The 72,089-nt window shown below is 38.7% G+C and overlaps 1 protein-coding gene across 1 annotated transcript; it reads left to right on the forward strand.

The window, feature by feature from the left end:
- Positions 1-5,906: 5,906 nt before the first annotated feature.
- LOC149235971 (uncharacterized) lies at positions 5,907-36,876 on the forward strand. Its single transcript, XM_089368732.1, has 4 exons — positions 5,907-6,041; positions 6,123-7,787; positions 35,177-35,294; positions 36,596-36,876. Exons 1-4 carry the CDS (start codon positions 5,907-5,909, stop codon positions 36,874-36,876), a joined length of 2,199 nt encoding a protein of 732 aa, XP_089224858.1.
- The last annotated feature ends 35,213 nt before the right edge of the window (positions 36,877-72,089 follow it).

Genomic DNA, 72,089 nt, shown 5'->3' on the forward strand with positions numbered 1-72,089 from the left:
CAAACACATGTTAGAACTTGTTCCAGAGTATTGAACAGTCTTGCAGTTGAGTTTTCTCCATCTTCTCACCTTGTATCTGACAGGGGGGGAAATGATGGTCATCTACAAGCTTCAAAGTCACATCAAGCGAGCCTGAGCCACAACCTGCCACACCAGTTTCAGAGTTGCAGCCAGAGACAAAGATGCCCGTGAACACAGATTGAGAACACTTCCTCTAGCAGAAGACACCAGCTTCTTGCCAGATTTGGAAGAGTTCCAGGAATTGCATTAAGCATTCCAGCGTTGTTGGTTATCCTTAAACCATCACAGGTTGAGACTTCCCTTTTCAGGTTGAAGTTTTACCTTTTATGCGGGGTGAGACCTCCCTTTTATGGTTGAAGGTTTCCCTCTTTAAAACAATAGGATCACTTCCTCTAGCAGAAAACTTCAGTTTCTTGCCAGTTTTGGAAGAGTTCCTGGAACTGCACTAAGCGTTCCAGTGTTGGTGGTCATCCTTAAACCACTGCCCTTTTATACCAACATTTCATAGAGCACAATCAGCCTAGTGCTGCCATGTATTTTTTGCACATTTTGTATTACAGCTCTTTTCTTGGACTCATACATAACCCTTCGGATTAAGGGGGGGAATGTTGGACACCTAATCCTAAAGGGTTAGCGTGGAAGTTGAATGGACAAAGCAGTCCAAGAGACCTTGGGATCTGAATCCCAAGAGTCACCTATTGTACTATAAATGTGTATCTTATGTTAATAAAAAATATGAACTCACTGTTTTATCTTTCACATTGTTTTCCTATCCATGTGTGTTTAACATATATATATATATATATATATATATATATATAAGATTTAACTTACTTTATTATGGAGTTTTTTAATTTGTAAATGGGTTTTGTTACAACACATGGGCTAATACCATGGATTATCAAATACCATGTGCCAAATTTTTTATTTATTAAAAAGATAGGATAAACATAACTACTTTGGAGATAAATCCCAATCCTTAATTTGTTTATACTACTAAAAATATTATAAAATATTTCGTGAAGATTAAATTCTTGCCATTACCTAATAATTATTAATATTTAAATTAAAATTCTAACCATCATATTCCAAAAAAAACATATTTATAACATAAAAATAAACATTTATTAACATAATTAATATAATAATAATTTTTAAATCTTTAAATGTATAGATGTAAAATCTAATAATTTTAACTTTCACTAACAACATATATAAATTTTATTTATTTTAAAATAACATCGATTCACTTTTAATAACAATAGGCACTTGCAATTGTAATTCAACATCTTGATGGCTTTTTCGAGTGACACTTATGAAAATCCCCTTGGGTAGTCTAATTAGCTGGAGGAATTGCTCGGAAAGTTATGGAAATTTCGGTCATATTTAGAGAAAATCCAGCAAGGATTTTTGTAAATCCAAGTTATAGTTGTTAATGTAATGCCTCCGGGAAATGTAATTATTTTTAATTTTACTGTGGTTAAAAAGAGAAATTGAATATGACATTATTAACTGTTTTGAAATTTAATAATATTTTTATTTCTTTAATAAGATAAGAAATGTTTTTTTTGAAAAAAAGGCTGGCAACTTCTGAGTGGGAAGTTGGGGAAGAACGGTTGCAGTGATTGCAACCCTAACTATCTCTCCTGACTGGAAAGGTTTCCAGGAAAAAAAGGAAAAGAGAGGAGTTAGGTTGTGCTGTAGAGGACAGACAGACAAAAAAAAAGAAAATGGCTAAGTCTGGTGAGGACCAGATAGCCCAGCACTAGGTGCAGATATCTTGCCGAGGACAGTGGTCCTACAAGAGAGCACGAGGGGAGATTATGGTCCCGAAAGACGAATCTCAAGGTTGGGTGGCAAATAGAAGCAGGAGACAGAGGAAAGCTCAGTGTCTGGGAGGCGTTGCGAGTGGCAGAAGCTTCGAAGGAACAAAGGTGAATAGTTCTGTGAAATAAGCACATTGGCATTCAAGTACAGGTACCAAACAAACTCTACTTGTTGCGGATAATTAAGTTCTGTATTATTCGTTCGAAATAAAAGACAGAACTGTAGCAGAAAGGAAATATTAAACCCTGGTACAGAGTTAATTCTGTAATTAAATGTGCTGGGTAATTAAAGAAAACGTTGGTGGTCTTTTTAGAGGATCTAGAAGAGAAAAGAGTACATAAATTGCTTAAAATCTGGAAACAAGTGAATAAGAGTGAACATAGTAAACTGTTGGAGTGGGTAGATTTGAACCATGTTAAACTCTGTTAATGATGAAAGCAACCCTAGGAAGCGGTAGGTGTAGTAGTTAACAAATTGCAACTAAAATCCCTAGTGGGTAGGTGTAATTTTGAGACAACAAATATAAATTTCATACTCCAAAAAAAAAAAAACGAACCAAAGAGACGAGAACCTTCTTGTTAATATTAATCAGAACGAGGAGGGTAGGATCAAGTGGTACTGGTCTATAACATTCGTTGGGTACTATACGGAGGTATGATATGGTAAGCAACACCAATTATTTAAAAGATGCACACATCTCTTACAATAACAAGCTAATACGCAGACAAGTTAAAAACATATACAGTGTATAGAACGTAAGAAAATCCTCTGCCGCGGATTGAAACCAATAGGCCACAGAGAACTATGAAGGGAGGAAACCCCTGTATCATGTAATCTAGCCGTCAAGGGTGATCATGCTCGCAGACCTCCAGGACTTTGCGGGTGGGGTTTCACAATAAATAATTAACTCAAAGCCTTGCATATAAGATTTAATTACTGGATATAGTATGGAGATAGTAAGTACTAGTAAGGAACCAAAGCTGATAAGTACAGAGAAATGAAATAGTTCCAAGACATTTAAACATTCATTTTGAATTCAGTTCAACTATTAGAAGAATAGCAATCTGTATGGGGACTGTTACGTTCCACCAATCTAAACATTTAAATAGAAAACAAAGTGTGAAATCCATATCATTAAAAATATACAACTGCATATAGCTTGAAAACATCATCTAATAGTAGTTGGTGACAACACTGTAAAGACGAGTTACACAAATAGAACATTCAGAGAAGAGAATAAGTTAACCAAGGCACTTCTAGCAGCTACACCCAGGAGTTTCCTGGGAGTGCTTCATGGCACCTTGTAAGCTTACTGAATACAACCCGGTGAGCCCTGGGAAGGCCCATGGCGGATAAAAGAATATACATAATTACATTAGAATAACCCTGTTCAATCGATGCCAAAGAACTAATAACAAAACCCTCTACCCGAGTAAAATGGGTACAGGTTTCAACCCCGACAGCTCGCGGCTGTACAAGAAAATTACTCTGCTAACTCAACAAGCCATCAAACCCTCGGAACTCGGAAGGCTGTGCAACAGAATCAATATAGCCAACCATCTCAGACTCGAACCATCTGAAGAATCAAACTCTTTCAAAATTAACTATATGGGAGTAAACCCTTACCTGGGTTTCTTGGGCAAGGAAAACCAGTAGGATGCCGACCCTGTGGCCACGCCTGAGGTTCTCGAACGTTTGAGGCAAGCTCTACAACCAGAAGCATACCATTACAACTATAGTTAGCAGCTAAAAATGGAAGTGTTCAGTAAAAAAAACTCCAGAGATGAAAATGCCAAATACAGTAAAACAAAAAGAAACGTACCCTGAATTTTCCATGTGATAGGGTCGCCATGTTCCCACATCTGGGGGTCTTCCAGTTTGTTCCAAGGCCTGGCGACAGATAGAGCAGACCTGCAGAAAACCAAGAGGAGAAACAGAGCCAGAGCCAAACGGTGGAGGTGATAATGCAACCGATATTGGGCGTTGAATGAACCAAACCATGAAAGGGTCGAATCGTCGGGTCATGACCCATCCCATCCTCCGTAGATGTGGCGATGGGCTCGAGGTAAGCGACTGCAGATAGAGGAGCCTGCTCGTGCCACGTAGAGGTCCGAGCAAGGAGAATTAACAATGATGACCTGAGTATTAAATTCCAACAGTACAATATAACCAGAGCACATTCAGTAAAACTGCCAAGTGTAACAAATATCCGCTATGATTCTGATTGCGAGGAGGCGGGAGATTTTATAAATACATATGGAGTTATTGAAACCAGATCCTAAAGTACCTAGCCGACAACACCTCCATAAAGTAATAGTCTGGTTGCCAGAAAACTTCACCAATAATCGGAGTGGTAAAAGAGAGCTAACTTAATGAATTCTTTGGTGATATATATTTTTTAAATTTACTGGGGTAGTTTTTGGGAGACATGACAGTTGGTATCAAAGCTCGGTTACAAAACCGAGGCCTCTGGGAATTGAAAGTTGACTATAGAAAACCACACATACAATTTATTTTGACTTTATTTGTGCTGTTCAAGAAACAGTTAATATGTTTTTTTTTTTTCTCGTTAAAGCTATACTATTCTATTATATTATGTACAGGAAAACATTACAATCAGAAAGACAGGTTGCCCAAGGCCGACTGTGGCTCTTTGGGTAGCAGTTCACAATTCATTGTTAGCCCTCGCAGGGGCAGCGTTACCAGACATATCTTCTTCCAACCCATGACAAAACACAAAATTATAATCAGACCCTGCAAAAGCATCCCACGCAGGGGCTTCGGAACAAAAACATAGATTTTCCCTCGCAGGGGCGACAGAGGACCTGTGACAGCATGATTACGTGTCCTGCTAGCAGGACTATGGCATACATAAACATATATAAGAACTAGAGAGACCCAGACAGAGACACTTGGCCTATACTCGACGCAGACGGAGACAGAAGACTTATACCGAACCTGGGCAAAAGAGGGGGATGACGAAGCGTGCGGCTGGATGCTATTCCTCTGGCTCCTCTTCGGGAATGTTATACCACCCGTATCCTTCAGGGCGGCCTTCCCACTCTTCCACTTCGGCCTTTTTGGAGGTCGACGCCTCCTTCTCCTGAGGTTGGATGGGAATCTGCTCAGGTACTCCCTCAGGCTCTGCCTCAACAGTTTCTGGTTGTTCATCTGAGAGCGCCTCTTTGCTGCCCGAACCACCTTCATCTTCCGGAGGGTCCTCAATGAAGAGGACTGAGATGTGCGCATTGATGCGTGCATTGTTCCTCGAGCTGCCGAGAGTGAAAATGGCAGTTCCAAACGCTGGCAGCGGAGGCGGCCCTGCACTGGGACTGCCCGAATCCATAAATTGACTAACCTGTATGGGAGTAGCCCCTGCCCTTCTGTGGCAATAACAACAGCAGCAGTGGTGATGGGAATCCACAGCAGGGTGGCACGAAGAGCCTCCACGAGCGGTGCCTCACTGACTGAGCAACCTTTGCCTTGGTTTGACCATATTTGCTGTGAAGCTGGTGGCATGGAGCAGAGCGTCCGATGAAGAATTACCCTGCTGGAGTCGCCCCCCCACATAATTGAGACCCCTCCCAATAGATCTGGGACTAAACTTAATAGCACATAGACAGCCACCAACAGGGAATTCAAACTCGAGATGGGAAGCCTGAAGAACAAGATTTCCCACCAGACGATTGCCCTCAAGAGCCTGCACTGCGTTAACCTTACATTGCGAATGGGCCTGCAATAATCCTTCGCCCATCTTAATCCTTTCAAAATTCTCTCGATAACTGCCCTCCATAACTGCTCTCTGCGACCACCGCACTTCACCTGATAATGCATTGAATGCATAGAGCTCACGTATATGCTCTTCATTCTTCGACGGCAGGAGGCGATGAATGCCTTAAATGAACACGAGGCGGAACTTGCTTGGCATGTGGCCTCTCCTTGCCAGGCGTGCTAACACCCGCATCCGGGGAGAAACAATTAGTATGTTAACCTTTTCCTTTGTGTCAATTTTTTTTTTGTGTGTAAGTACAAAACAAGAAAACCAAAAGATTGACAGTATGAGAAGAGTGGACATTGCGTCCCGTAGGTATGTGATGGGTCGGGGACCTATACCTAGTCCTGAGAGCAACCCCGAGCTATGGGTACAACTCGGAGAGGAGGCTCGAAATACAAACATGGCCATCTTGGAATCAGTGCAGGAATTGAAGAATGAGATGGCCCGGTTACATGAAGATAATGCACGACTAACTATGGAATAAGAAAGAATTTTAAAGAGCCTATCAGACAAGCAGAATCAGCAACTGCTGAACCCCAGTGCTGAGCAGCAGAGAGTGTCGGAGGAACAGAATCACCACACAGAACCAGAAGGGCCAGAAGGAAGGGATGAAGAGCGGGAGGAACGATTTGATAATGCTTCCGAACAGCAGACATCAAAAAGACAACGGATAGAGTTGCAAGGGGAGTTCTGCAAGATCAAACCGCCACACTTTGACGGAGAACAAGAAGAAGCAGCTGAGGCATGGTTAATTAATATGAACAAATACTTCCAGCTGTACGAATACGATCACAACCTGAAAGCACGATTAGCCATTTTCCAGTTACAAGGGAAAGCCACCCTGTGGTGGGAGGAAGTCAAGATCGTGAAAGGAGTAAGTGAACAGAATATTACCTGGGATAAATTTCAAAGATATTTCAAGGAAAGGTACTTGACAGAACGTTTCTATGACGAGAAGGCAAGGGAATTCCATGACTTGCGTTTGGGACAACAGACCATGGATGAATTTATTACTCGGTTTACATCATTACTTCGTTATGTACCTTATATTAGGGAGGAAAAGGCTAAAGTACAGAGGTTTGTCAGCAGCTTGCCTTCGAGTATGAGGGAAAGGATTGAGTTTGACAATCCAAAAACAATGGACGAAGCAATACGCAAAGCCAGAATTTGTTACCAACAAAGTAAACAGAAGGGAGAAGTTCCAGGTAAAAGATGGACTGATAAGAGGAACAACAGATTGGCTGGAAATAATAAAGGGAATCGCAGTAGCAGTAGTAAGGGTGTCGGCAAGGGAAAAAATAGTAGAGCTGTGCAGAAAAATTCATTCAGGTCCAAGCCAACTAATGAGTCCAGAGTCGGCGAACAACCTGTAAAATTAGACAGTGAAGGGACAGCAAGGCCTCCAGTACAATGCTGGGGTTGCGGAGGGCCTCACTACGTCAAAAACTGCCCTCAACGGAAGGGAACCGAACAGGTATCCCAAATCCATGAAGCATCGACAGTCGGCGATATAGGATGTAGTCTACCAAGAATTAACGCAGCCCTGGACGATCGTCAGGTGGAGTATCAGCCGACCATGGTAGAATTCGAAGGTAAAATCTCAGACCTTACTGTAACTGTTTTAATAGATCCTGGAGCCACATTAAGTTATATTAGTCCTAAGGTTGTAGAACATTGTAAACTGCAACCTGTTAAATTCAAGAACCCGTGGCTGGTACAGCTGGCTACAGGGGCCAAGAGGCGAGTGCTTGCAAAGGTTGATAACTGTCCTTTAAAGATAGCAGGCCAGCCAGTAGTGGCAGATTTAAATGTGCTTCCCCTTGGTTCATATGATGTTCTGATCGGGATGGACTGGCTAGAGAAGCACTGGTCCTTAGTCAATTGTAAAACAAAGACCATTTATTATAGGGATGAGCTGGGAGCAAGGCAAGAGATGCAAGGAATTAAGTGGCCAGTACAGGTTCGGCCAATAACTGCCTCTCAATTAGCAAAATGCATTAAAAAGGGGTGTCAGATTTATGCCATCCAAGTGGGCTATGCTAACTCGAAAGATAAAACAGCCACATTGGACAACATCCCTGTGATACAAGAATTCGTTGATGTATTTCCGGAAGAAATTCTCGGACTGCCACCTAAGAGGGACATAGACTTTACCATCGAATTGGTACCAGGGGTAGCCCCAGTATCTCGAGCACCCTACAGAATGAGTACACCTGAGTTGACAGAATTAAAAATGCAGCTACAAGAATTGTTAGACAAAAACTATATTCGCCCAGTGTGTCTCCTTGGGGAGCTCCAGTATTGTTTGTTAAGAAAAAGGACGAGACTCTTCGCATGTGTATAGATTATCGTCAGTTGAACAAACTGACAATCAAAAATAAGTATCCCCTACCTCGGATTGATGAACTTTTCGACTAGGTGAAAGGTGCAACAATATTCTCCAAGATCGATTTGCGATCAGGGTATCACCAAATCAGGATTAAGGAAGAAGACATAGCTAAAACAACTTTTAGAACAAGGTATGGACATTACGAGTTTGTGGTGCTACCCTTTGGGTTAACTAACGCCCCCGCAACTTTCATGTGCTTGATGAACAACATATTTCATCAATATTTGGATAAGTTTGTGCTCATATTTATTGATGATATATTGATATATTCCCGCACTATGGAAGAACACAAGGAACACCTCAGATTGGTGCTGCAAACCCTCCGAGAACACCAGTTATATGCCAAGTTCAGCAAGTGCGACTTCTTCAAGGAAGAAATACAGTATCTGGGCCACATAATCATGAAGGAAGGAATCGCGGTAGACCCCGAAAAGATAAAGACCATAATGGAATGGCCCGTACCAAAGGATGTAGCAGACATCAGGTCCTTTATGGGGTTAGCTGGTTACTACAGATGATTTGTGGAAGGATTCTCAAGAGTAGCATATCCTATCACTTCCTTATAGAAGAAAGGAAGAGCATTCAGATGGACCCCGGAATGTCAAAGAAGTTTCGAGCAGCTTAAGCACCTGCTCACCACCGCACGCATTTTGAGCATAGATGATCCTAATAAGGACTATGTGGTGTGCATTGACGCAAGCAATGAGGGTGTGGGAGGCGTGCTGATGCAGGAAGGGAAGGTAATTGCTTACGAGTCAAGGAAACTAAAGGAGCATGAGCAAAAATATTCCGCTTATGACTTAGAGTTGGCAGCCGTTATACACGCCTTGAATATGTGGCGACATTATCTTGTGGGAATGAAATTTTTATTACTGACAGACCACCACAGTCTGACCAACTATTTTAGCCAGCCCACTTTAAATGCTAGGCATGCACGGTGGGTGGATTTCCTAAGTAGCTTTGACTTTGAAATCAAACATTTGAAGGGAAAAGAAAACCGGGTGGTGGACGCTTTAAGTCGGAAATCACAATGTTTATATGAAATTTCCTATAGCGAATGGAAAAGCACCTTTGAGGGGATGATACAAAAGGTAGCAGAACAAGATACTATATACCAGCAAATAAAACAACAAGTAGAACAATCTACCAGCGAGGAAAATCAACAAGGCTATGGGGTGGATGATGCTGGAATGCTGTACTACAAGAAGAAGTTATATGTACCCAATCAAAACAGCCTTAAAAATCTGATTTTGGATGAATTTCATATCAGTCACTACGTTGGACACCCGGGATATCAGAAAATGATCACTGCGCTTCGAAAAGAATACTACTGGCTAGGTATGAAGAAGAATGTGGCCGAGTATTTGGTCCGATATTTGGAGTGCCAACAAATTAAAGCGGAGCATCAACACCCAACGGGGCTATTACAACCCTTACCAATTCTAGAATGGAAGTGGGAAACCATTTCTATGGATTTTATAACAGGGCCGCCTAAGTCAAAGAAGAATAACAATTCTATTATGGTGGTGGTAGAAAAATTGAGTAAAGCGGCACATTTTATACTTGTGCAGTCCACCTACAGAGCTGTACAAATTGCCCATATCTTCATGCAAAATGTGTTTAGATTGCATGGACTACCAAAGATGATAATATCAGACCATGACGTGAAATTCACATCGGTCTTTTGGAAGACATTGTTTGCAGAATTGGGGACATAGCTGAACTTCAGTACAACATATCACCCCCAGACCGATGGACAAACAGAACGGGTGAACCAGGTGGTGGAAGATATGTTAAGGGCTTATGTCATGCAACAACCAACTAAGTGGGAGGAGTACTTACACTTGGTGGAGTTTGCATACAATAATGGCTATCATACTTCATTACAAATGAGCCCCTTTGAGGTTTTATACGGGCGGAAATGCCGTACACCCTGAAGCTAGGGTGGACCTGAAGACAAATTAAGGTTAGGGCCGGAAATGCTTAAGGAAATGGAGGAGATGGTCAAAAAGGTACGGTCTAATTTAAAAGCTGCTTAGGATAGGTAGAAGAGCTTTGCTGATCGGAAAAGGAGGTTTAAGGAATACCAAGTTGGTGATCACGTATATGTGAGAATTCAAGAAAAGAGGAGTACACTGCAATGGAGCGGGTGTACCAAGTTGGCACCCCGATATTGCAGACCATTTCATGTCTTGGCAAGAATTGGGCCGGTAGCTTACCAGCTCGCCCTGCCAAGTCACATTCGGGTCCATAATGTCTTCCATGTCTCTGTATTGAAAAAATACGTGTATGATCCTAAACATGATATTATTTCAGTAGACCAGTCTAAAAGTTTTCATTAAAAGAAATTGATTTACAATATTGCATGTTGCAGGTCGAACCGACAGGAGAAGTCTTGGTCGAGCCACTGAGCATTCTCGACCGGAGGGAAGTACCGCTGCGGAAGCGAGCTATTACCCAAGTTAAAGTGCAGTGGCAACACTTTGGGCCTGCTGAGGCCACTTGGGAAGATGAAGAGCTTATGAAAAAAGCTTACCCAGGGTTGTTCACGGTCAATAGACATCGGGACGATGTCCAATTTCAGGAGGGGGAGATGTAATGCCCCCGGGAAATGTAATTATTTTGACTTTACTGTGGTTAAAAAGAGAAACTGAATATGACATTATTAACTGTTTTGAAATTTAATAATATTTTTATTTCTTTAATAAGATAAGAAAGGTTTTTTTTTTTGAAAAAAAGGCTGGCAACTTCTGAGTGGGAAGTTGGGGAAGAACGGCTGCAGTGATTGCAACCCTAACTATCTCTCCTGACTAGAAAGGTTTCCAGGGAAAAAAAGGAAAAGAGAGGAGTTAGGTTGTGCTGCAGAGGACAGACAGAAAAAAAAAAAGAAAATGGCTAAGTCTGGTGAGGACCAGATAGCCCAGCACTAGGTGCAGATATCTTGTCGAGGACAGTGGTCCTGCAAGAGAGCACGGGGGGAGATTCTGGTCCCGAAAGACGAATCTCAAGGTTGGGTGGCAAATAGAAGTAGGTGATAGAGGAAATCTCAGTGTTCGGGAGGCGTTGCGAGTGGAAGAAGCTCCGAAGGAACAGAGGTGAATAGTTCTGTGAAATAAGCACATTGGCATTCAAGTACAGGTACCAAACAAACTCTACTTGCTGCGTATAATTAAGTTCTGTATTATTCGTTCGAAATAAAAGACAAAACTGTAGCAGAAAGGAAATATTAAACCCTGGTACAGAGTTAATTCTGTAATTAAATGTGCTGGGTAATTAAAGAAAACGTTGGTGGTCTTTTTAGAGGATCTAGAAGAGAAAAGAGTACATAAACTGCTTAAAATATGGAAACAAGTGAATAAGAGTGACCACAGTAAACTGTTGGAGTGGGTAGATTTGAACCACGTTAAACTCTGTTAATGATGAAAGCAACCCTAGGAAGTGGTAGGTGTAGTAGTTAACAAATTGCAACTTAAATCCCTGGTGGGTAGGTGTAATTCTGAGACAAAAAATATAAATTTCATACTCAAAAAAAAAACGAACCAAAGAGACGAGAACCTTCCTGTTAATATTAATCAGAACGAGGAGGGTAGGAATCAAGTGGTACCGGTCTATAACATTCGTTGGGTACTATACGGAGGTATGATATGGCGAGTAACACCGATTATTTAAAAGATGCACACATCTCTTACAATAACAAGATGATACGTAGACATGTTAAAAACATATACAGTGTATAGAATGTAAGAAAATCCTCTGCCGTGGATTGAAACCAATAAGCCACAGAGAACCGTGAAGGGAGGAAACCCCCCTATCATGTAATCCAGCCGTTAAGGGTTATCATGCTCGTAGACCTCTAGGACTTTGCGGGTGGGGTTTCACAACAAATAATTAACTCAAAGCCTTGCATATAAGATTTAATTACCGGATACAGTATGGAGATAGTAAGTACCAGTAAGGAACCAAAGGTGATAAGTACAAAGAAATGAAATAGTGCCAAGACATTTAAACATTCATTTCGAATTCAGTTCAACTATTAGAAGAATAGCAATCTGGATGGGGACTGTTACATTCCACCAATCTAAACATTTAAATAGAAAACAAAGTGTGAAATCCATATCATTAAAAATATACAGCTGCATATAGCTTGAAAACATCATCTAATAGTAGTTGGTGACAACACTGTAAAGACGAGTTACACAAATAGAACATTCAGAGAAGAGAATAAGTTAACCAAGGCACTTCTAGCAGCTACACCTAGGAGTTTCTTAGGAAGTGCTTCATGGCACCTTGTAAGCTTACTGAATACAACTCGGTGAGCCTCGGGAAGGCCCATGGCAGATAAAAGAATATACATAATTACATTAGAATAACCCTGTTCAATCGACGCCAAAGAACTAATAACAAAACCCTCTGCCCGAGTAAAAGGGGTACAGGTTTCAACCCCGACAACTCGCGGCTGTACAAGAAAATTACTCTGCTAACTCAAAAAGCCATCAAACCCTCGGAACCCGGAAGGCTGTGCAACAAAATTAGTATAGCCAAGCATCTTAGACTCGAACCATCTGAAGAATCAAACTCTTTCAAAATTAACTATAAGGGAGTAAACCCTTACGTGGGTTTCTTGGGTAAGAAAAACCAGTAGGATGCCGACCCCATGGCCACGCCTGAGGTTCTTGGATGTTTGAGGCAAGCTCTACAACCAGAAGCATACCATTACAACTATAGTTAGCAGCTGAAAATGGAAGTGTTCAGTAAAAAAAATTCCAGAGATGAAAATGCCAAATACAGTAAAACAAAAAGAAACATACCCTGAATTTTCCATGTGATAGGGTCGCCATCTTCCCATGTTTGGGGGTCTTCCAGTTTGTTCCAAGGCCTAGACACAGACGGAGCAGGCCCGTAGAAAACCAAGAGGAGAAACAAAGCCGGAGCCAAACGGTGGAGGTGATAATGCAACCGATACTGAGCGATGAATGAACCAAACCATGAAAGGGTCGAATCGTCGGGTCATGACCCAGCCCATCCTCTGTAGATGTGGCAATGGGCTCAAGGTAAACGACTGCAGATAGAGGAGCCTACTCGTGCCACGTAGAGGGCCGAGTAGGGAGAATTAACAACGATGGCCTGAGTATTAATTCCAACAGTACAATATAACCAGAGCACATTCAATAAAACTGCCAAGTGTAACAAATATCTGCTATGATTCTGATCGCGAGGAGGTGGGAGATTTTCTAAATACATATGGAGTTAATGAAACCGGATCCTAAAGTACCCAGCTGACAACACTGCCATAAAGTAATAGTCTGGTTGCCGGAAAACTTCACCAATAACCGGAGTGGTAAAAGAGAGCTGACTTAATGAATTCTTTGGTGATATATTTTTTTTTAAATTTACTGGGGTAGTTTTTGGGAGACATGACAGTTAAAATTTAAAATTTTAGGTGTCTTAGATGTTTTTGGTGGTGCTGAATCCATTTCCACCATCAAAAACACGATTCAAACACTGTTTCTACAAGATTTTTTGAAATTTTTTGCCCGAATTCTGACCAATTTTGGCCGTTTGGGCAATTCCTCCGCCTCCTTAGACGACTCCAATATATTATGATTTTATTTTTTAAATTTAATTTAGAATTGTAAAAAATTGAAGATTTATCTATTGAGATATAATTTTTTGAGTTGTTTTTAGTCTGATTTTTTGGAAGTTTTTTTTGGTGCGATTTTCTGGTCTTATTTCTCTATAATCTGGCAAAAATTTATTGAAATCACAAGTTTGTTAAGTAATCCTTGCACAATCAAGGTGCCCTAGGGATTTTTCTGAGCGCTGAATCCATATATACAGTCAAAAAAACCAATTTAAATAACACAAAACAAAATTTCACCTCAATTTTTTTTCCAAGTTCCAACACCAGAAAATCCAAAAAATCTTACTAAAAACAACTTCTAATTTTTTTAATATATTAAATTAATTTATATATATTTAAAAATAAAAATTTAATACTAAAAACTGTAATTTAATTAACATTTATATTACAAAATTTCAATTATAATTATCATAATAATTATATAAAATTTTAAATTTTTTAAATAAAATATTTAATTATAATTAAATAATTTAACAACAGATTAAATAAGATATTTAACTGCCGAGAGAACAATGATAATTATGAAAAGATTGTAATAATAGGCCCCAGGGTATAATTGTTTTTCCACATATAAATGGACGTTTATTTATATATTTTTATCACGAGGACGTAAATATTGTTAATAATTTATTTTGAAAATATCATTATCATTTTCAAAATTATAATTATTAATCACTTATTTTCAAAATATCATCATTATTTTCAAATTTATAATTATAGTTAATTATTTATTTTCAAAATTATAAATATGGTTAATTATTTATTTTTTAAATATCATCACTATTTTCAAAATTATAATTATTTTGAAGAAAATTAGGAGTATGATATTTAAAATTATAATTATAAATAATCACTATGATCTAATGAAAATATACTTATAGGGTTTCGATGTGTATATATTTTATGTATACTTATAGGGATTTTTTTATTTAAATTTCTTTTGTAAATAAATTTGTTAATTAATTATAAATGTAAAAAATAAACCTTGAAAATATTGGTATATATAATATTTTTGGATTTATCAATTATTGCAGTAATTTTTGTTTTATTTATTTCTTTTGAGAAATATTTGAATTAAGTTTTATATTTGGACATAAAATTCAAGAAGAGTTTAGTAAATGCATAACTAATATGTAAATATTTAGAAGATAATAAAGTTGTGTAAACAAATTAATCATAGGAAGAAGGAGAGGAAGGGGTTGGTTGTTTTTCTCTGGTTTCCTCTTTCCTCGTGTAAGGGGCAACGATCTCTACAACACATAGAGTATCGTTGGGTATACAACACATAGAGTATTGTTGGGTATACGAGAGTTTTTGAGATGGAGTTAGACTAGTGGAACCACTTACATTACTAATTGGAGGGATGGCCCTGAACTGGACTGATCAGTCTTAAGGTTCAGAGGAGATATCTTAATAGTATAAAGCAAATAACTGTTTGGAGCCAGGATCTCGGGGGAGAGTCTGGACGTTATTGCCTGATTCGTGGTTGAGAGGACAATTTTCTAGATATAACTAAACAGGAAACGAACAGAAAAGCATATAAGTTATCTATATCTTCATTGTTTAATTCTCTTATTTAAAGTTCATTGTTTAATTCTCTTATTTAAAGTCTTACAAGAAATTCTAAGTTATCTACATCTTCATCGTTTAATTCTCTTATTTAAAGTCTTACAAGAAATTCTAAGTATTTAATATAGAAGAATTGGTAAGATAGATAATGATTAATTTAAGTCTTGCTTCATATTTCTCTTTTTGGATGAGAATGTAAAAGTCTTGAGAAAAGTAGTTTGCTGTGCTAAGGATTAGTCACGCAAAATAAGATTAGAATTTCTGAGAAAAAGGGTTGTAATACAAGTATATATAGGATTACATTTATCTTCTAAAGAATACGAAAATTGTGAATGACTTACTGTGATGATTCTTGTAAGAAAAAGGAAAGTTATTTATTGTGGTCAAACTTTTGGTACTAACAATGGGGATGATGATTAGTCTCAAGGCTAGGAGTCTGACTCTACCTGAGACAATCAATCATCCAGGCGGTAGTTTCGCCCTAAAGACCAAAGAACTAGTCCCAGAGGTACCATGACCTGTTCCGGCAGGGTACTGGTATTTATTGAGTAAGGGAATAATTATTTAAAAGAAGGAAAACCATTTAAAATTTAGAATAAGCACATACTTCCAGAGAAGATAGAGAACACCTGTTGCAAGTTATCAAAACAAATTTATATCTAGCAACATAAATTGAAATACAAATAACACAACCAAGTACAGTAGTTTGATCAAGCCGAAGACTTCGACCAACATGTTGCAAGAAAATGATGGTACCCTATTTCTAATTCAATAAGACAAGTCTGCCATGCAAGGCTCGAAACCAAGACCCAATTATCTTAGAAATAACAACAACAAGTGGAATAACATTTGGTGATTTCAATGTTGCTAACATTTACACAGGAATAAAACCTGGAAAAGGCCTAAATGACATATTCGAAATAATTTGTGCTGCAAAGCCATAAATTAACAGAAGTTAACAGTGTCAAGACAAAATTATCGCGTGCCTAGGAGAATTCCAACAATAAAACATTTCTTCTAAATATATAATACATGAACAACGAATTAACAGAACAAGACTGTGGAGCATAATGAAAGGAAAAAACACTATCCATTGATGTGTTCATTGAAAAGCTAGACATTCTGTCTAAAACATGATGGAAATTTAAACTCACCCATGAGTCTTCCCTCCAGTGGCCAGTAGTTCTGGGAAATAAAATTTAATTTGTATAATCATTACATATACCCTGTTAAAATGCGGATAGAGTATTCCTCTTCCCCTTGAAATCCAAAATTTAAGACTACGACTGAGAAAACCCTCAGTAGGCTTTTGAATCGGAGAAAACCCTCACAGGGATTTTGAATCAGAGACTACCCAAGGCTTAAATAAACTATTTCTGAAGAATTCATAGCATTAAACAACTTAAGCAAGCATGGGACAAAAGATGGAGAAGAATTTATATAACAAGAAGCCCATTAGTGGTAATGGAGTAATAGGGCGAAAATGCAAGACAGGGGACATAGTCGTTGAACATGAGAGATTACTTGCAAACACGTTCAAGGAGAGTATCGTGAGAAAAATTCCTTAAAACAACAGCTAGTAATCACAAAATTAAAATTAACCCAGAAATTGGCTAAACAATTAAATTACCTATTGACATTCTGCGTAGAAGCGAGCCTATGCCAAGTTCTCACAAAACGCAAATGGGATAGGGGAATGAGAACTTTACCCTTTGGGGGTTATAAACATAAATTGGAGTTTCACAAGAGAACACGTAATTCTGCCATACCTTAGCCATCAATCGGGAGATCGCAAGGAGACTGTAGATGAAATGCTAGAGAGACTTCATAACTCTGTGGGGATGAGGGTTTTTAAAGAGAAAAACATGAAATAACTCGAGGAGCAGGGAGAAAAATGTTAGGGTAAATGTTATCACCCCAAGAAACTCTCCTAGGTTGTATATCAGAGATGCTCGGGAACATTACAAACTCAACAAAAAATGTTGGATAAATGGTGGATGAATGAAAGAAATGCTGCATATTCAAGCCTGATAACCACTTCTACTGTGCTTGACCCCAGAGATGGGTGAACACCCCCATACTATAAGGCTTTAGACCACCAATTACTCACAATTTTAAAGAAAATGTGATGATGGAGAAGACTGACCACTCCAGCAGATGCACAAGACCCTGTGATGGCCGGCTGCAACTAGCTAAAAGGTCTGTAAATCTATTTCCTAATGCACAGACAAGATGAAAGCTCTCTGGCATTAAGACAATAGAAACCTGCAAACAAATTCAATGATGCATGCTAAATCCTAACATAGAGGTGGGATAACAGCCCCTCTAATGCTAAACATTAACAACACATGAATATATGTAAAACAGGCACAACCTGGAACAAGAAGAAGAAGTGGATAGTGAGCAATTAACAACAAAAGAAGCTTGCATTAGCTGAAAATGAAGACCAGACGCTGCAGGTATCACAACAGTTACAATCTCCAGAAGTTGAACCTTACAGCAAAATAACACTCATCAACCTCTTACATTTTGTCTTCTTGGTATATATTGAGGTTGGTTTACAAAATATCTCTGCTACTAAGCATGGAGGGGTCATAATGGACCACCAACCACATTTACAATATCAAATGGGCCTCTGCTGCAGATTTGACTGCTTTAATGGATGATTTGGACATTCTCTGGCATTTCGTGGTCCTTCTTGGGCAGATGCAGTAACATATGAATGAAACCCATAACCTTTGATTGCTTTTAACTGCTCGAGGTAGTCCTATTTATCTTTGGCCATGTTGCTGATTAATTGCAGTTGTTGAAACTTCATTATGCAGGGTATAGGTAGCTGGTTGTCTTCATTGTTTGGCAGCAGTGAGCAGTTGGGAGTGGAACAAACAGTAAGGCAGAAACAGACTGATCAAAAGAACAAAGCTCAGCCGTTGGATTGGTTAAATCAACGATATAGATGACTTGACGAGGAGTATCGAGAGATAGCGCAGACGGGCGAATGAACATGGGCTGTCGGATGATAAAAATCAATGGTAGAAATCATGCGGGAGGAGCTATCGGAAGGAATACGTGCGGTGATCACACGTGGAAGATACACGACGATTAATGAGCAAGGAATCGACAGTTTCGCGGGCGGGTGGTTTCCCTGCATCGCTTTACGGCGTCGGGCAGTTTTCGTACATGAAGGCGATCCAACAGATTCGTGATGCGTGGCAGCCCAAAACCACCGCTGCGCGGGTTATCGCGTGCGTAGGTCGCGCGATCGGGAGATGCGTCAATCGTCGGATCTACGATGGACAGTGAGATGGCATGGAAAGAGCATGAAGTTTAACAGGTGGGATGGGGCGACGGGGACCGTTGGATCGTGGCGATCAACGATGGAGATTTAGCAAACAGGAAAGGTTAGAATGGCGCGAGTTCATGTTTTAAACACCCGAGCTAAAGAAAAGGATTACAGAGTTTAAACAGGGTTTTATAGGTGGAAAGGAGGTGAAGTAGAGTATTTAAACTGAGAACAGAAAGGCTTCAGGAACAAATAAAAATTGCAGGGCTGGGAGAATATGAGGAGAACGAGGGAGGAGAAGGTAGAAAAGCCTACTACAAGCTTTCATTTTGGCCAAAAACCCACCATTAGACCCGAATTGACCTTTAAACACTAAAAATTGTTAGCGGAGCTAACATTGTCTCCTTCTGGGGATGAGATCCTCCCTATGAGGTCTCAAGAACCTACAGACTAATGCCTTCATGCAAAACCAACTTTAAAAACATTTGCCTAGTATCCATTGGGCATGGAGTCAACTAAGCATACAAAAGAAAACTGTAAAAGAACATGATTGCAATCATAAAACCCTGAAAACTTAAACTTTAAAAACTACCCATCTGCTGAGCCATCAAAATTGCTGCCTGTCATCCGGTTCATCATAGATCAGCAAGACAGGATTAATTTGATCCTCTACCTCAAACAATTTAGGAGGTTTGATCTTGATGGGTAGATAGGGATCAAATTTCATTCTCCTTCTGTGTATTTTCCTCCTTGGATGTTCTTTAGAGGAGCCTTTGCACACCAGCTAAATAGTCATTGTTGCTGTGTACCTACTTTTGTCATCTGTGGCTTGCACAATTAATATGAATGACACACCAATATGTTCATGTGTAGGGGACACAGAAACATTATCTGCTCCTGAATCTTTCTTTGAACAATCCTCATCCAAGGAGGAATTCCAAGACTGCACATCTTCTTCCTCTGTCATCTGAAAAGCTGCCCTTTCAATCTGAGTGGAGGCCACTTGAGCAGGTTTCATAATATCAAGACTGAGATGATTAGCTTCAGCCTTGAGCAGTGAATTTTGTTCTGCCTCAGTGTTTAAGGGGAAACTGTGAGGGAATTTCATTTGAGCAGACAGAGGGACAAAAGATGATGGAGAGCTTTCCTCTCCCTTTTTAATCACTGGACTGGGGACAAAAGCAGGCTGGAAAATTGGCAGATCTGCACAGTCATGTGAAGATGAGATGGCTTCGAGCACAGATTCTTGGAGGAAGGGATTTGCTGCTGGCAGCCCCTGCTGGTCAACTTGTTGTTCTGCAGCTACAATTTTTTTTTGAGCAATACCTTTGGATATTGCTTTCTCATAAGCAACCCTTGTTAGGAAAGGAGCTCCTTCCAAAATATGGACCTCCTCCTCATGCTGCACCTCTTCCATGACTATATTTTGACAAAGGGTCTTCACCCTTTGATCTTCGTTTACATCTTTGTTTCTCTGCAAAATCTGCACTTTCTCATGTGCTCCTATGCATGGATTTGGAGATTGAAAAGAAAAGGAGCAATGAGCTCTTGCTTCCTCAGAATACTACTCAGCCTTTAGTTTGGAAACTTCAGAGGCCAAAAACTCTATCACCCTTGCCAATTCATCTACTTCAAAATCATAGGATGATGAGACTTCACCTTCATGCCTTTTCCTTTCATCATCATCACCTTCGAGTCTTTCTGCAGCAATAATATTTGCTTCTACTTCAAAGGCTGCAGCTTGCATATCAGCTAAAGAAGTGCATCTTCTTTCTCTTAACAACAGGCAGAATTGAGAAATAAAGGCATTGGCATAAGTGAGCATGGCAGAAGCAGGAGTGGGTCTTATTTCAGCTGGCATTCTGCTGTACATATGATTAAATATGTTATTGAAATCAGACAACAACTCACCAAATTCTCTCTACAAGTTCCCAAATTCATCATGATAAAAGAGCAGATCTTTATTATTTTCCCAGTGCTTTAAAAATACATCATCTAGGGCCTCAATATCTGCAATAGACCTAGGGGGTAAATTTCTGAACCAATTTCTAGCTTCCCCATCTAGGCTTTGAACAAAAACCCTCATCCAGACATCCTCTTCATTAATATCTAGATTATCAGCATAAGAATAAAAAGATTCGAGGTGCTCTTCTGCTGATACTCCTTCTGCACCAGTAAACTTAAGCATCAATTCTTGATAATCTCCTGCAGACATGGCATTCAAAGGGGTAGGCAAGACTAAGGGTCCATACCTAGCAGAAACTATTCGTTCTATCTTTGTAAGAGCTTGCTAGCCTACCATGACTGAGGTATATGAAAGGATACTGGTAGACTGAGTGGAATGAATCAATGAAAAGAATGACTGAAACAAAGGAATATGATGGACAACAAGGAATGTTTCTTTCAAATGAGGTCCGAAAGGGAAATGAATGATAAGGAGCTGTATGAATCTCTGAAGGTATTTCTACACTAACAAAGATACATAAAAATTCCAAGGCTTACCTGATTCTGATGCTCCTTACTCCGATATTTTATTCTGCTGAACGATCTTCTCAGGATCAGGCACTGGTTCAGCTGAGGATTTCTGAAAATAACTCTGAACATGCCTCACCAACTGCACCAGAACTTCAATGTGGAGTCGCCAAAAGATGGTCTTCCTCCAGTGGAGTCGCCAGATAGATGATTACAACCAAAATATGTGTCCAAACCTTGTCTATCATCAAAGCTTGAAATTGTGTCATTTTCCCAGGGAAGCTGAGCTTCAATCCTCCTCTCCCCGGCAATGGCGCCAATTAATGTTATCACCCCAAGAAACTCTCCTAGGTTGTATATCAGAGATGCTCAGGAATATTACAAACTCAACAAAAAATGTTGGATAAATGGTGGATGAATGAAAGAAATAATGCATATTCAAGCCAGATAACCACTTCTACTGTGCTTGGCCCCAGACATGGGTGAACACCCCTAGACTACAAGGCTTTAGACCACCAATTACTCATAGTTTTAAAGAAAATGTGATGATGGAGAAGACTGACCACACCAGTAGATGCATAGGACCCTGTGATGGCTGGTTGCAACCAGCTAAAAGGTCTGTAAATCTGTTTCCTAATGCACAGACAGGATGACAGCTCTCTGGCATTAAGACAATAGAAACCTGCAAACAAATTCAATGATGCATGCTAAATCCTAACACAGAGGTGGGATGACAACCCCTCTAATGCTAAACATTAACAACACATGAATATATGTAAAACAGGCACAACCTGGAACAAGAAGAAGAAGTGGACAGTGAGCAATTAACAACAAAAGAAGCTTGCATCAGCTGAAAATGAAGACCAGACGCTGCAGGTATCACAACAGTTACAATCTCCAGAAGTTGAACCTTACAGCAAAATAACACTCATCAACCTCTTACATTTTGTCTTCTTGGTATATATTGAGGTTTGTTTACAAAATATCTCTGCTACTAAGTGTGGAGGGGTCATAATGGACCACCAACCACATTTACAATCTGAAATGGGCCGCTGCAGCAGATTTGACTACTTTAATGGATGATTTGGACATTCTCTGGCATTCTGTGGTCCTTCTTGGGCAGATGCAGTAACATATGAATGAAACCCATAACCTTTGACTACTTTTAACTGCTCGAGGCAGTCCTATTTATCTTTGGCCATGTTGCTGATTAATTGCAGTTGTTGAAACTTCATTATGCAGGGTACAGGTAGCTGGTTGTCTTCATTGTTTGGCAGCAGTGAGCAGTCGGGAGTGGAACAAACAGTAAGGCGGAAACAGACTGATTAGAAGAACGAAGCTCAGCCATTGGATCGGCTAAATCAACGGTGGAGATGACTTGACGAGGAGTATCAGGAGATAGCGTAGACAGGCGAATGAACATGGGCCGTCGGATGATAAAAATCAATGGTAGAAATCATGCGGGAGGAGCTATCGAGAGGCATACGTGCGGGAGCAACAAGGGCCATCGGATTTGGACGCACCAGATCTGACGGTGATCGCACATGGAAGATACACGATGATTAATGAGCAGGGAATCGGAGGTTTCGCAGGCGGGCGGTTTCCCTACACCGCTTTATGGCGTCGGGCGGTTTTCGTACATGAAGGCGTGATCCAACAGATTCATGACGTGTGGCAGCCCAAAACCACTACCCCCGCGGGTTATCGCGTGCGCAGTTCGTGTGATCGGGGGATGCGTCAGCCGTTGAATCTGCGATGGACGGTGAGATGGCATGGACAAAGCGTGAAGTTTAAAGCGCGGGCTGGCGCGACGGGGATCGTTGGATCACGGTGATCAACGGTGGAGATTTAGCAAACGATGAAAGGTTAGAATGGCTCAGGTTCGTGTTTTAAATACCCGAGCTAAAGAAAAGGATTATACAGAGTTTAAACAGGGTTTTATAGGCAGAAAGTAGGTGAAGTAGAGTATTTAAACTGAGAATAAAAAGGCTTCAGGGAACAAATAAAAATGGCGGGGCTGGGAGAATATGAGGAGAACGAGGGAGGAGAAGGTAGAAAAGCCTACTGCAAGCTTTCATTTTGGCCAAAAACCCACCATTAGACCCGAATTGACCTTTAAACGCTGAAAATTGGTAGCTGAGCTAACAGTAAACAACATGCAGAGCAGAATGTCATAGAGGGTGAAGAAACGACTTACAAGCGGGTTGTATGCCAACAAGAAAAGCTTTGTCCAAAGTCGGGAGTAGAGCTCAAGTTGTAGAAGGAGGAAAATGAAGAACAACGCGCCAGAGAAAAGAAGTTCGTTGCTAAACCCATCGAAAAAGAAGCAGAACCGTTTGATCAAACCTTAGGAGATGAAGGGACGAATGGACTCCAATTTTCCACCTTCCAATACAGTTTTGGAGAGTCCGACTAATGAACTAGAACGAATGAAATGTGTCAATAAATTCAAGCCATGACTTTGGGTTATGGTGTTCTGTTTTGAAATTGAAATTTCATATTAATTTCCAAATCGCAAACATTTAATATATATATATATATATGTGTGTGTGTGTGTGTGTGTGTGTGTGTGTGTATATATATATATATATAGATATATACGTTGTGGTATTGAGCCGAGAGTAAAGATCAAGTTGTAGAAGGAGGAAAATGAAGAACAACGGGCTAGAGAAAAGAAGTTAATTTCTAAACCCATTGAAAAAGAAGCAGAACTGTCCGATCAAACCCTAGGAGATGAAGGTATGGATGGAATCCGCTTGTGCACTTTCAAATACAGTTCTGGATAGTCTGACTAATGAACTGGCACACATGAAATGTGTGAATAAATTCAAGCCATGACTTTGGGTTATGGTGCTTTGTTTTGAAATTGAAATTTCATATTAATTTCCAACACGCAAACATTTAACACACACACACACACACACACACATGTTGTGGTATTTTAATAACTTGGTTTTTAATGAGAGCCTCGACAAATTTAATATTCGTCATAATGCTTTTTTTATTTTATTATATATATATATATATATATATATATTTTACATAGTAAATAGGGTGTGGATGTTAATTACAACTGGTATCAAAGCAAAGGTTTCAAGACTATGGCTAATCATGGGTGTCATGCAGAAAGAGTCAATTTTGCGGACAAAACTGACCTCCCTAGAAGCTAAGGCTTTCTAGTGACAAACAAAACAATCAAGCACTATCTTTCCCTAAATATGCATTTAAAATACAAGCAACCAGGTGTTTAAAGCATACCTTTAGTCCAACGCTGTTGGTAGCAGCCAAACCTCTCCGATCCAGATGAGCTCCTCCTTCTCCTTGAAGCCTGCATTCACTAACAAGCAAACGATTACATAGCACCTGAATAACTCATATAATAAAACATATTAATCATAAAGACCAAGGAGTATATGAAACAAATTATATATAACAACTTGTTGAGAAAAATGAACTTAATTGTATTAATTGGAAACAAAAGAAACCATTACAACCAATGCCTTGGTGTTGTGCAGGTCCCTCCCAGGGTCTAGCAAGAGTTCTCCTTTACTTTGATCAGTTCACCCACTTCCAAATGAAGCTAAGAAAGGATGGGAATCTCTCCTCTCAAGCTCTAAAAGGGAGTCCTAATTTCAGCAGCATCTACCCTTAGGAATGTTCAGCTTTCAACCTCCCCTCCCTCTGGCCCAATGCCTGTATTTATAATGCTTTGGAGGAAGTTAATCAGGTCCACCATCAATGGGATAAGCCCCTCTTTCAATGGGATATCTCCCCTCTTGACGGGATAAGTTCCTCTTTCTTTGGGATGCATGAACCATCTGGAGGTGCTCAATCCACGTCAAACCATCTTCTAGAATGCTCTAGATTCGACCACAAGTAACTTTTTTGAAGTAAAAATTGCGCCTTTTGACCTTTACAGGAGTACGCACCCACCCCTTTATAGACAAAGTGTACAAGTACGCAGGTATCATGAACTTGAGGTGCGTACACGCAGGTAAGGGTAAGAGAAACTGCGTAACTAGAGTTATATTGACTTTTAAGGACTTTCTCTCTTTCTTGGAGTTTGACATGAGGAGTAGAGGTATAAGACTTGCCAAGGAGGATAGTATGACAGTTGATGGAGCCATACCGACTGCAAATAGTCATGGTGACAAATTTTAGTGTAACAGATTGCCCCCTAAAGTGCGAAGCCTGTAGTAGATTAGGGTTTCATATCATCTAGGAAGGGTGAAGCACTTTATCATTTCAAGGATTATCTTGTGGAGAGCCCAGTCGGAACCTGCAAATATTCAACAAAAAATAGATATATAAGATCATATCATCGCTAAGGTAGGCATTCCCATACTCAGATTGAAAACTTTAACTAACAAACTAACTACTGCTCTGATATAGGAATGATTTCGCAGTACATCATAATCATAGACTCATGTAGACACAGTATGGACGCAGCCATCTGTTTATGATTAGTCTACTATATAATGAATACAAAACTCCTCGCAGCCTGGATGGTGGAAACTAGATCCAGGGTCTTCATTTCTACTTCCCGAAATAGTACGATTCCATCCATGCGAATAAATGAGTTGATGTCGAACATGGTAGAAACCACTTGATTACCAGTCGATGATGTAAACTGTTAACAAGTGTGAGAGAGACCACCAGTGATGTCAATGGTTCTCAAAGTACCCAGTACAATCCATGAGATGTGAATGAATGTGTTGATGTCGAACATGTCACAGAATCCTTCGATCGAAAGTCAATGATGTAAACTGTCGTCAAAGGTGAGAAATCTGCCATTGGTGCATGCAGATTTCAAGGTACTGACAATTCCTAGATCATCTTTCTAGATAATGTGCTGATGTCGATAGAAAGCGATCCGTTGCAGGCAAGCCCACAACACGAAATCATAGATCTAGCTGTAAGGACTGACTTAGGGATGGTCAAGATGGATGACAGGTATTTTGCAGATGAATGGTTTATTTGCAATGACCTCTTGAACACATAACGACACAACATATGGCTTTGTGACAATTGACCCAAAGTTAATACCCGGAAACCGGCTGAAGATTTTCAATGTGGTTTGATCAACTATTAGGCAAAGGATTTCCCAACCCAGGTGAATGAAAAGTGTCGTGTTCAAGAGTGGTGATAAGGTTTTTTTGAGACAAAGGATAACAAATAGGCTCATTTCTCTCTCTTTTCCCCCACCATTTCTGGCAAGTACCTCTTTATTTTTTACAAGCTTGAGGAGGATAACATATGCTTGATTATAAGCTCATCCTTCAAATGAGTCCAACTTAGTTTAGATTCAAACCCTAAGAAGGAGTGGTTCGTTCTTTTTTGTAATCGAACAGGTCCTTTACTGTGAAATTTTAACGAGTCCAGTATAGGAGAAACTTGGCGTTTTTCAATTTTAGAGAGTCTGAAAAAACTTAAGAAGACTCCAGGGTTGACCTTTTTCGTAAATTTGTGTCTCCCAAGCCCGAAAAAGTATAAAATAATACTTGAGAGAACCGCTTGATCTTTACGACCAAGGAGTACTTTCATGATTAGTGTCTCTGATCTGAAAAGTAAAAAGCGATCAAGGACACGTCGTTTTATTTCCAATATCGAATTTGAAACGACAAAAATCCGGCAATCTTTTCGTGTTTTTACGGTCAGAAAAGGGCTATAAGAGGACCGTCTTTTAATTCCGTTTTAACGAGTGTAAAAGAAACACTCGGCAATCTTTTCATGTTTTAGGAGTCAGAAAAGGGCTTAAAGATGACTCTGATGTTTTTATTTGTAAAAAATGACATTTTTCCTTGAAAATCCTTTATCCTGCACAAAAACCAACACATTACTCATACCTGTTGAAGATAGATAAAAATACTTTGAAAAATACCTTTTCATGGTGAAAAATAAACAAATTTACCATTTATTTACCCAAAAAACCTATAAAAAGGGCTTTTACCAATTCATTTTTACCATTTTACTGTTGAGGAGAGAAAAAGGGCTTTTGGCAAGAAACTTCCCGTGGACATTGCGGAGAATCCGACCGTTGAAATCGAACACCGTCTCTTTCAGGTAATTTTGAACATCCTCCTCTTCATTTTCATCTGTTTAGAATTCTTTTTTAGGCCCTAGATTTCATTTTTGGAGGCTTTGGGGTTTCAAGATCCGCCTTTCGGGGTACGCAGGTGCCACACTAGGGACCCGCGTACCCCGACATTTTCTCAGTTGGGAAAATGCCGGGCGTACGCACCTTGCCTTAAGGGAACTTGCGTACGCACGCTCTTTTCCTAAAGGCGGGGTGCGTACCCCGCGAAACAAGTTTTCAAACCCCAAATTCTCCAAATTGGACCAATTTTTTTTGATTTCATGGATTCTAATGGATGTTTTCTTGTGTGTAGATTGTCCACCATGCTTGATTGGCGCGAGAGATAGCAAGAAGATGTTGATTTTTCCGCCATTAATCATCAGCCGTCAATTGATGCTTTGAAGGCATGCGACCTTTATAAATACTGGGCCATACCTGGCATGAGGGCCCAAGTGCGCTTTCTAGAGTGGCTGGTAGAAAGATGGAACGTTCAGGACCAGTGTTTTGTTTCAACAACCGTGTAAAACCCTTTGTAACCTCGGCGTAGTTAGGAATGAATCGTCTTAAAAAGTTTGCTTTCCCCTGCAAACTTTGGAGTTGGTGAAGACTCGAAGGAGGAGGCAATTTGATGATAGCTTCTACCTTCGAGGGATCGACGCGAATGCCGGCTTTCGAAACTACAAATCCCAGTAATCGACCCACTTCTATACAGAAGACACATTTGTGTGGGTTCAACCGAATACGATAATGCCTACACCTCATGAAGATTTCTCGTAAATGGACAAGGTGGTCAGCTCGATGTAATGAATGAGCAGGCAAATCATCGAGATACGGTTGCACAATGTGTTTGATGTCATGAAACGCATAAGACATCACCCTTTGAAAAGTTGCTCCGACATTCTTAAGCCCAAAAGGTAATTTGCAATAAGCAAATGTCCCCCATGGACAAATGAAAGTCGTTTTTGGTTGATCGACAGGTAGAATATTGATTTGATTGTAACCAGAAAAACCGTCCATAAAGGAAAATATTTCACTGCCGGCACAATCATCAATTATTTGATCGATATAGGGTGTTGGGTAGTTGTCCTTCGGACAAGCTCGATTAATGTCCCTATAATCGATGCATATTCTTATTGTTCCCTGTTTTTTGTTAACCGGAACAATATTCGATACCCAATCTGTTAACGGGATCGGATAAATGAAACCTGCTTTCAACAGTTTTTCAACTTCTGCTTTAATTGCAGCCGCTTTTCGTGGGTGAATTTGACGCAAACGTTGCCGGACGAGTTTAACGTCCGGGTAAGTCTTGATCTCATGAACAACAATCGCGGGATCAATTCCTGGCATTTCCTCATAGGACCAGGCAAACACGTCGCGGAATTCTTGAAATAGGGCCTTGTATGTCTGAATTTCGTCATCTGTACACGAGGCACCTATATGAATGTTCTCAACAATTCCGGGCTTAACTGAAATGTCAATGGGAATAGTTCGAGAAATGTTTCCCAAATTCAGCTCGGAATCAGGATGTTTCATTGGATTCTGAGCTTCTTTGACATATTCAGCTGTAAAGATTGATGAGAAATCATTGTCAAAACGATCATCCTCAGGTAAAAACGAAGATCTGTGATGGAGATCTTCCCATGGTAAATCATCTACACACAGGATTTCACGAAGTTTCTCGTCAGATGACACAACTTCGGGAAACGCTATTAACTCCGAGGTTGACGTGAAAAGTGATTCCTCACGAACCACATTCATTTGGTCGATTTTGGTTGAACGCGGGTCGGTAAAAGACTGCGCAGCTTCATAGGCAATTTAATATGGACTCAACGGCATAGCATCACCAAATGAGTCTATCTCAGATTCAGAAGGAACGATCCAAGGATCGTCATAAACAATGGTGTCTGATGTAATCATATGAATAGATGCAAACGAAGACAATGCGTTGATTGGAGGAAAAGGAAAAGTTCCCAGTAAACCGGCATCTTTAACTAATCCTACTCCAACATCCTTGTATGGGATAGTCGTTTTACTGACATGCTGAATACTCTCTGAAGAGGATGGGTCGGATGAAAAATAAGCCACCTGGTCTATTGTTACGATCTTGCCATTATGTGGAAACTTTATTACTCGAAAGACCGATGAAACGACCGCTGTCATAGCGTAAGACCAACTTCGACCCAAGAGAAGGTTGTAGTCTAGAGGGGCATCAACCACCTCCACATCTAGACTAACAGTTTTTCCTTCAACCCCTATAGGCAAATCCTGAAGAATGCCAAAAGGATGGAACCCACGGCCATCAAAGGCCCTAAGAATTGTCGGGGATTGATTTAGTGAAGGAGAACCAAGCGATCTCCAAGCGATCTCATTCTAATAGGCGTCCCTATCCCTGAAAATCAACCTACTATTGATCTAAGGGAGCGTGAATCCATTTTTTACAGTCCACCTAGAAGTACTACTTGGTATCTTTCTTTAACTAATTATTTGGACAACTCAGGGTTAAGTTTTTCTCCACCTCGTGCTCCTTATCCACCTAGAGGTCTTTATACTCCCGTAAATATGTCTGGTTAGTCGTCCATGTTTAGTCAATCGCCTGAATCCTTTTTGTACGGCGGTCCTTCTATTCCCTCTGGGTATCAGTCACTTTCTGGTACTTTTGTGGGAGCATCTCCTCAACCCATTGAACATGGGTTATTAACTGGAAACAATGGTAATAAACCGTTGAGCGTAGGAGACATTTACATGATGTTAGGTTCAATTCCCAGTTCTCAACCTCAAGGTGGCCAGTTACCGCCTGGGGGGCAGCCTCAATTAATGCCTAGGGGGCAACCTCAAGGTACACAAATTGAGGCTGGGGTTGACCTTGAGGAATGTACTGTACCATGGGTACATACTGTCCTTGAGGTTTCCCCCCAGGCGTTAATTGAGGCTTCCCCCCAGGCGGTAACTGGCCACCTTGAGGTTGAGAACTGGGAATTGAACCTGACATCATGTAAATGTCTCCTACGCTCAACGGTTTATTACCATTGTTTCCAGTTAATAACCCATGTTCAATGGGTTGAGGAGATGCTCCCGCAAAAGTACCAGAAAGTGACTAATACCCAGAGGGAACAGAAGGACCGTCGTACAAAAAGGATTCAGGCGATTGAGTAAACATGGATGACTGACCAGACATATTTACAGGAGTATAAAGACCTCCAGGTGGATAAGGAGCACGAGGTGGAGAAAAACTTAACCCTGAGTTGTCCAAATAATTAGTTAAAGAAAGATACCAAGTAGTACTTCTAGGTGGACTGTAAAAAATGGATTCACGCTCCCTTAGATCAATAGTAGGTTGATTTTCAGGGATAGGGACGCCTATTTCTTCTTCTGGAGCAATTTCTTCAATAGCTATCAAACCAGAAGGAAGATTTTCGGTGATGACTCTTTCTACCCTAGGTGAATCAGGAGCACTAGAAGTTGGAGAGACTAACCCCGATGTTGGAGTAACAGGTTCAGATATCTCAGGTTCTTCGCCTATATCACTAGTAGATGAAAAACTACCAGCAAGTTCGGAAACCGAAATAGCTTCAGGATTATAACCTGTTTCTAGAGTTTGGTAATCAGGATGAACTACCAACGAAGACTCTCCTTCTTCAGGTGAACCTACTTTACTGCCACTAGGAGTTACGAGGACTTTCAAACCTTCGTAATGACCCGGGATGTCTTCAGGAGGTTGGCCCCGAAGTCTACGGGACTTCCTCAATAAATCGGCCACGGTTACAACCTCAGGAGACTGGCCCCGAAGTCTACGAGACTGTCTCGGTAATTCAGCCACAGTTAAAACTTTTAACTACTGCACACACAAACAAAGTAAAATCTCAAAGCAAACTGCCTAAAGTCTCTAAAGAACCAAACAAATTCGAATCACACGCCTAAAGAATCTAGGGCGTCAAACCATACACAAACAGTAACCTTCTGGACCGAAAACACTAGTTGGTGATGAAATCCAACATCGCAGAATTCAGTACATAAGTGGCGGGTGGAACAGTTACCCCGGCAACCTGCTTAATGAATAGACTGGCACAAGTTCCTCCACTTTAACCGTCTCGAGTGAAGTGAACCCCCCAGAAAATCCAAGTGAGTCTAGCCGACGTCTGCTCCAGGTACAGTGGGATCTTCCCTCCACCGTCACCTTGGGTAGAACCCTAAAGATAATAGTCACTAAGGTCACCAACAACAACAAATATACCTGGGGGAACAGTTTACGATCCGATAGCACGCAAGGGCAGAGTAACAAGCTCAATCCCCTTGCCGTCTCATTGAAAATAATCTAAGGTTTACCGACAAGTGACCCCAGGCTCCTCGACAATGGTTAATCCGAGGTTTACCATTTGTAGTACGTGCGTATCTGGCGTCGTTCCCAATGAAGGAGGATTGATCCCCTCACTGGTTCGGACACGATCTCGTGCTTCTCCTTTAAGAGGAGCTTTCCCAGAGCATAAATGTAACTATTGGATTTATCCTACCACAAGATGAGCTACTTGTTTGGTTTTTCTATCTTGGAGAGTTAATTACTCTCCTACTCCAAGACACTAGCCTGATCTATGTTGGTGTTTCAGAGCCCTAGTAAATAAAAAGTTACTAAGTTAATTTTACTTTAAGCGTTAATTTTTATGGCTTTTCTTTAGGACAAAAGGTAGCGGAGATGAAACTGATGGTGTGTAGACTCGACTCAAATCCACTAAAAAGATGCACCTAAGATGATTTAAACTATCTTTTCTTTTTCAATGAATTCCCTAGCTAAGAGAGTTGGAAAATGCAAAATTTATAAAGACAACTTTCTTGGCAATAAAAATCAAAGAAACAATCTCTTTATCTTTTCCAAAGCACACAACACATGACCACTAATTATTTGCACGAAAACTTCCTTTCTCTTTTCAAAGACTTCAAATGCTACTAAAACAAACTTTCCTCAAAAGAGTTTTTGTATTTTTCCTATTTTAACAAAGCATGTAAAACTACTTAACAAAAAACAATTTTAAAATCTATGAAAATCAAATCAATTTTACCTAAAAGCAAATCTAAGAGAAATTTACCTAAAAGCAAATCTAATGAGGTAAAAGCCTACAAAATATAATTCCAGGATGTTTTACTCAGTTACAATTCAACCAAGGACTAATTCATGCAGAATCATAAACCAGTCAAAAACAAAAATAAAAAGCTTTTGCTCTTTTTCTTAAGAATGAAATTCACAGCTTAACCAAAAATCCTTCTCGAAATTCCGCAAAGAGACAACACAAAGGTAGGTTTCTCACAAAGGTGGATTTTATGAAAGGTCCGACTTCTAAGAAGACTGAAAAGACCAGGGATATCCGAGGTTTTTACAACTTCTAAAGCCAAAGTCACTACAAGACCAATACAAAAATCAAACCTAGGGCTAGAACTTCTATGAACTTCACTAAAACCCTTGATGCTAATGAAACAAGCTTAGATGAAGACTTCTGACAGGTAACCAGTGGATCTGGGCAGCAAAAAACAAATTATAAACAAAATCTAATGGGTAAAAAGGAAAAAATGGAAAATTTCTAGACTTTTGACAGGGTACGCAGGCAGCCTATTTGCACAGGTGCGGCCACGCTCTGTGTACAAAGCAGAAGTGCGTACAGGTACGCACTGTGCTTAACGCAGAGAGTGCGTACTGCTCTCAAAACCAAGAGAAATAAAAACTAACTCAACCCTAAGATATTCCACCCAAATTCACAGTCAATCAGTCAAAAACCAGAAAGAAATCGACTTTTCTCAAATCAAAGTATCAATCAAAAGAGAAATCAATCAAATCCATGGATTCCCCAGTATGGTCGCCATTTTGTCATGCGGAAAGAGTCAATTTTGTGGACAAAACCGACCTCCCTAGAAGCTAAGGCTTTCTAGTGACAAACAAAACAATCAAGCACTATCTTTTCCTAAATATGGATTTAAAATACAAGCAACCAGGGGTTTAAAGCATACCTTTAGTCCAACGCTGTTGGTAGCAGCCAAGCCTCTCCGATCCAGATGAGCTCCTTCTTCTCCTTGAAGCCTGCATTCACTAACAAGCAAACGATTACATAGCACCTGAATAACTCATATAATAAAACATATTCATCATAAAGACCAAGGAGTATATGAAACAAATTATATATAACAACTTGTTGAGAAAAATGAACTTAATTGTATTAATTGGAAACAAAAGAAACCATTACAACCAGTGCCTTGGTGTTGTGCAGGTCCCTCCCAGGGTCCAGCAAGAGTTCTCCTTTACTTTGATCAGCTCACCCACTTCCAAATGAAGCTAAGAAAGGATGGGAATCTCTCCTCTCAAGCTCTAAAAGGGAGTCCTAATTTCAGCAGCATCTACCCTTAGGAATGTTCGGCTTTCAACCTCCTCTCCCTCTGGCGCAATTCCTGTATTTATAATGCTTTGGAGGAAGTTAATCAGGTCCACCATCAATGGGATAATCCCCTCTTTCAATGGGATAGCTCCCCTCTTGATGGGATAAGTTCCTCTTTCTTTGGGATGCATGAACCATCTGGAGGCGCTCAATCCACGCCAAACCATCTTCTAGAATGCTCTAGATTCGACCACAAGTAACTTTTTTGAAGTAAAACTTGCGCCTTTTGACCTTTACAGGAGTACGCACCCACCCCTTTACAGACAGAGCATACAAGTACGCAGGTATCATGAACTTGAGGTGCATACACGCAGGTAAGGGTAAGAGAAACTGCGTAACCAGAGTTATATTGACTTTTAAGGACTTTCTCTCTTTCTTGGAGTTTGACATGAGGAGCAGAGGTATAAGACTTGCCAAGGAGGACAGTATGACAGTTGATGGAGCCATACCGACTGCAAATAGTCATGGTGACAAATTTTAGTGTAACAATGGTAACGAAGAAACCATTATTGTGTTAATGCAAAGAGAGAGTCGAAGAAAAAAAACCAAGAGAAATATGCGGAGAGGAGTTGGACCCCCAACTTGGCCAGAGGCACCGTATGGCGAGGCCAACCCAGAAATGTGGATATAGTTGGGGGAAGAGTCCCATCAAGAAAATGCTACACTACTAGAAACTGTTCAGAAACTGTGATTTGAAATGAGTAATTTGAGGGTTGACAATGAAAAATTAAGACAGGAACAAGAAAGGATTTTGAAAATCTTATCTGATAAACAAAACCAACGGGAACCCAACCCAAGTTCTGGTGAGGGGAACAAGACCAATACCTTTAGACAAAAGGAAGGTCATGTATAATCTGAGGGAAGATTTGAAAATGTTTCTGAAGGAAAAGAAAATAAAAGGCAGAAAATTGAACTGCAAGGGGAATTCAAGAAGATAAAACCTCCAAACTTTGACGGTGAGGTTGAGGAGGCAACTGAAGCCTAGTTAATTAATATGAATAAATACTTCCAAATCTATGAGTATGGTGAAAATATTAAAGCTCGATTGGAAATATACCAATTACAGGGTAAAGCTACTATGTGGTGGGAAGAGATTAAAACTATCTAGAAAATAGAGGAGCAGGAAGTGACTTCAACGAAATTCCAAAAATATTTTAAGGACAAGTATCTGACCAAATGATTCTATGGAAACAAGGTAAGGGAATTTCATGATTTAAGGTTGGATTAGTGAACAATATATGAGTTAATAACCCGGTTTACCTCTTTGCTGAGATACATTCCAAACATCCAAGAAGAGAAGGTGAAGGTACAACGGTTCACTAGTAGCTTACCTGCCTTTATGAGGGAAAAAATGGAATTTGATAATCCAAAAACGATGGATGAGGCAGTTTGGAAGACTATAATATGCTACCAGAAAATGAAACAAAGAGAAGAGGGCACTCAACATGGGTCCTTTAAAAAGGACAAAAAGGATTTCCGAAGAGCAACAAGAACATGAAAATTTCAGATGGAAAGAATGCACACCTCAGACCTCAGACCAAGTTTACTAGAAGGAATCCTCAAAAATCTGGTGTACAAACTGAAAACAAACAGACTGAGGCAGTAAGAAAACCATAAAAAAAACAAAAACAAAACCCCCCTTTGCAATGTTGGGGATGCATAGAACCCCATTACTATAAGAATTGTCCTCATCGTATGTGAGCTGAGTAGGTTACTAATGTGCAGGAAGCCTCCACAGTGGGTGAAGTAGCTAGAAGCATACCTAGAATAAATGCAGCTTTGGATGATAATCAAGCAGAATATCAACCCACCATGGTAGAACTAGAAGGTAATATATCTAGCCACTCTGTTTCTATTTTGATAGATCCAAGGCAAGTTTGAGTTACATTAGTCCAAAAGTAGTGGAAAAATGTCATTCCAAGAAATGAAATTTAGGGAATCCATGGTTGGTGCAATTAGCTACCGGAGCTAAACGAAGAGTACACGCTAAGATTGAAAAATATCCTATCAAAATAGGAGATCAAAAGGTTCAAATGGACCTAAATATATTACCTTTAGGCTCGTATGATGTACTAGTCAGAATGGATTGGCTAGAAAAACATTGGTCCTTAGTGGATTGCAAAGAAAAAACTATTAGCTTCCTTGATGAAGAGGGAACTAGACGAGAAATTCAGGGAATTAAAAGAGTTGTTAAACTATGACCAATTACAGCCAACCAGCTAGGAAAATGTATCTGGAAAGGTTGTCAAATTTATGTTGTACAAGTGGGTTATACTAACTCTAAGGATAAGACTCCTTCCCTAGAAAATATTCCCATAATACAAGAATTCATTGATGTATTCCTAGAGGAGATACCTGGGCTACCTCCTAAATGAGATATTGATTTTACCATTGAATTAGTTCCAGGAGCAACCCCTGTGTCCAAAACCCCTTATCACATGAGTATACCTAAGTTAACAGAACTCAAGATGCAACTGCAAGAGCTTCTAGATAAAGGTTACATACAACCAAGTGTGTCACCTTGGGGAGCATCTGTACTTTTTTTTACTGAAAAGGGATGGTACATTGCTATTATGCATTAATTATAGATATTTAAACAAGCTCACCATCAAGAACAATACCCCTTACCTCATATTGACGATTTATTTGATGAAGTCAAGGGAGCTAGTGTGTTCTCAAAGATAGATTTACGTTTTGGATATCATCATATTCATATTAAAGATGAAGACATTTGTAAAACAACATTTCAAACTTGCTATGGTCATTATGAGTTCATGGTACTGCCCGTTGGGCTTACCAACGCCCCTGCTACTTTCATGAGTCTCATGAATGGTATATTTCACCCATATTTAGACAAGTTTGTCTTGATTTTTATCAATGATATTCTGATTTACTCAAAGAACATGGAAGAACATAAGAAGCATTTGAGGATAGTATTACAAACTTTGTGTGACAACCAACTTTATGCTAAATACAACAAATGTGATTTTTTCAAAGACCAAATTTAGTATTTAGGACATATTATTTCGTCGGAAGGCATAGCAGTAGATCCTGAAAAGATCCGAACCATCATGGAATGGTATGTTCCTAAAAATGTTGTTGATATTCAGTCTTTCATGGGGTTGGCAGGTTATTACCGTCGTTTTATAGAAGGGTTCTCTAGGATTGCATATCCTATAACTTCACTTCAGAAAAAGGGAAAAGCTTTTAATTGGACAACCAAGTGCCAGCAAAGCTTTGAGCAGTTGAAGCATGCATTAACCACCACCCCAGTATTAAAGGTAGCAGATCCGAAAAAGGAGTACACAGTGTGCATTGATGCGAGTCTAGAAGGAATTGGAGGAGTGCTGATGCAGGAAGGAAATGTGATAGCTTACGAATCTCGTAAGTTAAAAGAACACAAACAATGATACTTTGCTTATGACTTAGAATTAACTGCAGTAGTTCACGCATTAAAGGTTTGGCAACATTACTTGTTGGGAAAGAAATTTCTTTTAATGACTAATCACAGTAGTTTAACAAGTTTTTTTAACTAGCCTAATTTGAACGCTCGTCAAGCTAGGTGGAATTATTTTTTGAGCGAATTCGAGTTTGAGATTAAATGCCTTAAAGGCAAGGAGAATCGAGTGGCTGATGCACTAAGAAGAAAGACACACTGTGTATACGAGATTTTGTATAGTCGAATGAAGATTGAATTTACTGCAAAAATTCAAGAAATTTCTTAGCAAGACCCTGAATATAGATTCCTATGGAAGCAAGAAAGAGAAACACATAATTCGAATCGACAAACTAAGTATAGTATAAACAATGAAGACATGTTAACCTTTAGAGGTAGGATATATGTTCCCAATCAAATCGCTATCAAACAATTCATGTTAGATGAGTTTCATAAGAACCCTTATGCGGCCCACCCAGGCTATCAAAAACTGTTCTCTGCAATTAAGCAGGAATATTTCTGGCCAAGCATGAGAAAATATATTACTGAATATCTGGAAAAGTGTATGGAATTCCAGCAGGTAAAAGCAGAGCATCAACACCCTGTTGGATTACTTCATCCTCTACCCATACCTGAGTGGAAGTGGGACACAATTACTTTGGACTTTGTTACCTGTTTACTAAGAAGAAAAATGATTCTATCTTGGTAGTAGTAGATAAACTAAGCAAAACAACTCATTTTATACCGGTTAAATCCACATTTAAAGCTATTGAAATTGCAGATATATTTATGAAGGAAGTATTTCAAGTACATGGGATACCTCGGGTGGTGATCTCAGACAACAATGTCAAATTTACATCAACATTTTGGAAGGCCCTTTTCATGAGTTTGGGTACAAAAATTCAATTCAGTACCATTTATCACCCTCAAGTTAATGGTAAAACTAAGCATATTAATGAGGTAATGGAAGATATGCTGCGTATGTATGTAATGCAGTAGCCAACCAAGTGGGAAGAATATCTCCACTTAGTTGAGTTTTCTTATAATAACAACTACCATGAATCCTTGAAGATGAGTCCTTTTGAGGTGTTATATGGAAGAAAATGTAGAGTTCCTATCAACTCGTATAACCCGAGGATAAATTGGTGTTGGGGCCTGACATGTTAGCGGAAATTGAATAAGCAGTAAGAAATGTACACCAGAATTTAAAGGCTTCCCAAGACAGGAAGAAGTTGCACACAGATAAAGGAGGACATATAAAGAATACCAAGTAGGATATCATGTCTACATCAGAGTCAAACCGAAAAGAATCACCTTGCGATGGGGTAGTTGTGCCAAACTGGCACCTCGATATTGTGGACCTTTCCAAATTTTGGAAAGAATTGGGCCAATAGCCTATCGGTTGGAATTACCTAGTCACATCCGAGTTCATAATGTGTTCCACATGTCTTTGTTAAAAAAATATGTGTATGATCCTAGACATGTGATTAACTGGCAAGAAGTGCAGGTAATTAAGAATAATAATTTCTTATTTCAGAATTTAATGTATATGTTAAGCATAGACTGATGCTAAATTATAAAATGGGATGCAGGTCGAGCCGAATTGTGAATTCCAGGTAGAGCCTTTGCGTATCCTCAAGCAGAAAGAAATAACATTACGGAGGTGAGTTATCACCCAGGTTAAAGTGTTATGGAAGAACTTTAGCTTGGAGGAAGCTACCTGGGAAGATAAGGACTTTATACTTAAAGATTATCCCAAACTATTCCAAAGGGGTGGATTAAATACCGAGGATGGTGTTTCATACAGGGGGAAGATGTAACACCACTGGATTTATCAATTATTGCAGTAACTTCTTGTTTTACTTATTTATTTTGAGAAACATTTCAATTATGTTTTATATTTGGACATAAGACTTAAGAAGAGTCTAGTAAAGGCATAATTGATATGTAAATATTTAAAATATAATAAAGTTGTGTAAACAAATTAATCATAGGAAGAACCGTGAAATGAATTCCAAGAACCTCCAAACAGTTAAAGGAAACAATTACAATCTTCCTTTCTTTTCCTGGAGGAGAAGGAGAGGAAGGGGTTGGTTGTTTTTCTCTGATTTCCTTTTTCCTCATGTAAGGGACAGTGATATCTACAACACGTAGAGTACTGTTGGGCATATGGGAGTTGTTGAGTTGGATTTAGACCAGTGGAACCCCTTATATTGCTAATTGGAGATTCAGAGGAGACATCTTAATAGTATAAAGCAAAGAACTGTTTGGAGGTAGGAGCTCAAGGGAGATTCTGGATGTTATTGTCTAACTCGTGGTTGGGAGGATGGTCTTCTAGAGATAACTCGAATAGGAAATGAATAGAAAATAAGATAAGTTATCTACATCTTCAATGTTTAATTCTCTTATTTAAAGTCTTACAAGCAATTCTGAGTATTTTATATAGAAGAATTGGTAAGATAGACAATGATTAATTTAAGTCTTGCTTCACATTTCTCTTTCTGGACGAGATTGTAAAAGTCTTGAGAAAAGTAGTTTGCTGTGCTAAGGAATTAGTCATGCAAAATAAGATTAGAATTTATGAGAAAAAGGGTTATAATACAAGTATATATAGGATTAATTTTATCTTCTAAAGAATATGGAAATCATGAATGACTTACTGTGATGATTCCTGTAAGAAAAGGAAAGTTATTTATTGTGGTCAGACTTTTGGTACTATTAGTGGGAATGATGATTAGTCTCGAGGCTAGGAGTCTATGACTATACCTGAGAGAGTCCATCATCCAAGCGATAGTTTCACCCTGAAGACCAAAGAACTAGTCCCAGAGGTACGAGGACTTGTTCCGGCAGGGTATTGGTATTTATTAAGTAAGGGAATAATTATTTAAAAGAAGAAAACCATTTAAAATTTAGAATAAACACATACTTCCAGAGAAGACAAAGAATGCCTGTTGCAAGTTATTAAAATAGATTTATATATAGAAATACAAATTGAAATACAAATAACGCAACCAAGTACATTAGTTTGATGAAATCGAAGACTTCGGCCAACATGTTTCAAGAAAATGACAATACTATATTTCTAATTCAATAAGACAAGTCTGCCATGCAAGGCTCTAAACCGAGACCCAATTATCTTAGAAACAATAGGAACAAGTGGAATAACATTCAGTGATTTCAGTGCTGTTTACATTTACACAAGAATAAAACCTGGAAAAGGCCTAAATGACATATTTGAAATAATGTATGCTGCAAACCCAGAAATTAACAAAAGTTAACAGTGTCAAGATAGAATTATTACGAGCCCAGTAGAATTCCATCCATAAAACATTTCTTCTATATATATACACACACATTAAAAAAGAATTAACAGAACATAACTGTGGAGCATAATGAAAAAAAAAAAAACTATCCATTGATGTATTCAATGAAAAACTAGACATTCTGTCTAAAACATGATGGAAATTTAAACTCATCCATGAGTCTTCCCTCCAGTGGCCAACAATTCTGGGAAATAAAATTCAATTTGTATGATCATTACATATACCTTGTTAAAATGCGAACAAAGTATTCCTTTGCCCCCTGAAATCCCAAATTTAAGACTACAACCGAGAAAACCCTCAAAGGACTTTTGAATCAGAGAAAACCAAAGGCTTAAATCAACTATTACTGAAGAATTCATAGCACCAGATGACTTAAGCAAGCATAGGATGGAAGATGGAGAAGAACTTGTGCAACAAGAAGCCCATTAATGGTGATGGAGTAATAGCGAGAAAATGAAAGACAAGGGACATAGTCACTAAACATGAGAGATTACCTACAAACACATTCAAGGAGAGTATCATGAGAAAACTTCCTTAAAACTACAACTAGTAACCACAAAATGAAAATTAACCCAGAAATTGGCTAAACAATTTAACTACCTATTGACACCCTATGAAGAAGCAAGCCTATGCCAAGATCTCTCAAAACACAAATGGGACAGTGGAATGAGAACTTTACCCTTCAGGGGCTATAAACATAAGTTGGAGTTTCACAAGAGAAAAAGTATTTTTTCCATTCCTTGGCCATCAATCGAGAGAGAAAGAGGAGGCTATAGATGAAATGCTAGAGAGACTTCATAACTTTGTGGGGACGGGGGTTTTTAATGAGAAAAACACGAAATAACCCAAGGAGCAGGGATAAAATTGTTAGGGTAAACAACAAGTAGAGTAGAACGTCACAAAGGGTGAAGAAATCAGTTACAAGTAGGGTGCATGCCAACATGAAAAGCTTTGTCCAGATCCGGGAGCAGAGCTCGAGTTGCAACAGGAGGGAAATGAAGAATAACGCACTAGAGAAAAGCGGTTCGTTGCTAAACCCATCGGAAAAGAAGCGTAATTTTCCGATCAAACCCTAGGAGATGAAGTGACAGATGGACTCCACTTGTCCATCTGCCAATACAGTTCTAGATAATCCAACTAATGAATTGACACACATGAAATGCGTCAATAAATTCGAGCCATGACTTTGGGTTATGGTGTTTTGTTTTGAAATTAAAATTTCATATTAATTTCCAACGCGCAAATACACACACACACACATGTTGTGGTATTTTAATAACCCAGTTTCTAATCGGAGCTTGAACAAATTTACTATTCGTTTTAATGTTTTTACCTATTTATTTTTTATATTTTGACTTTACATAGTAAATAGGATGTGGATGTGTGTTACAAAATAGTTTAATTATTTAATTCTTTTGTTTTTTCTTTAGAATATGGCATTCTAATTTTTGGTAATATTAAAATTTTCTTTATTTAAAATGCCTTTTAAAATGGAGAAATAGGTTGACATCTTGAAAAATCTTTTAGGCATGTGTATCATGTATGAAGTATGAGTCTAACAAATCCCTCACCAATTCAGTGCAAAATTGACTAAAAAAATGTATAAGCAGCTAAACTTCTAAAAGTAAGTTGAAAATATATTGATTTTTTTATAATTATCAATATTCAAAATATAAATATAATAAATTTTATTATAATACTTTAAATTTAATTACATTATGATTTATTTTTTAATATAGTAATTGTTAAGAGGGGTAGGTTATTCTTTGCCTTAGTGGGAAAGTGTAAATATCTTATGCATGTGGTTTGGGAATTGACTCGAATAATCAAGGAGAGGTTTATGCACTTATCTGAGGCTTAGTTTATGGCCTCACCCATAATCTAAATAATTTGGTGATTATTGGAGATTCCAATATTTTAATTCAACATCTTGTTATATGTAGCTTCATAGGAGAAATTAAATTGAAGAATATACTCAAGAGAATTAGAAACATCCTATCTAATGTGTAATCCTCAACATTGTATCATGTGCTATGCCAGCATAATCAAGAAACTGACAAAATGGCCATTAGGGGAACATGCTTGATCCATGGGAAACTTATGGATTAAGAGGCAAGATGAACAATGCTTTATTCCTTAATGAAGTAGGTTTTGTATTTAAATATTGAAAGGGCCCCATGAGGACATGTTCCAAGTGGCGCCATCACACATTTTGAAGCATGTAGAAGGTATGTTTTACCACCAAAGGGTTAAACAACATGGGATTCAGGGATCCCCTATTATATTTCTTGGAAGGGTGAACAAAGGAAAGTGGTATGTGCAAAATAAGTATGCAGTATGTGTTTTGTGGGAAGTTATACTAGTTTTGTATCTACTACAAACTAGCTCAACTCATATTAATTGTCATCCTTGGTCATGAGATTGCTAGCAATTTTTCCTAGGTACAATCCATAGCCCATTCAATGTATCAATTTTGTATGATTTTGGAAACTGGATGGAATTGGAAAGAAATGCTTAGATTGGACGATATCCCATACATCATTATAAACATTCGTGAAGGATGGTGAAGTTTCAATGCAAAAGTTGGCATCATCAACAATTGTGCATTATTAGCTCTCGTGATATTGAGTATAGGAATGTGGTACAAGTTCATCATGGCTAGAAATGAATTTTGTTCCATTAAGAAATGGTGTTTAAGAAAGATGGCTTAGGGCGGCTTGTGTGAAATGACATGACCCTCAGTGAGATGTTAACCTACCATGAAAACTATAAGAAGGTATAAAAGAGAACTCATTGAGGATCAATCCAAACATATTCTCATGTGAATATACCCTCATGGAAGAGAAAAATGTCTCAGATGGTTGCAGGACTTAAGGAGGACAAAAGTATGTGCAAGTGTGGTCTATCACAGTTCTATTGGGAGGCTGATTTTTGCCTAGGTTGGAGAAGGAACATCTTTATGATTTTCAGCTTCAAGTAAGCCAATTTTGTGCGTGAGTTTGACGGTATACTCTGTGGTGGTTCATTCCCTAGCTAGGGCCTCTTCTATGCAGGTTCAACTTTCCAAAACATCCACCTTAAGACTGGTTCATTTTCCCCAGTTTCTATGCACAAAAGGGGAGGGCCAAGATCCTAAAGAATGGACATCTAGTTCTGTGATTAGGCCACATTCTTCAAAGCATTGTGCAAAGGTTTGATGTGGGTAAATTGAACTTAAGGAGGGATGAAACCAATGTTCAATGTGAATAAAAGTTTGTGGTTTGGATAGGAGTCAAGGGTTGTCTTGGAGGGAATAATTTAGGATCATATTTGTGGAAGAAGGTGTAATAATTTGAGTGGAAAAAGTCTATCCTACGTGGAGGTTAAGACAACTATATAGTTTCCCTAGTTCAATCACCTTATATGTTGTTAAGGGATTGTGTGTAGGATCATGTTTGATGCCCTAAGTACATGAATGCATTTGGTTATTCATATTTGTGAGGGTTATTTTTTTGGGAGCCTAAGAACAATGTTCTTTGTGAAGTAAAGGAATTGTTAGTGGCTAATTTGAAGACCCTAAAGAATAGTGACATAGGAGTAGGATTGTCATTGTTGAGAGAAGTTTTGTTAAGCCCTAGTTCAGTGATTTGAAGCAGTATATTGGTGATAAGAGGGAAACTTGTGGAGGTCTAAAACCAGTCATTCTAGAAGAATCTAGAAGGTTTATAGAGGAAAATTGATTGTTTGGAGATGCAAGCATTCTAAAGTTGCAAATGTTTTATGAGCAGCAGAAGAGGTCGAAAAGGACCTACCATAAGTGTTTAAGGTACGTGGACTGAAAGGGATGTGGAAAAACTACATCAACGAGTAATTCAAGTGTAATTTGTTGAAGGGTAGATTCGTAGTTGCAAATTGTTGACTCCAAGCCTTAATTGTTATTGTATCAGGGTTGATTGTAAGGGCCATGATCCCTAGTATGGGCGGCCCATGTTTTTTGTATTAAATATCAAGTAATATTACAAGTTTTGGGATCGAAATTTGTCTTGTGTGCTACAATGAGTCACTGATATGCAATTACCACTGTGCAAAGTGCTTGTGTTGTGTACTTTTGGTGCGTTTGTGATCTTGTCTTAGAAATAAAAAGGATTTTAAAGTGCTAAGGAAAAATCAGCATATGCCAGTAGTTGGAGAAGATGCAACTAACCCTTTGTTAGATGAATTCAGGATCTGATCTACCTCTAGTAATTTTGTGAGTCTTTCAATGCTAGAAATTATAGATCTTAATGTACTAGCTCCTACCTTAAATAACGATAGAGTTAAATAAGGTTTTAACTACCCTACTTCTATGAGTTAGCATGTTTACAAAATCATGTAGGCTTTTGGGTGTTTTTTGGTCACTGTTAGATATTATAGATCTACAATTTCTATAGTCTTCTTTTTTTATCACTTTGGCAAATGGGAACTATTTATATTAGCCTACCATTTAATTTTTTTTCTAATTTTGATGTACAATTGCACCCCAAACACATATTTTATATGAATAAAAATTATCATTATGGTTAAAAAATATAGCGATTGTTAAAATTTGTGTTAAAAAGAAGTTGCAACTAAACCACTTAGCATACAAATATATATTAAATGAAGACTCACTATATCTTGTTGGTCCGAAAGCTCCTAAAACCAAAATAGATTTCCACCATTACAATTTCTTCTTCGTGTTGTATTTGTTTCCTTTCTAAAATGACCTGGATAAATCCTAATGAAATGATTACACATGTAAAATCCCCTACTAAAAAAACCTTCCATTTTTTTTTAACCTTGAAGACATTTTGTCAAACACTTTGCATGAAAAATATCTTCTATGCTAAACAACTAACCCATCTAAAATATCATAAGTGACGTAGCAAACAATTTTATCCAAAATAACATATATGTTTGTTAATACCATGGTAAAATGACACAAAACAAAAATACCACGGTAATTGTAAAACCCTTCTAGCACAATAACAATTCAACCAATATTTCATAAACAATTTTTATAACAACAAACTTGGCCAAATGATTTTTGGGAACTTGACATGATTTGGCTGGAAAAATAGATCGAGATAAAAACACAGAAATATCCCTTACACCTACTATATATGACTTGTCAGGACAAAATTATTGAGCTAATTTGACCTCCCCTTGATATGCCACATACCAACAAATATTAGCTTGATTTGTTGAGTGAAATGTGTTGAACTTGGACAATAAAATCAGGTTGAAATGACCCGTAGAAAACCCTTTGATTTTGTTGATATACTGATAGAATCAACCTCCATTATCTTCAACAAACCAGTAGTGGCTAAATCGATGCACAAATTCCCCAAAATTGATGATGAAGACCAAAATCCCCTTCCTAGAAGAGTCGTGGCTTATAGTAGAGGTGTACAGTCTCCCTTATTTTCCTTATACAACAACAAAATAATGGGACACATTCCATCTTTTGGTTCCCATGATTTATTGGATTCCCATGTTTTGGCAAAAAATATGAATCTCCTTCTTCGGGAATGAAGTCCTATGAATGATTTGAGTGATTCTTCCTTCTGATCAACTATAGTGGATTTGTTTCACCACCAACACTATTTATCTTAAGGGTTTCACCCCTTTCACTCAAAATCTACGTCATATCTCCAAATCAACTTGAGGAGAAAGAATAAGCATAATGTAATGTCCCAAATGCAGAAATTTGGAACAGATAATGATATACAAAAGCAAATGCATTTCATACACAGAAAAATTAAACGAACAACAAATGCTCAATATACAACATAAATGTGAACCAACTGAGCCATTTTATTAATAGAGTGGAGTAAGTACAATAGTGCGGAAAATGCACCTGGGCTTGCCTCAAGGGCAAGCTTGAAAAAACTCAAGTGTCAAATAGTAATATCAATGCTGGAAAGAACTGCTCCTCTAATGCTCTGCGTTGTCTCCTTGTAACTATAACTGCTCACTGCAAAGGAGCTGCAAGAAAACCCACCTCCATTGGTCAAAAAGTGATTAAAATTCAACCACAAAATCCTTGGTCAAAACCCACAAAAACCCAGAAAATGGTTTGGCCTGATTATGGCCTACCAAAATTGAACCCCAAAGGCAGTGTGCAATCCATAACAATTCTACACTGTTTGCTGCAAAGATGTGGCTGAAAATACCACTTCCGTTGCTTAGAAAATTATGAAACTTTATATGTAGTATCATTTTCAAAAACCCAACAAAACCCAGAAATGGTTTGTCTCGATTTTGAACTCCCAAATTTGACCTCTTCTATGGCCCACGCCCTCCAAACAGCTCCAAAAAATATGGCGTGCAAGGAATGACCACAAAGTCCTCCTCCAAGCTCTGAAATGGAAGCAAGCACCACTCCAAATATCTCCTCTAACCTCCACAAAAAATATCATCCTCAAGTACTGATACTCTACCCACCAAATGAGCTCCCACACACTGCCTCTGCACTAGCCCAGGTAGTGTGAAAGTCACACTGCCAAGCCAGAAGCTCAATCAGCTCCCGAACTCTCCTAGATGCTGAGAATCTTCCCTAGCCTCCTCTCTAGAAAATATCACGTCAAATATCCACTACTAAGCACCACCAATGAACTCGGCTTGCTCTCCACTGCATACCCCAGTAATTTGCCCAACTTGGAAGAGAATGCTACTACTGGTAATCACAATGTGATCCTTCTCCTGAAGAAATGAAGAAAAACTTCCCAGGGTGGCACTTGAAGTCCCTCGAAGAAAGGGTGATCTCTTCGCCTGAAGAACTCATGCTAAATAGCTAGTGACTCGACTAAGCAGTGCGAGCAACCAAAGAGAAATCGATATACTCCAATAAGATGAATGAAATGAGGAGAGCTACCTTCCTTATATAGATTTTGTGGAGCACTTTTCCCTCCAATTTTACCTCCATCGTGGGCCCTCACTTAAACACCTACATGAAAAACTTAACCACCTTCATGCAAACAGAGCTAGGGAGTGTGTATTTCCCTAATATGGGTGGCCCCCATGTGTAATTTAGCCACAAAAAAATAACTTCTCCTAAGTCTAATCTCCTAATAAGAATGGAATAGGCCCCACTATCTCCAAAATTGGCCCCAAAGTGCAATAATTAGTCTTGTTCCAAATTAATTTAGGAAGGGACATTACAATCCTCCCCTCCCAAATGTTGCTTGTCCCTAAGAAACTTCAGTGTTTGATGCTCAACTATGTACTCGCCCTCCAAAGCAGCATCCTCATCTGGGAAGCTCCTCCAATGCACCAAAAATAACTTGTCCTCAAGCAATGCCTGAACGAGCATCCTCTCTAGCTGCTGCTCCCCATTGTCACTACAAAATGTGCCAGGGTCCCAGATGTGCCACTGAATCATCCCTGATCTCAACATTGTCTTGATATGAAAGAATCCTTCAATACCAGGATCCCAAGCCATCCTGTCCAACATGAAGCTTCCCTCAATCCACTCCCTATCATGCCCGGTGCAAGTACCAGAAGTCCCCTACTCCATCAGTGACTCGCTAAAGCCCAATGGAAGATCTTATGATCTTCCCCTGTAGTAGTCAACACATCCCTAAAGGTTATTGAGTTGTGAAGAGTTGTGATGCCCCAATTCCCTGCTAGTCCTAGAGTGGTACCACCATGTTGATGCTGCACTACTATGACTATGTCATACTCCCCATCATGCACAAACAATATCCTCCTCTCCTGGAACTTTATGGTGCGATACTGAAAGAGTCGAGACACATCTTGCTTGTGGATCTCCATGGAGCCAAGGCCTACCCATCCAAACATAACTCCGAACCTGTGCATCAACAGAGAATGTGTACCTCCCTATATGATGGAACCATCTGTGAACCCCCATGTGTCATCCCAATAGTGAACTATATCTCTCTCCGCCACGACTCCGTCATCATGAGTGATTTATCAATCAATTGAATCCCTGCATCCCATAGTCAGACCTGGTGCAACATAGCCTTGACAACCAATGGAATCCCTCTGGCCCTCATCTCTAGTCCCTACATGCCACCCATATATAGGCTCCATACATCATGAACTAATTTGAGGCATGCTAAACTGTCCTGTGCCTGCCATTGTGTAGTACTGACAACCACTGGAAACCACATGTGCCAAATAGCTACCCCCTGAGTGCGACCACTAGATGGGTATCTAATACACACAATTGACCTAGTGTATGCAGATCCATCTTGCTCCTGCCAACCATCGCCACTGGTTCAGCTAGCTGCCCCCTGGAGAATGTGTCGATACAATATCGGGAACTCAAATACATACTGCATAACTATCTCAGCCATACACGGTATCCTCTGCTCATGCATGGTCCAGAAATTACCTGTGGAAAGAGTGATACATGTCTTCCCTATGCCCATCTCCCTAGCATAGGATCAGTGATGAATATTATGCCATCCCTATCGGTGATCACCTCATCCCTCGACCCGTGTTTGTCAACTCGTGCATCGACTTGATGCCCCCACTAAGAAGTATCCCCTCTATCACACCAAGTGTTATCCAAATATCTTGGGTGAGCTCCCTGTCCCTTGTTGTTTTTGCCCAGAGTGTCAAAGGACAACAACTAGATTTCCCATTCTTGTAAGTGATGCAGAAGAGGGTCAGGTGTGTGAGTCCCCACGGATACCATTAAGTATCACTCATCTGTGTCCCCGTCGATCCTGGGTGAACTACACCCAATGTTATGATCAGTATCTTCGTCCATGGGTGTCCTTGAAGGCAACACTCCAAGACCTCGCTGTGCAGCACCATATGCCTCTGCATACCACCGATCATCCTAGTACTCCTGGACATGCCACTGTACATCGTGACCTACCCCTGTACATTGCTGGATACCCTCGGCTACAACTATACCATCCTGTACCATCCTGCTTCCCGCCTGTGTCATTGCACCTGTCACTCCCTGCATGTACTCAGTGTGATGTGAGGCACTCCCTCTCCACAACATAGTCCAACACACCACAACACACCACCATGCATCTCCATGCCCACTTGTAGACCACTTCTCAACTCTAGATGCTCCCACACGTCCCTGGATGTGATGGCCTAGAGTTATGTCTCTATGTGTTAGGGCACACTCGATTAGTATCATCACCTCCATCATCGAATCACTATTCCCACTGATGAATGGATCTTACCTCCAAATCCTCCTTGAGGGATCCAAGAAGTAACTCTCCCTATGTGTCAGCAGTGATGCCACCATTGCTCCTCTCCTCTGCATCTTTTGTGCCCCACACAAAAGTGAAGAGAACCCAGCTCCATAAAAGCCACCATCTGGTGGTATACTAATTCCACCTCCTCTGACAAACTCCTGCCGGAGTATGCTAATGACCCAGTGATGCCGTGTACAAATGTATTACCAAGAAAACCAAAAGAGTTTGTCCATAAACTGGTCGGCCACTCGTGCTGATTGAGACTCCCCAAGAGAATGTGCAAGCTCAACTGCTAGGTTAGCTGTACCAGCTAGATTGTAGTCAACTGGCATACCTCGGAAATGATAGTTAGTCCCACCATGAGCCCAATGCTAGTTTTCACTATCGGTATGCATAGTGCTTGGAAGCTCCTATTAAGCTACACTTAGGTCCACCACCATCTCCATAGCCCACTCCACTGGGTACTAAATCAGAATCTATCGCCATCCAACCCTAAGAGAGGGATTGAATACAAGAACTCCTGCACATAGAACAACCCTAGTATGCAGGTTCTACACCCTGTGCAACTCAGGTCGTCTCATCTCACTATCTTGGTCAATACATGAAATCTGACTAGGTAGCTGTTGGGTCCCTATAATACTAGTGATTACCCCATTACTATTGTAGTTATACCCCTTATTTATATTGTTGTGCCCCTATTACCCCCATATTGTTATTTCTGTGCCCCATAGAATCCCTCTATTGTTATTTTTGTGGTTTTATATTATTATTGTTAGGTCGGCTGGATTATATTGTGGCTCCTTAGACTCCTATATATAGAAAGGAGGTTGTGTCATTTGTATCATCAAAGAATTGTTCATTTATGTAATCTAAAGGAGGTTTCCCCCTCGAAGAGGCTGAATTCTAAGGCGTTGATCTATCTTTTCTATCTTTTCTTGAGCTGGTTTCATAACATTTGGTATCAGAGCTTTGGATTCTAGGGTTTCGATGCTCCAAACAGGTCATCTTGGCATTTTAGCTATAACTTTTTTTCTGTGATATTTCAGAAGTTTAAAAAAAAACCCATTTGAGAAGAATGGACGCTGAACCTTGGGTCCAAATTTCAGAGCTTTGCGCGTGATATTTTCGGAGATATGATCTGAGGAAGTTGGCCTTTGTGCAGACTCCTGAATTACATTCAAAACAGGTGACCTGGGGAAAATCGTCATAACTCTCTCTCTGAGGATCGGATTGAAATTTCATAAGAAGGTAAAAAAAGAGGACGGACTGTAGTTTCTTGTATGTGTGTTTCAGATTCAAAGGTTGAAACAGTGACTCGTGGCACATCGTACAAGTTCGCTCTACTGAACCAGTCTAAAAGCAAGTCACTGTGGGAGATTTCACATAACTCTTACTTGGAGAATCCAATTTGGCTCAGACTTGTGGCATTGGAAAGAGGACACAGAAGGCTACTACAGGTAGCAATTTCAGAGCTGGATGATCCGAAATTACAGAGATACATCAGATTCAATATCAGGCTTATATAAAGTGAAAAATGGTGTGTAGTTTTTTTTAATTTTTTATCTAAGCTTGGTTTAACGGAATTCAAAGGGCATAGTAAGGCATTATTATCAGTAACTGATGCCCCGAGGAAAGAAAATGCAAACACCTAGTAAGGAACCTGAAAGATCTAGCATGACTCATGAAGAAGAGGAAGAAATGCTACATGATATATCAAAATTACAAGAACAAGTGCAACAAATGTCACGCTCACAAAAGCTAACAGAAGCTAAGATAAATGGCGTGGAATCTAAGATAAATAGCGTGGAATCTAAGATAAAGGGCATGGAAGCTAAGATGGAGGATTCGATGGTAATTGAAGATAGATTTGAAGACAGACATGGAAGAATTGAAGAACTTGCTACAAGAAAGGGTCACTAATGGTGAAATGGTAGTAAAGGAAACTCATGATGAGAACAAAAGAAATGTTAATCATGATTCCATAGACTCTAATGTTGGATCGAAGACTCACCATGTTCCAAAAATCGATATGAGGAAGTTTGATGGCAAGGATCTCGCCACATGGATATTACAGATGGAGCAATTCTTCGATCTCAATAATGTGCAAAACACACAAAAGGTACGTATGGCAACTTTATATTTGGAACCAAATCAGTTTGTATGGTATCAATGGCTTTGTTCTCGTAAAAAATTTATCACTTGGGCAATTTTTACGGAAGAATTGATAGCACATTATGAGGATACAAAAAGCAACACTTTTTTTAGCCAATTGATAAGTCTCAAACAAAAGGGTTCAATAATGGAGCACATTGAGGAGTTCCAAAAATTGAACATAAGGGTAAAAGATATTCCAAAGGAGCATAGGATTGATGTGTTCATAGGGTCTTTAAAGGATAATATCCAACATGATGTGCGCCTTTGGGAACCTGATTCATTAGAGAAGGCATTCAGGTTAGCAAGAAAAATGGAAAGCAAAATTATGGCAACTAGGAAGCATACCATTCACAAATATAAAGATGGAAGTGTTGTTGCCCATAGTCTTCCACAACCTACAAGGTTGACACCACAACAATTGGAAGAAAAAAGAGCAAAAGGGCTTTGTTACAATTGTGATAGAAAATACACAAAAGGTCATAAGTGTGCTGAGAAGAAATTATTCTACATAGATTGTGAAGAGGAAGAAGAAAAGGAGCAAGAAAGGTCAAAAGAAGAGGATATATTCCAGGAACAAAGCCTAGATGAAGAAAAAATAAATCCGACCATATCTTGTAATGCATTGGCGGGAATTACCACTCCTCAAACCATCAAGATAGAAGGAAAAATCAAGAAGAAAAAGGTAATAGTGTTGATTGATTCAGGAAGCACCCACAATTTTATTCATTGTAGGGTAGCAAAAGAATTGAATTGCTTCCTATATCCAGCACCAGAGTGTCAAGTGATGATTGCAAATGGAGGAACAATAAATTGCTCTGGAAAGTGCCATAATATCAAGCTATCCATGGGAGAATATGTATTGACTAGCCCAATGCTTTCCATTCCAATGGGAGGTGCGGATGTTGTACTAGGAGTCCAATGGCTACAATCATTGGGTACAATAGCTTTTAATTTTCAAGAACTTTTCATCAAATTTTCTTCGGAAGGAAAGGAAGTTGAATTAAGGGGTATTGCAGGGAAACCAGGAAAGATAATTAGCTCTCATGGTATGACAAAGCTTCTAAGAAAGGAGCAAAGAGGTGTAATTGCACAATTATGCTTGCTAGATGTTTCCACATTGGAATCATCTATTTCTCCAGATCTCCAAAAAGTCTTGGACAATCATTCCAAGGTATTTGAGACTCCCAAGGGTCTCCCACCTATGCGTGATCATGATCATGCTATTCATCTGATTCCAAGAAGTGTTCCTCCAAACATCAGGCCGTACAGATATCCCTATGTCCAAAAAAGTGAAATTGAACGTATGGTTGCAGAAATGCTAGAGGCTGGTATAATTCAACCGAGTCAAAGTTCTTTCTCAGCTCCAGTAGTATTGGTGCACAAGAATGATGGATCATGGCGCATGTGTCCAGATTATAGGGAGCTCAATAAGCTCACTATTAAAGATAAGTTCCCCATTCTTGTTATTGATGAATTACTGGATGAATTGCATGGATCAATTTACTTCACCAAGTTGGATCTTCGTTCGGGATATCATCAAATCAGAATGAAGATTGAAGACATTCCAAAAACGGTATTTAGAACTCATGAGGGTCATTATGAATTTTTGGTCATGCCTTTTGGCCTTACCAATGAATGAAAGTCTAAAAACACTTGCATTATGTTCCCCTGAGTATGTACTCCATGTTCCCTGGAGACATCTTCTGCAGATCATCCCTAAAAAGTGCTCTTTTTCCATTGGCGCAAGTCCACAGTATTCTACCCGCGCCAATGGTGGAGATCCTCAAAAGAGGGCGCGACCATTGGCGCTCTGTCTTAGAGCAACAGTTGCGCCAACCAAATTTAGTCGTGCTTTTTGCCTTAACGCACGTCCGACTGTTTTTTCCTTCATTACATGGAGCTTTTCTGAGGATAAAAAAATCAGTCTTTTGTCGAGCTTTATCCATCTTTATGGCTTTTGAGGATAATGCTAATCCGCAAAAGGTGTCCCGGTTCATCGTATCCTCCTCCCTTCTTCATCTATATAAGCTTGTCATTATGCATTGGACAAGCTAGAGTGCTAGAGAGAGTGTTAGTGCTAGTGATTTAGTGATTGAGTGATAGTAGTGATGATTATTGGTCATGGAGTGTTAGATGTTGAGTTCTTGAGTTCTTGGAGGATTGCTAGTGAGTGCTAGAGAGGTTATGCTGCCGGAGAGGAGATGCATGGCAAGACACATATAGTTACTCGCCCAGCCAGGAGAAGGGTCAACGCCAGAACAATGGTTGTAACTTTTCCTGTTTATTATTAATTAATGAGCGACTGCTATTATAGTTCCAATCTCACTATCTATCATGGTGATGTGTTGATTTATTTCCTTTCTGACTGAAATATAGTTGTGCCTTGGTAGTTTTTATGTTGGTATCTGTCTCTTCCTTTGCATGTGCAGGTGTTCGTTTGTGATCTGTTGGAGCAAGGGAGCGAGGATATCAACTCTGCTTCAACCATAGCGTTGGACTCCAGGTTAGTCTTCTTGATTCACCTTTGATGCATAACTAGGAACTTGCGTAGCAGCGTGGTTTGTTTGTGGCTAGTTCTGTTATAGGCTAGTGGGATCGCCTCTGTCCGCAGAGGGGATTTACCTAACCAACAAATTGGCGACTCCGCTGGGGAGGAACTATTTGATTTTTGTTTTGCATGTTAATTTTCTTCTGCTTGCTTGAGTGAATGAGCTTCCTGAGTCAGTTTTGAGATTATTCTTTACTGTTTGTCCCATCTGAGCACTGTCAACCCGACCTGAGGTCGTATCATTTATTTTTCTAGTTGGCAAGCTTAATTGGCGTGGTTATTTCTTTGACAGTCGCGCCAGTTGGCGCATGTTGCTCAAAAGCAGCCCGCGCCAATCCTGTGGTAGCGCAAGTTGCAGGCTGACAGTCGCGCCAGCTCTGTAAATTTTGCCTGTGTGTGGGTGGAAAGCTCTTTCAGTCTCTTTATATATCTCTCTCAACCTCTGGAACTGTGTTGAACCTCTGCTTGACTGGTCTTAGCCTGTATCCCTCAGCTGTTTGCTCATTTCTATTGATTTTCGTCTCAGCCCTAGGATATCTAGGGGCTTTGCATGACTAGCCTTCTGTGGGAAGTTTTGATCTCTTGATTATCCAGTCAACTTGTTGGTTGTGTTCTGCACCTCTCCAGTGCTTTGTTAAAGCTTGATCTTCTATACTCTGAATACTTCACTTCTAGCCTTTTTGAAGTTCACTAGTCTCTTTGAAGTTCACTAGTCTTTGTGTTTTTCCTTGCTTGCATGGTTCATTTTAGTGTTTCAGAATTGGTTCTATTTCATTAACTGAACTTGGATTGTGCATATCTCTTAGTATTTTTTTGCATGCATCATGCCATCTTAAAGGAAAGAAAAATAAAAAATCTCTTGCATCATAGTAGTTAGCATTTATTGTTATTTGTTGCTATTAAAAAGAAAATGCCAAAATTTCGTTTCTTGTTATTAGCTGCATTAGGGTCTTTGTTGTTTGTTGAAGTGATCGTTTCGTTTGTGAAAAAGATCTCAACCCTCCTATAGATAGAATTCATCGAATCAAATGATTTAATTTTGGCATATAGTTTGCATGTAAAAAGTTTTTGAGATATCACATACGGTAGGACCAAAAAACTGAAACATAATCAAAGATAAACCTTAAAATGAACTCAATGAACATAACAACGCATTGGAACATAACGCAAACACTCTAGAGGTCTAGGTTAGAGACGTGTTCCGGCGTCTTTAAACCTGGTAGTTTATCGTCGAGTGGTTGGGTGATTCCTCCACGGTGAAACGATAGGTGCCAATACGGACTGTGCTCCCACGTACCGTCGAGTATATATTGGGAGACCGCTATAGGAATAAAGACTTTATCCATAGGAAGCCGTGTCAGCCGCCCTACGATTCGCAATGCAGTGAACACAGCATTCATGAAGATCGACCACCCGTACCCTAAAAAGTATTCTGTGGTTTTGCGAAAAGTTTGGCATACCCTCTACTTAGAATTCCAGAGCAGTCACTTTTGATCCTTTTCGGACTCCCTAAACGAAAAGGTGCCTGTGAGCGTCTTGTCACTTCGTGCTCATTAAATATTCGAAGGAGACTAGAGTCATCTTTTATCCTTTTCTCGACTCTTAAAAAATGAAAAGGTTAAGTTCAGTGTCTTAAAATTTATTGGCCACGATAATATTACCCAATTAGATTTTTGTTTGCGTTAGCTTGAGTAGGGTTATTTCTCGTTCAATGGTAGCCTTTCTGGTGCCCACCGGCCAAGGTGTTCCTCCTGATGGGTACCCTCGCCCATTTCCTTTTGTTGGAAATGTTGGTGTTCAGTATATCGCAACTTTGTCTTTGCCTGGGTTAACCATCGGTTTGCCCGTATGGTTGTTTTCAAACTCGGTGGTTTCGAGTGTGATAACTTCTGCTCCGAATGCACCCACCTCCCAGGTAATACCCACTTCGAATGTTACTTCCGAGGTCAATGCCGTCCAAACCACCACGGCAAACAAAGCCTCGAAAGTAAAGAAGAAAGGGAAACCGAAGAATAAGCCAGATCAACCCAAGTAGGAAGCCCCTAACCCTCCGCCCGAGGATGGTGCCAAACGCAAACCCAAGTATCCTTGTCTTATCTGTGATGAGGATCACTATACAAAGGACTGCCCCAGGCGGTCCGAAGTTAGTCGTTTGTTGAAAGGCACTCCCGGGACTCCCGCGGTGCTTAAAGAATCCTTTCCGTCACAGCAAACTCAAAAACCTCAAATGGTGGCTGACCCATCTCAGCCTCCCTCTTCCTTTGGTTCTCAAGTGTTTATGGCTGGAACGATACCCATCAATATCAGTACCCGAACAAAAGATTACCCGCCATCTACCGGGAAGGAGCCTGAGATACCCTCTAGTGCTCCTCCGTTTAGCTCGGGTCCACCACCAACTCCACCACCATCTCTTCCACCCGAACAACGTCATGTTGATTCCAAGGTGGACCTCTCCCCTTCTTCGCCTATTTCTGTGTCCTCATCTTCTACTTCGCCTGGCGAAAGTCTGGATTCAAGTAACCAGGTGGCTAAGAAGAAGAAGAAGAAGACGAAGAAGAAGAAGACTCCTAAGCGAGAGGTTAAAAGTACAACTCAAATCGAGCCACCTTGTGCTCCTCCGCGGAAGGTCAAATTTCCTTGTAAGTTGTGCAAGGAAGACCACCTTCTCCGCGATTGTCCTGGCATTCCCAGGGTTTTAGAAGTATGGTCTCATGATCTGGACCGCCCTGCATTGTCCTCGGTAGATCGTGGCGATGTTACCTTATCACCTGGAAACGGTAAGGGAAAAGAGAAGATTCGAATCCCTTGTAAACTTTGTGAAGGAAATCATCCCCTTCACCTTTGTCCATTCATGGATAGAGCCTCTATTGTATTGGAAAGTTTTACAGCTCCCTCAACCCAACTTCCTACTAGTTATTAACGTCTTTCTGCAATTGCAGAACGTTCCCCTGCTGACAAAGAAATCAACCAAGATTCCTCTCTTCTCCAGCCTCCTCTTCCTGAATCTGGCTCTGCCAAGCCTGTTCCAGACCAACCATTGGTCGGAAAGAGCGTCGACTCGAGTTCACCACCCGCCGACCACTCTATTTCGGAAGAGCATCAAACTCATGTTCTTCTCGTCTCCTCAAATTCTCCTACATCTGGAAATACCCCTACATATGAGCGTCCTAGTGCGCTCTCTTCCGAGCAGGGGGGCAATCATACGATTCCCCCACCAAGTAGTTCAGTCGCTTCCTTCGACTGGAGACGTTTGACTACCTTCCACCTCCCATCTCATGTGCCTTTTTGGGTCACGGTACACGCCTATAACAAGGCAATACCTGGCACTGTTTTGGATGAGGGTGCATCTGTGAGTCTTATGTCTGCCACTACTTGGCAAGCTTTGGGTTCCCCACAGCTTGTGCCCGTAGCATCGAATCTAACTGCTTTTAACGGAAGAAGTAGCCAACCATTAGGGCTCCTTCCAAAGTTCCCTATTACTTTGGGAGGCAAGACCATCTATCTAGACGTATGGGTTACCCAAGGTGCTTTAGACTTCAATCTTCTCCTTGGCCGTGACTATGTTTATGCCATGGGGGCCCTTGTCTCTTCACTTTTCCGTGTGGTTTGCTTTCCACACGATGGAAGAATTGTGACTATCGATCAATTATTGTTCGTTCGTCCACGGGTCCCTCCTGCGCAATCGTCATCCCCTCCTGGTTGTCATCCACAAGTTGCATCTGCCCCACCGCAGGTCAACTACGTGGCCACTTATCCCGTGCGTATATCCAGTGATGCTGCCGTCGTGCATAGTGTCCTGGGGGCATTGGGTCCTGTCTTCTGAGACGTTATCCTTCCACCGGAAGTGGAACTCTTGGAAGCCCTGACTTCCTGTTCATTATGATGAATTTCGGTCGGAGCACAGTTCGTTTTCCTGTGTCAAGCTCCTTAAAAAATGAAATTAGGTGGCGGAGCATAGTTCGTTTTCCTATGTCAAGCTCCTTAAAAAATGAAACTAGGTCTAGCCGAGCATAGTTCCTGATCTTGTGTCAAGCTCATTAAAAAATGAAATAAGGGTTATGAGGATAGTTCTTTTACTGTGTCAACCTCATTAAAAAATGAAACATCTCCTCCTTTCCAAATCGAGTCTTTTGATTAAGATCTCGTAAAATACAAGTCGAGTCTTTCACAGATCTCGAGAGTGAACCTTCATTCCATCCACTCCGTGAATGCCATGAAGCTTGGGGGGCATGTACCTCGATTTGCATTATCATGCTGGGGGCATGCAAATTTATAGCAAGCATAGTTTTTCGTTTCAAGCTTGTGTAAACATGATACCGAATCCAAGCAGAGTTCTCCATGGTTCAAGCTTGTGTAAAAATGAACCCATACCTGATTTACATACCGTGATTGCCTTTTATCTGCTAAATTCTGCTAGATGAGCCTTGGTTGTTTCATTCCATCGCCACCATCTTTTTGGCCGATCATATGCTTTCACTTAGTTGTTTCTCCTTTCCTGAGGAACCGCAGCGATGAGTGGTTTTATTAGCCAGCCTCTTAACCTTTACATGTTTCGAGTAAGTTCCACCATTACCGGAACCAGTTGCTATCCTTTATACCACTTGTTCCTTCAGGACGAGTCGCCTTTACGCTCTTTTCTGACTTGTAAAATATGAAAAGATTGCCGAGTATTTTTCCTTTTTGACTCGTTAAAGAAAATAAAATGGAGGTCCGCTTTCAGCTCTTTTCTGACCATTTAAAGAGGAAAAGATTGCCGAGTCACTCCTCTTGACTCGTTAAATGGTAATAAGGGGCGGTATTTTTAAGTTCTTTTTGACGACCGTTAAAACATAAAAAGATTACCGGGTTTTTGTCGTTTCAAACTCGTTAATGGTTACGAAACGACGTGGTTTTGACCGCTTTTTTACTTTTTCTGGTCGAAACCACTAATTATGAAAAGTACTGCTCGATCGTAATGATCGAGCGGTTCTTTCGGGTATTATTTTATACTTTTTCGGGCCCGAGAGACACAACTTTACGAAAAAGGACATCCCTGGAGTTTCCTTTTCTGCTGTCTTTTCAAACTCTCTAAACATGAAAATACGCCGAGTTCTTCCTTTGCCAGACTCGTTAAAACTTAATGACATCGGATTTTGTCACAACACAAGCATATGCTATCCCCATCAAGCTTGTTAAAAATAACTGGGGTACTCGCCAGAAATGGCGGGGGGAAAAGAAAATTTTTGAACCATAATTATTACCGTAACGGTAGTATGTCACTCTTGAACATGGCACTTTTTGCTTTCGTGTCCGGGGTGGGGATATTTCATCTCATATCTTTCACTTGCTTCCATGGACTTGGGTACCCTATTTGACCTCTCATTCACTCATTGCCTCGTCATCATGACCTTTGATACATTGATGTCAAATACTGCCAATTCTGTTAATGTGTCGCCGATATGTTCAAGAGAAGTTGATCTCTTCAAAGAAACAACCTCCCTCTGATAGTTCGCACAATCTTGATTCACAACTTCATCTCCCTGTCTCGTGTCGATGATGTGGGAAACATTATGGCCCACCTTCGATCAAGGTCACTCCCTGTCGACTTCAACTCATTATCCAGGGAATTGATCGAGAGACTCCTTTCCGGTGCCTTGGAGCCTGCATGCCTCAATGGCAGGTTCTTCGTGTTCGACGTGAGGTTTTCATCATTGGCCTCCGATCGAATGATTCTACGGGTGTTCGACTTCAGATCATTGATTCACACGCCGTAGATTGTACCTATAGTACCTTGAGGGCCATTGTCATTATTGGTGGTACCTCTCGCGTCTGTTAACAGTTTCCATTATTGACTGGTAATCAGACAATGTTCATGCATGTTCGACTTCAGCTCATATATTCACATGCTTGGACTTGTACTCTTGTTCGGATCGAGTTGGAGCGCAAGACCCTGGATTGTGTCTGTTGTAATCCAGGCGTGATTCTTGATACTTGACTCATTCACTGGATGGCTGCGACCATACCTGAGTTAGTTTATTGATCCTAACCAGATGGCTGCGTCCATACTATGGATCCAGATTATTTATGTACTCTCTTATGGATGACTGCGACCATACCAAGTACATCATGTAATTGAACTATCAGTCATGTCTCTTAATACAGCTCCTCGGCGGCAGTAACTATATGTGCTCTTATGTGTTCTTGTGTGTTCTTGTAAAGCATTTCACCCCTCTCCACCTCTCGGACTTCATGCTTTAGGGGGCATCTGTTACACAGTAATTTGTCACCATCCCTGTTACTCCTCTTGTCGTACCTTGGAGGACCCATCCCGGGAGTTATAAGAAGTGACAAAGTCTAAAAACACTTGCATTATGTTCCCCTGAGTATGTACTCCATGTTCCCTGAAGACATCTTCTGCAGATCATCCCTAAAAAGTGCTCTTTTTCCATTGGCGCAAGTCCACAGTATTCTACCTGTGCCAATGGTGGAGATCCTCAAAAGAGGGCGCGACCATTGGCGCTCTGTCTTAGAGCAACAGTCGCGCCAACCAAATTTAGTCGTGCTTTTTGCCTTAACGCACGTCCGACTGTTTTTTCCTTCATTACATGGAGCTTTTCCGAGGATAAAAAATTCAGTATTTTGTCGAGCTTTATCCATCTTTATGGCTTTTGAGTATAATGCTAATCCGCAAAAGGTGTCCCGTTTCATCGTATCCTCCTCCCTTCTTCATCTATATAAGCTTGTCATTATGCATTGGACAAGCTAGAGTGCTAGAGAGAGTGTTAGTGCTAGTGATTTAGTGATTGAGTGATAGTAGTGATGATTATTGGTCATGGAGTGTTAGATGTTGAGTTCTTGAGTTCTTGGAGGAGTGCTAGTGAGTGCTAGAGAGGTTATGCTGCCGGAGAGGAGATGCATGGCAAGACACATATAGTTACTCGCCCAGCCAGGAGAAGGGTCAACGTCAGAACAATGGTTGTAACTTTTCCTGTTTATTATTAATTAATGAGCGACTGCTATTATAGTTCCAATCTCACTATCTATCATGGTGATGTGTTGATTTATTTCCTTTCTGACTGAAATATAGTTGTGCCTTGGTAGTTTTTATGTTGGTATCAGTCTCTTCCTTTGCATGTGCAGGTGTTCGTTTGTGATCTGTTGGAGCAAGGGAGCGAGGATATCAACTCTGCTTCAACCATAGCGTTGGACTCCAGGTTAGTCTTCTTGATTCACCTTTGATGCATAACTAGGAACTTGCGTAGCAGCGTGGTTTGTTTGTGGCTAGTTCTGTTATAGGCTAGTGGGATCGCCTCTGTCCGCAGAGGGGATTTACCTGACCAACAACGGCCTACAAGGAATGACCACAAAGTCCTCCTCCAAGCTCTGAAATGGAATAAAACACCACTCCAAATATCTCCTCTAACCTCCATGGCAAAGATCAACCTCAAGGACTAATACTCTACCCACCAAATGAGCTCCCACACACTGCCTCTATGCTAGCCCAGGTAGTGCGAAAGTCACACTGCCAAGCCAGCAGCTTAAACAGCTCCCAAACTCTCCTAGATGTTGACAATCCTCCCTAGCATCCTCTCCATAAAATCTCACGTCAAATATCCACTTCTAAGCACCACTAATGAACTCGACCTCCTCTCCACTGCGTCCCCTAGTAATACGCCCAACCTTGAAGGGAATGCTACTACTGGGAATCACAATGTGATCCTCCTCCTAAAGAAATGAAGAAAACCTTCCTAGGGTGGCACTCGAAGTCCCCTAAAGAAAGGGTGAGCTCTTCGCCTGAAGAACTCATGCTAAACAACTAGTGACTCGGCTAAGCAGCTCGAGAAACCAAAGAGAAATTGATATATTCCAATAAGATGAATGAAATGAGGAGAGCTACCTTCCTTATATAGATTTCGTGGAGCACTTTTCCCTCCAATTTTACCTCCATCGTGGGCCCTCACTTAACCACCTACATGAAAAACTTAACCACCTTCATGCAAACCAAACTAGGGAGTGCGTATTTCCCTAGTGTGGGTGGCCCCCATGTGTAATTTAATCACAACAAAATAACTTCTCCTAAGTCTATCTCCTAATAAGAATCAAATAGGCCCCACTATCTCCAAAATTGGCCCCAAAATGCAATAATTAGTCTTGTTCCAGATTAATTTAGGAAGGGACATTACACATAATGAAAGAGTGAGTTCCAATCCATTTTTTATGATCAAAATACAATGGGTATAAACCATGGGTCATCAGAATACCATGGGTATTGTTTTTTATAACTTTCACCCGAATGACATTTAAATAATTAAATTAAATTACCCCCTTTTCACTGAATATAGCTTACACGAATCAAATAGGGTACTAAGTCATTCTCCATCAATGATCATTTGGAAATATACATTACAATCCTCCCTTCTCGAGATTTCTTTCCCTCTAAACAAAGTTACTGATCAAACAAGAACTATTACCTCGAAATGAGAATCCTAGCCAAAAACCTCAAAAAAAATATGTAAAGACAACCCGAAAATGAAAAGTGTTGATTCAATTTGTTTTTGTTTTTGTTTTTTGTTTTGTTTTGTTTTGTTTGTTTGTTTGTTTTGTTTTTTCTGTTTTTTGTTTGTTTGTTTTGTTTTGTTTGTTTATTTTTTTTTTGGTTGTTGTTTGTTTGTTTTTGTCTTGTTTTTTGTTTTTGTTTTTGTTTTTTTTTGTTTTTGTTTGTTTGTTTTTTGTTTGTTTGTTTGTTTGTTTGTTTGTTTTTTTTGTTTTGTTTTTTTTGTCTTTTGTTTTGTTTTGTTTTTTGTTTTTTGGTTTTTTTTGTTTTGTTTTTGTTTTTTGTTTTTTGTTTTTTGTTTTGTTTTGTTTTGTTTTTTTGTTTTTTGTTTTGTTTGTTTGTTTGTTTTTGTTTTTTTCTTTTTGTTTTTTTGTTTTGTTTTGGTTTTTTGTTTTTTTGTTTTGTTTTGTTTTTTTTAGGTAAATTTTCAACAATTTTTAAAAATGACAGTAAAAACCAATAAAAGCCATTTTTTTAGTGCAAAACAACCCTGATAATGAAAAGTTTTGATGTTGGAATAATGTTTTTTTTTTTTCGAGGTAAATTTTCAACATGTTTTACTAATGGCATTAAAGATAAAATATCATGACTCTGAAAAACCTTAAAATTCCAACAATTTTCAGGCTGACATTAAAGATAAAATATCGTGTCTTTGAAAAGACTTAAAATTCCCAAAATTTTTAACCATGACATTAAATATAAAATACTTATAATTGTTTTCAACTGCAACATCAAAAATAAAATACCATGGCTTAGAAAAACCTTAAAATGTTGACAATTTTTCAACCATGGAATTAAAACCAAATATCACGACTACAAAAGAAACCTAAGTTTTCAATATATTTCAACCATGACATTATGAAAAAATTATATGACTAAAAAAACTTAAAAAATGAACTCTTGATTGAAAGATTCATTATACCAAGGGTAATTTATTTTTTAAATGCTAAAAGTATAACTATTTTAAAATCTTATCCTAAGACAACTTGACACATTGCAATGGAAATTTATAAATCAAACATCAAATTGACATGTAGTGTAGGCAAACTCGACCTATTGCAATGAAATCTTAAAACTCAACCATGAAATTGACACACTGTGGGGGAAGACTTGATTAATTATAACGAAAACTTTAAAATCAACTATCAAATTGACATATAATGGGGTTGGGTTGCTAGTCGAGGATTGACACGCGTCCTACAAAAAAAATAATAAATCAATAGATAAATAAATAAAAATGAAAAATATGAAACAAAACCAAAAAATAAAAGATTGAAAAAAATTAAAAGTAAAACAAAAAAAAGGTTAAAAAAATAATAACAAATAAATAAAAAGATATATTAAAACATTAAAAAATTAAAAAGATAAAAAATGACTTAAATTCCAACATAAAAAAATATAGACAAAATATCTTCTGGATAAATCACAAAGTAGTTTTCAAGGTCAACGCGTTTCGAACCACTTACTGTGGTTCATCATTAGGACAAAGATACAAAACCTACTAAATTGGTTGAGATTTGTCTTACCTCTATTTTCTTTAGCTTTGAAGGGGAATTCTATTAACACACATGTGGTGTTGCCATGGGCTCCCCCCTTTCCCTTAGCTCAATACAAACCAAAGCTTTGGAAGAGATTTGTAGGTGACACCTGCATCATCTGGCCTCATGGTCGGGTTAAGTTGGATCTCTTTCTCCAACATCTTAATAATCAGTTTAGCTCCATAAAGTTTACCATGGAATGTGAAATTAATGAGAGCTTGCCTTTTCTTGACGTCCTTATTTCAAAGAAGGACGATGGATCATTCTCACACTAGGTCTTTTGGAATAAAACTCACATGAACCAATATCTTCACGCTAAGTCCCATCGTTTCCCTGCTAAAAAGTTGGGTGTTCTCAACACTTTAGCCACTCATGCGTTTAGAGTTTCTAATGAAAGTCACCTTGAATATGAGAAAACCCATCTCCTCAAGGTTTTCAAAAATAATGGTTATAATAAGCTCCAATGTCTTAGGGTTTTCCTTAAAGATGGCAGGGGTTCCAAGATTAAAAAATAACCCAATGATCGGTTTTCTAGGGTACAACTTCTTTTTATACAAGGGATCACTGACAAAATTGCAAGTATTCTAGGAAAGCACAAGCTTCCCTCAACCTTTAGGCCCCTTAACACCATTCAAAGTTCCCTAACATCTATAAAAGACCCAGTGGACCCCAAGAATATAAAAGGTTTCTATGTATTCCCTTGTTCATGGGGGACAAACTATGTTGGTGAAAGTAGCCGCTCAATAAATCAGAGGATTCAGGAACATGCGACAGGCATCAAACATGGTAGGACCCACTCCTCGGAGTTAGAAGAACATGCAGAAAAGGCAAAACAACACATCTGCATTAAAGACGCCCGATTCATTGCTAAGATAGATGATTTCCATCACTGTGAGTTTAGAGAAGCTATAAAGATTGAAATTAGGCCAAGCAATCTAAATAGAGACGATGACTGGAAAATTAGCAGTGGTTGGATCCCTGCCATTTCTTCTTAAGTTTATATATATTTTTCTAATTTCTAATTTTTTATTATTTATTTGTATTTTTATCTTGGACTACTAATAGACGATTAATTACTTTATTTTCTTCATTATTGATTGATTGATTTAATTTAATTAGTTAATTAATTTGTTTATTTATTATTATTATTTATTACTTTTTTAAGTTTGACTATTTATTATTTTAATTTATTTTTAAGGTTTTAGAATTAATTGTTTTGATTATTTAAGTTTCACCCAAATATTATTTTTATTTTACTATATTATTATATTGATTTTATTAATTATTTTGATTATTTAGGTTTGATGTAGATATTATTTTTATTTTTAGATATTCATTTCATTAAAATTTTCCTTTTGATTAATTATTTTCCTTAATTCAATATTAACAACTATATTCTAACAATTATTTCCTTATTTTAAAATATTATTTATTTAGTTTAATCTAATTGTTATTTTATAACGACTAAACAATTTTCTCTTCATCTATTTAACTTCATGCCAAGGTTTGGTTCTTCATCTTGTCCTAATGATGATCTCGTCCTAATGATGAATCACACTAGATAGTTCGAAATGCATTGACAGTACTCTGATGATGTGACTTTTACTGAAAGTTTTCCTACTTTTCATGATATGGATCACAAAAGCCTAAATTCAATAATTACAAAGAAAAACAAATTAAGCATAAAAATTGTTTAAAAAAAAACAAAATTAACTCAAAAAAAAAACATAATTTAAGAATATAATACTTAAAAAAAAACAAATAATTAAAAGCAAATTAAAAATTAAAAAATAAATGTTTGTCATGGCTAGCTCAAGTGACAGTGGTTGTGGAAACAAAGTCTCATTGAACTAGAAGTCTTGGGTTCAAATTTTGTGCTACCCCCCCCCCCGTAGCGGGGTGTATAATGGACATGTAAACACGAAAATCGGAGAGTCCTAACAAGCTTAAAAAAAAAAATAAACGGATAAAAAAAATATTAAATAAAAATTAAAAAATAATTAAAAAAATAAAAATAAAAATTTAAATCATAAAGTTAAATTTAAAATTAAAAAAATAAAATAAAAATGAAAACAAATTAGTTATAACAAAAAAATAAATAAAATTAAAAAAATATTATAAAAAATAAAAATTAAGAAATAAAATAAATAAATAAAATTGAAAACAAATTAGTTATAACAAAAAAAAAAAAAAATATTATAAAAAAATAAAAATTAAGAAATAATTAAAAAAAGTCCACGAGGCCTTGGATAGATGGTGATCGATTGCTCTGTTAAGGTACTCCTTGATGTGAAGTGACCTGTTCAATAACCTGCCCCGATCAGGGTGATATATTGGACATGATGAAGATCTAGTCTTCCCAAGCTTACAAAAAACAATTTAAAAAATTAAATTAAGAAATTAATTAATTAACATTAATTTTTATTTTTAAATTAGTTAAATAAAAAAAATGGCAGCGCCCGGTCTCCGTCTAGTCGAGGGAGGGCCTGAGGATCGATTCGAGGATTCAACCCTCGATCAGGTGAGGGTCTGAGCACTGCCACAGTGTGAGGCGGAGGATGAGGGCACCATTTTTTAAAAAATGTAATTAATTTAAAAAATTTAATATAATTTTTTTACAATCTTCCTTTTTTATAATTTTTTATTTTCTTATGTTTTTTTGTAATGTTCTTTAAATTATTATTTTTAGTTTAAATTTTAATGTTTTTAAATAATTTTTAATGTGTTTTTTTAATGTTTTGTTTTAATTTTTATTTTCATATATATATATATATATATATATATATATATATATATATATATATATATATATATATATATATATATATATATTGTGTTATTTTTACTTAAAATTTTATCTAAGTCATTTTTTTTGGAAAAAAAAAAAAAACTTCAAATGTCATCATAATTGGATATAAAATTCATAAAAATTTCATAAAATTTGGTTTTTTTCTTCCCAATTTCTTTTTCAATTTGTCATATTTTTATTTAACATGTTATTTTTAGTGAAAAGGTCATGAAATGCATATTTTTTAATTATATCTATATGTAAAATGTGTAGGTTTTGTCGAATGTTTAAAATTATTAGTTTTTAGTGAGAATTATTTTGTGTATTGAAATATTAATTAATGATATATAAATTTATAAAAAATCCTAACCTGAAAATATTAATGCTATTATTATTTTTAAAAATTGAGAAATAAATTAAAAATTTCATTATAAAAAACATTGCAAAGAAAAACATAAAAGACATGTTTGGAAAACCCTTAAAAATAAACATCTTAGGATGAAAAACAAGAAGAAGAATAAGACAATTTGAAATTGGTTAAACAATGAACATTTAAAAAAACTTTGTGCATACTTAGGACATCATAAAATTTTAAGTGTCAAAAACAAGCCCTCTAAAAAAGAGGGGTTGATGCTGCATAAACACTTTTCAAATTTAACATGAAAGTCACTAACATTTAAAAAAAATGTTCATACTTGATACAAAAGAAAATTTAAAGTGCCAAAAATATGCTAAAAATAAAGGTGTATTCTGAATCAATACTTTTTAGAATCAGATGATTTTTTTTCTCCCTCAAAAAAACGAGTAATTGGTAAAGTTCTTGTTTGATCGGTAATTATGTTTCTAGAAACTGCAAATTGGGATGTTGAAAAATATGTTATCCTTTTGACGTAGCGCCCTCTATTGGCAAGTCTTTCCACTTGATAAGATATTGTCTGATGAATCTACTACATAAATTCCTTTCCTTAATGTCTAAAATATCCTCAAGAATTAAAATGGGCTACACCTCCTCGTCCAATGGGGTAATTTTGTTGAAGTAATAACCTACTAACCCAATGCCTCGTCTAGTCATGATGTATGGAAAACAATATGAATTTTTCTCTCTTCTGGCAACTTAAGCTCATAATCTACTTCCCCAATTCTCTGGACTACCTTGTTGGGACCAAAAAAACATGGTTTCAACTTTTTTGCACCACTTTTATTTAGAGAATATTTTCTATATGGATGCAACCTCAAGAAAACAAAGTTTCCTACCTCAAAACTATGCTCAATCTTGTGCCTATCTAAATACATCTTCTGTAGATTCTAGGAAACCTACAAGCTTTCCTCATGAACCTTAAGGATATCTTGGCTCTCCTAAATCTAGTCTTTAGCTTTTGGAGCCTTGTTGTTCCCAAACACCAAAAATATTATTGAAGGAGCATCATAGCCATACAATTCTTAGAATGGGGTCATACCAATAGACATGTGGTAAGTGGTGTTGTAGCAATGTTCTCCTAGATGTAACCACTTAATGCAAGTCTTTTGTTGTCTTGACACACAGTTACCAGATATCCCTAAACCCACTTGTTCACAATCTCTATTTGGCCATTTGTGTGAGGGTGATAACTCGTACTAGGATTTAACTCGATGCCAACTAATTTGAGCAACTCTTTCCAAAATGCATTGAGAAACCTGTTGTCCCTATCATTGACAATGTACTTAGGCAACCCATGGAGTCTAAACACTTACCTTAAAAATAACCCTTCCACTCGTGTTTCCTTGTACTCTAATGAAATCATGAATAAATGCAAAAACTTGGTCAATAGATAAACTACTACATAAATGAATTATCAACCCTATGCCTTTGGTAGACCTATGATGAAATACAACGACACACTTTCCCACTTCTGTTCTCAAATGGGAAAAGACTACAATAAACCTTCAAGATGAGTGTGCTCTAACTTGTTCTATTGACATGTCATACACTCCCTCACATGTTGCAACACATTGTTCTTGAGGCTCTTCCATGAGAAACTCTCTCATTTGACTGTAAGTTTTGAAGTATCCAAGGTGCCATACCAATGGTGTATCATGACTAGCCCTCATAATCTTCTCCTTAAGTGTGGACTCAAGTATTAAGTTTATCTTATCCTAGTAGAAGATAATGTCATCCACCACTCTATACCTATCATCCTGAATGTAGCCATCCATCAAATTACATGCAAACTTATTCTTGGAGTATTACACTAGCAAGTGTGATTTCCAATCAGTTGAAATCTCCATAAGGGAACATGTCACTAGTTTCCTAGAAAGAGTTTTAGTAATAATATTTTTATTTCTCTTCATATAATCAATGTCAAAATCACAATCCTACATCTTTCTAGCCCATTTCTATTTCTTTTCATTCAAGTCCTTATGTTACAAGAAATACTGCAAACTATTGTGGTCATTCCTGACAACGAATCTACAAGCTACCAAATATTGTTTGAACTTCGCCAAAACATGCATAATGGCGAACATCTCCTTGTTGTAGATGGAGTAGAGTCTCTCTATTTACCTGAACTTTCCACTCTCAAATTCTATCAAATTTATGTTCTACATCAACATAGGCCCTATACCCTCTCCCAAAGTGTCACACTCAAGCATAAAAGGCTAGGTGAAGTCAAGAAGTGCCAATACTAAACAAGTTCTCATCACCTCCTTGAGCTTGTCAAATGCTTGTTGAGCCTCCTTTGTCCACCTAAATCCCCCTTTCTTTGTAAGATTAGTTAAAGGTTCATCCAATAGTGAAATCCCATTGAAAAAGTACCTATAATTGTTTCATAATCCAAAAAATCCCTATCAATCTATAAGGGTGTTAGGCGTTGGTCAATCCAATATGGCCTGAATATTCTCCTAATGTACTTGCACATCCTTTTCACTGATCACATGGCCTAAATATAGAATCTTTGTGATTACCAAATTCAAATTTTGACTCCTTAGCTTACAATGACTGCTCCCCCATAATACCCAAAATCTCATTTAAATGCCTTAAGTGATCCTCCCATGTCTTGATGTAGATAAGGAGATCATCAAAGAACACCAACAAAAACTTTCACAAATGTTTGTTGAAGATGTGATTTATGCATGAATGGAAAGTGGTAGGTGCGTTGGTAAACCCATATGGCATGAACAAGAACTCATTGTTCGCACAATGACACCTAAAATTAGTATTGTGAACATCCTACCTCATGAACCTAATTTGGTGATATCCCAATTGAAGATCAATCTTCGAGAAGTATACTACCCAATGCAACTCATATGGAAAATCATCAATCCTGGGAATGGGGTACATATTTTTTATTGTCTTCTTTTTAAGATCCTAATGGTCAATACACATCCTCATGGTTCCAACCTTGTTCTTAACCAAAACTAATGACAAAGTGAATGGAATAGAGTTGGGTCTAATATGTCCCATCTCTAACAACTCCTTGGTTGTTTTCTCGGTGTCATCTTTGAAGTTTTTCGGGTGTTTGCATGGAGTAGCTATGAAGGTTTTGGATCCTTCTTCTAACTCATTAGTGCACTAAAAGCCTATGTCATAAGACCTCCCTGTAGGTATCTGTCCAAAAAATTAGTAATGATTTCTCTTAATGACTTAATGTCTTCATGATAGCACTAGTTGTTATTTGAGGGTTTATGTTTCATAATCATACACTTTGTTTCCCAAGATACATTAGCATGCACGGATATGATTTCCATCCATATGGTTGTAAAAACCCTAAGAGCACCATTGGACATGTCTCTCAAAACTACCCTCTTACCATCTGCTGTAATAATTTCCATCTCCATTTTCTAGTAGTATTTCAGGTGTTTCCCTATACAAATAAGCCATTGAACACCCAATATGAAATTAGCATCTGCTAGCCCCACCACATAGAAGCCATCAGCCATAGTGTAGTTACCATATTCAAATCCAACTATGGAACCCTTTTTTGTAGCTCATACCGTACCCATCAGCCACCTTAACATTGAATCCCTCAATGTTTTCTATTAAAATTCCTCTGTTGGCTAAGAAAGTTGATTCAATGAAGTTGTGGATTCACCCATCATCAAACAAGATAGTGACACATTGTCCCTATATTACTCCTCTGACCTTGAAAGTGTGGTATTTTGGAACACTTGATAGAGCATCTATAGTTCCATCCTTAGTCTCCACATAGGTTTGCTTGGTATTTGTATTAATATTCTCATCATACTTAGTTTTTCATGCCTCTTCTACCCCATCACTGTCTGAAAGCACCTCTATATAATGCACCTTTCCCTTCCCCATGCACTTGTGACTCAGTTCCCATGGATCATTACAGTTAAAGAAGAGTTTCTTCTTTCTTAGTTCCTTTTGAGTATCATCATCCAATGTCTTTCCTAGTTGACTCCTTCTAGAAGGGATTCTTGTATTTGTTTTTTAGAGGATGGAAAGGCTTGGGAGAATATTAGTTCTTTGGTTACATCCTCCATGTCCTTGGTTATGATGATATTATCTTATAGAGAGTCTATTTTGAATTCCTTAACCCAACCACATAGGGGTTGAAATAGTCCTTCATTGAATATCAGAATCAAACTATGCTCTGACACATCTTTCACCATGATTGTGAGCCTATCTACTTAAGTTGTGCTAAATCTATGAAATTTATCTCTAGGTCCTTCTTATAAAATCAGTTAATCGACCTCTATGAATTCTAGGTGTGAGGTAAGGCTAGAATGCCCCAAAATGACTAGCCCATGGTATCACCACTCATGAGCCTCTTCCTCCAAATGAAGTGTAGAAGATTTAATGGCATCTGATTGCAATGTAGGGTTGAGTTGGAAATAGGTGTCAAAATTTTGAACCAATGCTCTAGTAGTGCATTGGTATGAACCATCAAAGGAAGGGATGGACAATTTCCATAACTTCTATGAAAGATCATAATTTTTTGAGCCCCTATTATACTATGTTGGACTATTTATGTAATTGGTGGTATGAAAATCCTTTAAAGACATGTTGCATGAAATTCCTCACCAAGGGCTTGATACTCCCTTAAAAAGTAGAAAACCATTCATCTTGTCCTTGCTAACATTGATTTCCTGTTGGTTGTTCCTTCAATAATTAAGGTAAGA

This window comes from Pinus tabuliformis, chromosome 8 (assembly GCF_031772625.1).
Source record: "Pinus tabuliformis cultivar Carrire ecotype Pingquan chromosome 8, CPIR1, whole genome shotgun sequence".
NCBI classification, from domain to species: domain Eukaryota; kingdom Viridiplantae; phylum Streptophyta; class Pinopsida; order Pinales; family Pinaceae; genus Pinus; species Pinus tabuliformis.

Coding starts and splice junctions, on each gene's coding strand:
- LOC149235971 (XM_089368732.1), top strand. CDS start 5,907: ATGAGAAGAGTGGACATTGCGTCCCGTAGGTATGTGATGGGTCGGGGA. Junction 7,788..35,176: donor TAGACTTTACCATCGAATTG/GTACCAGGGGTA, acceptor TGAGCTGAGTAG/GTTACTAATGTGCAGGAAGC. Junction 35,295..36,595: donor CACCATGGTAGAACTAGAAG/GTAATATATCTA, acceptor TGGGGTTGGCAG/GTTATTACCGTCGTTTTATA.